The sequence below is a fragment of the Toxorhynchites rutilus genome, chromosome 2 (assembly GCF_029784135.1).
Source record: "Toxorhynchites rutilus septentrionalis strain SRP chromosome 2, ASM2978413v1, whole genome shotgun sequence".
Classification (NCBI taxonomy): domain Eukaryota; kingdom Metazoa; phylum Arthropoda; class Insecta; order Diptera; family Culicidae; genus Toxorhynchites; species Toxorhynchites rutilus.
The window spans coordinates 35,246,577-35,318,665 of NC_073745.1; the positions used below are offsets into that span (position 1 = coordinate 35,246,577).

The window sequence follows — 72,089 nt, forward strand, 5'->3', positions numbered from 1 at the left end:
CGCTTCAATATAACAGCGCTGGCAGCTATATGGATAGCGTGGTCGTGTGAAAAAGCTTTGCATTCTAGCCGGCATTAGTTCGATCCCCATTGACGTCGTATGGACTTGTTTTTCGGCACAATCCCAAATGAAATGAGAAAACAAAATAGAGAGAGATGTCTGCTCGCATACATACAAACCATTTTTAAGCTTTTAAAACAGCTCATTATTTGCGCATTTGACCCTCCAGCACACGAAATGGCATCATTTCTGCCAAAGATGAAATGTTTTCAGCCAACGCTAGCCTGGGTGTAGTAGCAAAAGATAAGAAGAGAAAATGGATGAATAGTGAATATATTTCAAGAATCCCACGCGTTTTCCTAGTCCAAATCCTAGTCCTAGGGGTAGCTTTTGTTCCCACCGAAATGTGTTCCCTAACACAGATTTCAAAACCAAGGAGCCTGGGGAAATCGGCATTGCAAAAATATGCAAGTCGGGGGCATTTTTATATTGCAAGTAAGGTGAGTGATACGATCAATTCTAGCAAAAAAAAATTTAAATTTGAAACCCTAATGTTGTTTCGTGGAATTTCATATCAACGACCGATCATGCGTTATGAAACATTTAGCACAAGTGTGAATGTTAAACTGTATATCGTAGCGGTTGTGTCAAAAATGGCTTCAAATATGAAACGTTTTATTTCAATTTTCATTAATAAAAACCAATGTGTGTTTCCAGTCGAGAACGGATAGTCCGATTTAAGCTGTCGGTTTTGTTGTGTTCATTTTCACCAAAGGAAAGTTCATGCCGTGGGAAAAATTGAAAGTGGAGGAATATTCGAAAAAGTGAGTGAAACTGATAATTGTGTTCGATAATGACTTATATTACATTGATGGATTTTTTTTCACTATTTCATCTATGCATAACACAGAAGCCATCTCGTCCAGGGCCACAGAGAGCGCCTTTCATTATATCTCATTCCACTTCGGCATCTCCCATCTTCATACGCACCAATCAATGACTAATTCATCCTTCTGTCATCATCAGTCGGTTAAAATCATACTCAACAACCGAACGAAACGGCCCTTTCCAGGGCCTCAAAATCACTATCAAAGAGTTTAACGATGTAATTCTTCACACATATCCAAAATCAGCATGCAACAGATAGCCTAATCCTACGTCAAGTATGTGGTCGTGTCTCGGACACAACCCTCCTGTCACTTTTTTGTTATCGTTAAGGTGAAGGTGGAAGCTAGCCACAAATGGCTGCCACAATGGCGCTCATTTCATTCATCTCCCTCCCTCACCTCTCGCCCGAAAATCAATAATTTTGCGAAACAGTGTGAAGAAAATGATCGTTTTCGCACACTTCCCATCAAATAATATCAACCAAATTCTAATCGATTACTTACAAGATGTTGAATTTTCATCTGCTGTCGCACTGTATAGTGAAAAACGACGGAAAACTCTAGCAAGTGCTCTGAAAGTTAAATTTTCGTTTTTCAATCTTCGGCATTGGTTTTGTTTGTATTGGTGAAAGCATCGTTATTTTTTCGACACTGATGCCAGACAACATCATCGAAACAGCTATAAAAACCACTCAATAAAATGTTATTTGTGAGTCATAGCGTTTCATGTCATGACAATCAATAGAATGAAATTGTGTTGATATCAATACAATTATTATTTTTACGTTTAATGAGTCTATAATGTATGTTTTAGCAACTTTAACATTGGGTAAGAAAATTGTATCGCAGAGCTCGGAACACTGCCACGGCTGCCTATGCTCTCAAAAACAGTAAACGGAAAAGTATTACATTCAATCAAAATTAAGGCTCTCCAACGTGAATATGTGAAAACAATACGATCAACGAAGGAAAATATTAAGGAATTATCAACATCGAGTTACTATGCGGAAGAACCAAATTAATACCAAAAGACCCCCAATTCGCATGTGTTATAAATTTGCTCATGTTACGCTCGCGTATAATCAGAATTTTGCTTCATATGCAAATGCACCTTCTATATATATTTATATTTGCAATTGTTCATCGGAGCATATCGTTCATACATTTAACTTTAGTATTGAATTGTTATTTTTTTTCAAATGTATTCAAAGACTCGTGTCAATGAAGCGCCACACAGTCTAAGAAGTGAATTGATCTATTTACGTGTGCTTTACTCTTCTCTCACGAACACTATTACCCCATTTTTACACGTGGGTTTACCTATACTACTACAATGGCTAGCTTCCACCTTCACCTTAAGCTCATTTAAGGTGAAGGTGGAAGGAAGCCATTGTAGTAGTATAGGTAAAACCACGTATAAAAATGGGGTAATAGTGTTTGTGAGAGAAGAGCAAAGCACACGTAAATAGATCAATTCACTTATCAGACTGTATGGCGCTTCATTGACACGAGTCTTTGAATATATTTGAAGAAAAAAAGACAATTCAACACTAAAATAAAATGTATGAACGATATGTTCCGATTAACAATTGCAAATATAAATATATATAGAAGGTGCATTTGCATATACAGCGCGGACTCGATTATATACAGGTTTTGATTTCTTTTCACTGTATATAATCGAGTCAAATTTTTTTTTCTTTATTTGTTTTTTTTTGCATGTAGTCTTCGTTTTTTGAAAATAAAAGAGGAATTTGATTTTTGATTCATCCCCTTAAAGCCAGAAAACAAATTTCTCACATGAAAAAAATAAATTTGTCCAGATTCTCTCAAAAGGTGATAGACGATCATTTTTGATGAAAAAAAAAACCTTCTACGCATATGTTCGAATTTCAACAATGATAGAGTTATAGTTAATAAATTTTAATGTGTTATTATTAATTACATCCTAAAAATTTATATTAAACTAGATTGTTTTTATCAATTAAATTGAAGCTTTTTGACTGCTCTACAATTTGTTCTATGACACCCAACTTCTATCGTTCTTAATTTGGCTGCAATATCGATATAAACAATTCTTGGTGAAAACTCAAGCAAAATCTTCAAAAATCACGATTTTTAAACCACCGTACATGTAATAGCCAGTTGAATTACACCTTAACGTTGAAAGGTTACATTTCTTCTTGAAATAAGTCATATTTGAAATATAAAAAAAAATATTTTTTTCCAAACTGTATATAATCGAGTCCAAAATTGTATATCATCGAATCACATATAATCGAGTCCGACCTGTAGTAAAATTCTGATTATAGGCGAGCGTAACATGAGCAAATTTATAACAAAAGCGAATTGGGGCTCATTTGGTATTAACAAGTTCTTCCGCATAGTAACCCGATGTTAATAATTCCTTAATATTTTTCTTCGTTGATTGTATTATTTTCACATATTCACGTTGGGGAGCCTCAACCCTTCTCTTCGTTGGCAGGGCATTTTGATTGAATGTAATACTTTTCCGTTTACTGTTTTTGAAAGCATAGGCAGCCGTGGCAGTATTCCGAGCTCTGCAATACAATTTCCTTAACCAATGTTAAAGTTGCTAAAACTTACATTATAGACCCATTTAACGTATAAATAATAATTGTATTGCTATCAACACAATTTTATTCTATTGATTTTCATGACATGAAACGCTATGACTCAGGAATAACATTTTATTGGGTGGTTTTTATAGCTGCTTTTTTATATCGATGCTTTCACCAATACAAACAAAACCATTGCGGAAAATTGAAAAATGAAACTTTAACTTTCAGAGCACTAGCTCGAGTTTTCCGACGTTTTTCGCTGTACAGTACGACAGCAGATGAAAATTTAATATCTTGTGAGTAATCGATTAGAGTTTGGTTGATATTACTTGATGGGAAGTGTGCGAAAACGATCATTTTCTTCACACTGTTTCGAAAAATTATTGATTTTCGGACGTTGGGTGAGGGAGGGAGATGAAAGAAATGAGCGCCATTGTGGCAGCCATTTGTGGCTAGCTTCCACCTTCACCTTAATGTAATGAATCAGGATGTCAGAAGATGTGCTAAATCTTTTTTTTTTTTAGTTTAGTATGTCACGAGAGAAAACCGAAGGGGAAAGCAAAATGTGTAAATGTGAAGAGACCAGATCACTTCAAAACGAAAAATTCTGTTGTATACATCCTTCTGGAAACTGGTGATACTGTAAAAACAATTGATTGAATTGAACCATAATCTGCTATGAAAACGATCGGATTATTAAAAAAGGCAACACAAAGTGATATTTCGTGATGAAAGTGCGCGGTCACACCAAGAATCACCAGCCAGAGAAACGGTTGAGCTACTCAATTGCGATCGTTCGGCACATGTGGCTCATTCACCAAACTTTTCTCCTTCTGATAGTCTTTTTTTCAATCGATGGGACATGCACTCAACAAGCAACACTTCATTTCACACGAAAGTATGCGAAAATGACTAAATAAAAAACATTTTAAATGATGTGTATTTTTAAAGAAAAACTCCATTTTCATGTGCCTACAACTGATGTAGCAAAACGATGTTCATAGAAAATCAAAACTACTCTACAAGGATTGTATATTTAACCACTACATCAAATATGTTGATTTCGTCAATGAGGTTAGTGGATGTACAGAAACTTAAAAATTGAATTTTATTTAGAAGCGAATGAACAGTTCCAAACCTTTATGGGGCGAACGTGAAAAAGTTTAAAACATGGCATGAGATTAGTAACATAATAAATTGGTAAAGTTACAATAGTCATAAGCATTCAATTTAATAAAACCGAACTCTACAAGTATCATTAGCTCTAAACAATGTAACCCACGCCCCGAGCCGATAATAGACATTCCTCTAATTATGGAATCATTTCATCGTATCCTATTAAATGTTGGTCACGCAGATAAAACGACTTTGTAAGCAATACCGATTAATCCAAACAAACCGAGAATGACTGGAATTTTCCGGCCAGATTTTTGCCCCATGCCCCCATTTTTGCCCTTCATCCAGCAAAACTCTAATTAAATAGTTCATCCCAACGATGATAATCAGCCGCTAGATTAATATTTATTAAATCATTTGCTACCCGCCCCTACGAATCACAGTATGTACCGGGGTGGTTTGTTTTAGGAGATAAATCGCTTTCACCGCTGCCGCGTTTAGCAATTTATTTATTAAACCGAAAAACCAAATTAGCGCCCGGGTGAAAAACAATAATTTGTTGTTAACATTAATTACATTTCCACACGGGACCGCGGCTCGCAATCGTGTACAATTTTGCCAAAACGGAAGTCCTCATATTGTATCGTAGCTTTTTTTTCTGTCAGCAAACAGTTTAGGGAATCCACATACACACACACACACACCCTCGCATAGTGGAAATGTTTGCGCTGCCAGCTAATGCGGTTTGACGTGGGAGTGAGTGGGCGTGGGGTGAGCGAAAAGCCGAAAATTGCACAAATTGTTTTAATGGATTCATTTCGCTGGGCACACATTCTACCTAAGCCATATTAAATGGTTTGACTTTCCCGACCGACCGGGTTAGGATTTTCCTCTACAGGTGGAAAAGCCAACCGGTAGGAGAAACCACTTTTCCAGCAAGGTGCTTTTTGTGTGGATTTTAATCCAATTCGGCTGGTGGAGCAATTGAAATTGTGGTTTTATTCCGTTGCGGTGTAGTGAAAGACGAAAATGCAGAAAGATTTACAACGTCAGGTTTGGGGAAACAGATTTGGAGCTGAAACTGTTTAGGGCTCTAGCTTACCTTTGTGGCGGAGAGAGGTTTTACTTTTGTGCGATTGGACACTCGGGTACAATGAGAGAACTGTTACGTCTGAGGGCTACCAACCTGTAAACGAGAAAAAGAAACCATGTCACAGATTATTAATTTATTAGCCATTTTCCTGAATATACGCGCTCTATGCAATTGTTACAAAACCGGGCTGGGAAAAAGTGTGAAAGTGAAGCAATAAAAGGGTGTAATAAAATTGTTGACCATAATTTTCGGCTATTAACCAATCGCACAAATGAACGAGAAATGAAACGAAACTCCCACCGTTTCATAAGCAGAGCAGAAAACAGCACTCGTTGCATAACCAAAATATGGTCACAACCTAATGGCCCAAATCTGGCGCAGTAATTAACCATTGCACGACCCACTGCTCGAAAGACCGCCGAGAAGATCCATCCTTCCCACGCCGTATTGTTGGGGGTGCCGAAATTGTCACCCGCGGTTCGTTTAATGTACACCACGCAGTCAAAAGCACTTCAAATCCGGCAATTTATAGGTTTTGTTTTGACGTCGCTTGATCAAAAGAGAGCTGGAATCGTTTCCGGAAGCGTAATAGTTTTCTCCGAGGCGGCTCATATGAAAGCGGAAATCAATCGCTAAGTAGGTGTTAATTTGAAGAGTAGCTGCTGCCAAAATACCGGTATAAGTATCAGCCACCCGTGGCGGCGTTGATTCCCATCAGAGGATCCCCGCGCCGAACAAAATACAATAAAAAACAATAATCTTTTCGGTTTTGTTTACCCCCGGCGTAATTATCGTCAATTATCTTACTTGGAAGTGAGATCGAATTGAAAATTTACACCTATGGTGCGCTAAAAGGTTTTCTCTTTCCCTCTAGCTGATGGTTTTGATGGTTTTCGTGTATTATTTTCATGTTGAGATAAAGTGGCGAAACAAAAGCTAATGCTGTTTACTTCGTTTGCTTTAGTTCAAATAATTTGGTGTTTTATCTGGCTGATTTTGAATTTGGGCTGCACTACTGAGGTGTCATTAACCTTTGCTGATCAACATCTGTTTTTCCTGGTTTTAATGGTAGATGGTTCAGTAAACAGTTCCTCTAGTTATGAAGAGTTTTGACAGCAGTTTGAGTGATGAAGTGCAGTTCCTGACAGAGAAGAGAACTAATTCCGAACAACCACGTCAGGAACCCGGCTTAGCGTGGAAGAATAATTGGGAAATTGTAGAAATTGTACAAAAAAAACATGAGCATGTTGTTTTTTCGACTAAATGATTACAGTACTAAGATAATGTTTACAAATCAATTCCTCAATTAAACATTATTTTACAATTTTCTTTCAGACAATTTTTTAGTGTTTTAATCCGAGAAAATCGCCTTCCTTTTTGACAACTGTGCCGCTTCTGTTGCAAGCTCATTTCACCATGTCGCAGTCTAATGAAATTACCCACTTTCTGTGTTTTTTAGCAAGGAGCTCTGTCTTTTTGAAAAATGACCGATTTAACTGATTAATCGATTTCACAATTTCATAAATTTTAAACAATCCCTATGAAATCCTTATCAACTGCATCAGATCGGCGCTTATACTGTTTCTGTTTAGGGGGGTATGCTGTTTTATCCTCTTCCATTCCTTTCTTGAAATGCTGTCCACAACGAAATGAATTTCATTCGAAAGGACCATAAACCAATCAATTGTAATAAACGGATGCTTCACTTGCCAAATTGATTAACTCCATTTTTTTAATATTATTAAATTTTATTTAATATAAAAGTATTTGATTGGCTCCTAACTGTTCATATTCAAAACGAATTTCTTTAAAAATAAATATAAGTTTAATAATAACACCACTAATTGGCAAAATCTTTTCAACCATTGAATAATAAATAATTTATATCAGCAGCCAATCTGTATTTATATCATACTAGCTGACCCGGCAAACTTCGTCCCGCCAAAATTTGTTTTTTCTTACCAAAATACCTTCAAACATTCACGTTTTCTTACTGAGCGCAAGTTCATGAGTCCAATTGCAGAACTGTTCATTCATTGATCTTCTAATCGAATTGAATTTGCCTTTTACTAAAAAATTCCTAGTACTTCTACCAAAACTCATCATTATAATATCCGATTATTTTCAGACACAATTCTCGTTCAAGATTTTTCAACCACTTGCAAATAACATGTTTCTCCGTTACATGGAATAAATGTAATAAAATTTGGTTGCATTTGCTTGATTAATTCTCGAGTAATGTAGAAATTTGTGTTTCATTTGTTTGGCAGGCCCCCCCCCTAAACTCCTACATACCAATTTTCATGTTGATCGGTTCAGTAGTTTCCGAGTCCATAAGAATCAGACAGACATACAGACAGACAGACAAACAGACAGACAGGCAGACAGACAGACAGACAGGCTGACAGAAATCTATTTATATATAATATATTTATATATATTATATATATATATATATATATATATATATATATATATATATATATATATATATATATATATATATATATATATATATATATATATATATATATATATATATATATATATATATATATATATATATATATATATATATAGTTATATATATAGTTTAAACTAGATTCAGGACAACGGACTTCAAGTAATTAAGTAAAGCAAAAACAAAATTCATACAAATTGTACCAATTCAAAACTTCAATTCATTAAATGTAGAGCATTATCAAAACTAAAATCCCGTGTTTAGAAGCGAAGAGAATCGAAAATTGCATCGCTGGCCCCACTCCTTAGTAATTCATTACCCAGTCAGAAATGCATAAAAATCACAGCGAATTAACTGCATGATTTGAAGCCTCTCAATTACAAACAAGAAAGGAAAGCGAGGAGCACACTGCTATTTTGTAACGAAAGAGGAAGGTTTTACCTTAGCGCTTAAAATTTAAATTGAAGCCTCTCCCAAGATTATCCTATGTGTGCTAACAATATATCATTTTCCAGAGTAAGCAAAATAGGACATTCATCGCACTTCAACCGCTGTCGCTAAAATGCAATAAGTCCTATGTTGTGCTTTGTTCAATATTTTTTGAGTGCTGAAGAATTGCTTTGAAAATTTATTTCTTTATTTGGACGAATACATTCCACCATATAGCCAGGGCCCGAAATCTTCGAAGATGAAAAATGAAAATTGACTCTCTTCTCAGTATCTTCGTTTCGACTACGACTAATTCGGCATTCACCGTCAACATAATTTGAATGAACTAGAAAATGAATTGACGAGGTTTGAGAGCGAAGATGACTGATGAACTATTGTAGTCAATGGTTATTCCAATTGACATGGCTAATGAATACAAATCTGCCTCTTCATTCAACCTGACTTCACTCTCCCTGACATGAATCCTATTACCCGCGTACACAATCTTATGTTTACGTCCATATGAAGCGAAACGAAAACTTTATTTAGAATGCAAATAGTAGTTACACCATTAATGGACGGTTTATTGTGTACCCACCGTGAACTCAAACCAACGAACTTAGACAGTTATTAAGTATGCTATAAAGGTACTCGCGTTGGTATTAATAACTAGCGTGCAAAATAGCGTACAGTTTGGAAGGAATTCTAAACAAAATCTTAATTCACTCTATCTCCGAGTTCATTTTTGTTAAAACTTTTTTTCTTAATTTTTTACAAAAATTTATAATTTAAAAACTATGATACCTACAAAACTCTTGTCAAAGGACGAAATGTAGGAAATTGCTTAAATTTTCACAAAAAATACCAAAAACTTTTTGGAAAAAAATTTCACTGACAAAAAAGTTATTTTAATAATTAAAATAAATTTTTCTCAAAAACGTATTTTTTTAAATTCCCAAAAATATATATATATGAATAGCCCTTACAATTTCCAACAAGTTGTCCATACATCGGAAGATGGGGAGGGAAAAAGTTTTCGAACAACAACTTTTCCATGTTTTCTTTGAAAAAAATACAACTAACCCTAATTTTGTTTAAAGTCAAGATAGCGATATACTATGTTCGACAAAGTTTTAGATCTTGTTAAAATATAAACTTTTGTCGAAGACGTCAGCTTTCTATCTTGTATAGTTTTTGGAAAATAATTCATTTTTGTATGAAGACTCCTGAAAAAAAATGTTTTGCTCGTAACATTTTTGTGTGTAATTCGTCACGTTTGACATGTCCTTAACATGTTTCTTAATAGACAAAAGTTAGCAGAGCATGTAAATTGCGATACTTTATACATAAAAATGTTACTAATTGAACATTAATACTATTTTTTCAAAGAAAAAAATTGAAAAAGTTGTTGTTCGAAAACCTTTTTCCATATAAATGTGCCCATCGTCCAATGTATGGAAAACTTGTTAGAAAAATTTTAAGAGATATTTATATCATTTTTTTTCAGAATTTTAAAAGCATATGTTTACGAGAAAAATGAATTTCAATTTTCAAAATATTTTTTTTTCAATGATTTTTTTTTCCGAAAAAATCTTTGATAATTTTTAATGAAAACCAAAATAATTTCCAACATTCCATTCTTTGACAAAAGTTTTGTAGATCTGCTAGATATTATTTTAAATTTTGAGTTTCCTTTTTTTCGGAAAATCTTAACTTAAAAACTATAAGATCTACAAAAAGTTGGCCAAAGTAATGAAATGTAGGAAATTACTTAGGTTTTCATTAAAAACTAGCTAACCCGGCAAACTTCGTAAAAACTTTCACATGCCAACTTTGGTTTCGTTTGCTTGGTTAATTTCCGAGTAATGCAGAAATTTGTGTTTCATTTGTATGGCAGCCCCCCTTAGAGAGGGGGGAGGGGTCTCAAAATATCACGAAAACCTTCCCCGGCCCCAAAAACCCCTACATACCAATTTTCATGTCGATCGGTTCAGTAGTTTCCGAGTCTATAAGAATCAGACAGACAGACAGACATCACTCCATTTTTATATATATATAGATTATCAAAGAATTTTTTGGAAAAATGTTTCATTGAAAAAAAAAATTTTGGAAATTAAAATTCATTTTTCTCGAAAACATATGCTTTTAAAATTCTGAAAAAATAGATGTAAATAGCCTTAAAATTTCCAAGAAGTTTTTCTTACATCGAACGATGGGCACATTTATATGGAAAAAGTTTTTCGAACAACAACTTTTTAATTTTTTTTTCATTGGAAAAATAGTACTAATGTTTAATTTGTAACCTTTTTATGTATAAATTATCGCAATTTACATGCTCTGCTAACTTTTCTCTATATTTAGAAACATGTCAAGAACATGTCAAACGTTAGAATTTACACACAACAATGTTACGAGCAAAACATTATTTTTTTCAGGAGTCTTCATACAAAAATGACTTATATTCCAAAAACTATAAAAAATAGAAAGCTGACTTTAAACAAAATTAGGATAAGTTGTATTTTTTTCAAAGAAAACATGAAAAAGTTGTTGTTCGAAAAACTTTTACCCTGTAAAAATGCCCATCTTCCGATGTATGGACGACTTGTTGGAAATTGTAAAGGCTATTCATATATATATATTTTTGGAAATTTTAAGAAAATACGTTTTTTGAGAAAAATGAATTTTAATTTTTAAAATAACTTTTTTGTCAGGTATTTTTTTGTGAAAACTTAAATTATTTCCTACATTTCATCCTTTGACAAGAATTTTATAGGTATCATAGTTTTTAAGTAATAAATTTTTGTAAATTTGGTTTTTTTCAAAAAAGTAGTGTAATTATTTTTCGAATATTTCAAGTATGCAAAGTTGCATAAATGGATCATGTCTTTACACCCACAACGTTTCAGTGCTATCTGAGATGGTGCTACCAACATAATTATAACATTATAACATAAAAGCCAGTCGAGTTGGCATGAAATTCGTCATGTTCATTCTATACGAAAAATTTAACAATAGCACATCATTTTGATGTAAAGATATGTTTATTTATCCCTAAGTGTAATCTTTCATTAGCTTCATGCAAACATGCAGTTTCTTCCAGTTTAGTCTTCGCAAATAAAGAGCCAAATATTCGGCCGCTGGATTTCCGGTATCCGGCCAAACTACTATCCGTTTCATCACTAAATTATAACATAAAAGCAAACTTACGGACAGAACTTTGTAAAATTTCTTGGGCATATTTTTCCCTCTCTCTCATTAATTCACTAAAAGAATGTGCAACGGTTTTAAGGCTATACTGAGGAAGCGAATATCCTCTATGAAACCAACGTATTAATGAAAAATCACTGAAAGACGGATCACATCTCACTTATATTGTAGAGTTGTAGTTTTAATTAAGCTAAGTCCGGGTTTTAGTGATTTACTGCATGACAGATTGCACCGCTCCATGTAATTAGTACTTCTGTCCATGTCGGTTGCCCTCGCGACAAATAAAAACAATTCCATTTGCACGATATAGTATAGAACCTCCAGCTATAATCTTTTAGATCGTATTAACCACTCAACAACTCGCAAAAACTAACCATTTTCACTGTAGCACCAATCGGCTCTCACTCACAGAAATCGCTCGAAATAATCAATTATCTTCCCCACTATATGGACACATGAAGAACCAAAATTGAAAAAAAAAACCGCCGAAAACGCCAAGTGTCTAGTACTTATATTTTCTCGTATTTCATCACTTATTGTTGCACAACTTCAATTATGAGCCGCCGCAGCGCGCGCCACCGTGTCTATTCCGGCGGTACATATATGATTTATGATCCCGATACCATTCGAGCCGGCAATTAACCGAAACCGTATTGAATCCCGCTACCGCCACCGAACTGAACACCGAGGTTCTGCACAAGCCGCCGATCAAGACAATACTGCTGCCGCCGCCTGAGCCCCGCCCGTCATCAGCTTATGATCGATTGGTCGATCGGTCGGTCGGTTCGAAATGGCCTTCAAATCGGCGCTATGCTGAAAATTAATGCTAACGTTATGTGTACTTTTCTTTCGGTTTTTCGGGGGAATGCGAAATGGAATAAAAATGCGTTCACACAAATGGTGGCAATATTTGGGCCTCTGTACACACATAATTATTGCACGTCAATGGTCAATCTTTACCCGGCATTGACAATTGCCAAGGATCGCAAATTTGGGTGATGCAAATGTTGGATTGCAAATATGGATCACTGTTCTGGTGCAAATTAGTTCTGTTTGGAAAGTGGGGCTATTGGAGAGTAATGCATAATTTTTCAGATTGATTTTGGATCAGTGATTTCACATTCTAAAATAAATCATTATTCGATGTGAACCCCTGGGGGTAAAAAGATTCACCGCTCTAGCAAGACCTTGGCTTAGGTTTATTTCCTGTTCAGTGAACCTTAACCGAACCGAATTATTCCATTTTGGCGGGGTGAAACAATTATACATTTCGTAAGATTTGCGTGGGTTTGTGACATTCCGTCCACTTTTCGAGGCGAAAAGGCACGATTTATGATCGCAGTTTAATGACAGTACTCTTCCATACATCCCCATAGGCTTAGCTCATCCTTCCATGTGCGTTTGCGCTCATGGATGGGTCCGCTCGAAAGGTGAGTTAATTAAGTATGCCGAGTACGCCTTCACTCACGGTTTGTGTTTTATTTAAGTAATCCAAGCGCTACGCGAGTGTTTCGACACTGCTTTTTCATTTGCCGAGACAGAGACAAAAACGCTTCAATAAAATGAAGCACATAAACAACCCGACGCAGTTTGATGATTTATTCCGAACTTGTGGGGCGAACGCGAACGGTTCGAAAGGATTTCAAGTTCAAGTACGAAACCTGCAACTCGCCGCGGAGATGCCTTGACACGCGGATGAAGTCTACAGAGGTGCGCCCGAAGCAGATGGGCGTAATGAAGCGAGAATTATTCAACAGTAGGTGCAACTTACACCGCACGAGAATATATGGATCGCTGTTGCTGCTCCACAGATTGACAGAGGTATTAAGAGATCGAATAAATCACGTAACGATTGGTTATTTCTAGATTCCCTCCTTAAATTACGTCAACGTAATCAAAGCAACGTGGACAGAATGGAACTTGCAACGCTTGCAAATGACACTAGCAGTGGTAAAATTACATTGTATTTCTATGAATGAATTATGTGCATTTCGCTAACTGGGTTGGAAATTCATCCCAATTATCGATATTATACTCCCAAACCGGGCTGCAAAACATCACAAGTAAAATTTCAAATGACGCCAATTAGTAACTGGATTTATTCGGCAGATGTAAATCGTGTTTGAATTCAGTGTATTTTCAATAATAATATATAGTAATATTTAATTCAATAAACTAATTGTTCGCGTGTACACACGCGGATTTCTTTTGTTCGTTCTATCTCTCTTATTCGAAAGCAGCTCGCGTTGTCGGTAGAGCTATGAGGGCAGGGCGGGTATGCAACGAAAAGATGGAATTTCACGGTGACACAACGTTCACCCGTCAAGTACAGGAACTGATTGCACCTAATCGCTCCTCGCACGCTCGGTGAGGTCGCTGATTCAGGTCACAATCAGGTTCAGGCTTATCTCCACCAACCGCTCCCGTCGGTTCAGGATACGTCTTGAAGGAAGCTGCTTCCACTTGTGAGGACTCGATGACTCTTTGGCGGTTATCCTCACGGTCCACCCACGACCTCTTCCGGTTGGCTCGTTTGACTGCGGCGATCAACGGATGCCTCTACTTAGTACACCACTTCCACTCGCGGAACTACAATGGAGAAGGCAAATTTCGACAAACTAATCAAATGAGGATGTCGATTAACGTGTTGACTCGCTCACGGCTCAATCCAGAAGAACTCGTCACTCGTCGCATATCCACCATCAGGACTCTTCGCCCTGGCATGGCTGTCGTTTAGGGCTTTCGCCGAGGAGAGCCATTTCACAAATGACAGCTGATGTAGGGATAGGACTGTGAAGTTTGGTTTTAGGGAATAAAAGGATAAGGAAATGGATCGAGAACAGTGGGATTCAGCTTACCATCACCGTCATGATTACTTCCTCGCTATCCTCGTGGATTGTGTTCCTAGCGACAGGATACAACAGTCCAAGCAAGTGACGTGCTATTTATCACGTCACCGATTCTGCTCTCTCAGAATCGTTACAAATTATTGATGCATAAATGGGCTGCAGCGCAGTTAACATACGCCCTGTTGAAGAGCAGACCATAGACCTAGAATCACTCATAGACCCAACTTGCGAACGACTACTGTATCTTCATACGGGAAAATTTCCAACAAGCGAGATTACTTTTAACACTTAATTTTCCAATGTTTCAAACATAATCGTTTTGACGTAGGACCACATCTTCGATTTCTATATAAGCAGTCACTCTACGAAACTACTAAATTTGAAAATGAGGTAAGTAACGAAGTACACCCTCAAAGGCATTGGAGGCTATCCTTCACCTGGTACCTTTGAACCAATATGTTCAGCTAGAGGCTGAAAAAGGCGCTCTAAAGCTTAAAAGATGGAAAAAAAATACTTGACGGGGACAAAACTGGTCACTTGAGCATCCTGAATCTCTTACCCGTTGGATCAGCCTCAGAGATGAACAGTGATTGGATGGAACCTATGACCAATTATGACATTCCATACAGAGTGATCGAACACTTTCGTTCAGTATGGGATGAAGGTGGTTCCAACGTTCGTAATCGTTCAATAATGTTCTACACTGATGGGTCAAAAATGGGAATCAGAACAGGTGCTGGAGTGTATGGTCCCAGAACAAAAATCTATGTGGCTATGGGAAACTGGCCTACAGTTTTTCAGGTAGAAATAGCTGCAATAATAGAATGTCTAAATGTCTGCCTCAAAAGAAAGTATAGACATGCTAACATCTGCATATTCTCTGATAGTTCACTTAAAGCTCTAAATGCCTTCAAGTGCTCTTCAAAAATTGTCTGGGAATGCATTTCCATTTTACGGCAATTAAGTCAGATAAGTTCGGTACAACTGTACTGGATTCCTGGCCATTGCGGTATAGAGGGCAACGAGCGAGCAGATGAACTAGCCAGTAACCGCTCAAACTCACCATTCACTGGTCCAGAACCATTCTGTGGACTCTCCGACTGTGTGTCGAAAAGCGAGTTGAAAAAATGGAAAGACCGGGAAGTGACAGCCGATGTGATGGCTGCAAAACTTAAACAGGCGAAAAAATTTATTACGCCGAGTATTAAAATTACTCAACAACTGCTAAACCTTAATAAGAAAGACCTCAGCACATTCACTGGTCTTGTAACAGGACACTGTCCGAGTAAATACCATCTTGAGAACATTGGTTTAGCACAAGACGATATTTGTCGCTTTTGTAATGCCGAAAACGAAACCTCGGAACATTTGCTCTGTAACTGCGGAGCTCTAACTAGACGCAGACTTCAACACCTTGATAAAGCTATTCTGGAGCCCAAGGAAATCTGGTCTGCGTCGCCGATCAGGATTATAAATTTTATCAAACAGATCATTCCTGATTGGCACCTATCTCGCTATAGCTTTCAGTCTACTCCTTCATCAATAAGTAGTAGATAAGCTTGAAGTGTAGTATAAAAAAAAGGGGTATACCACAATAGTTCAAAATAATGGACGCAGTGGTTCACACCCAACAGGGGGGAAAAAAACGAAAGTTTGATGAATTTCATAGGCATATTACGCGGAATTGTTTTGCGATACACGTTGTACTATATTCCAACGGGAAATTCATTCAGCATTTTTTGACGTAGAACTACGTCTTTCAGGACGTCCGCCAAATCAGAAAACAGGTCACGTTTTCGTGAAATAAAGTTAACGTTGATAACTATTTTCACTGTGAACGAATTCTCATGATTTGCATACCGATCGAATCGGAAATTTTCTAGGATTTGTTCGATATGCTATACATTACAATTCGCTAATCTCTAAACGGTTTAAATTCATGAAAACTGGAAGAATTTCCTTGTTCCCATACATTTGTTCAGCCGATTTGTTTGCCCTACCCGTATTTCGAATGCTTATAACTCTAACATTCCTTAATAGATCGGAAAGATATTTCAATGCGTCTATCACAATTGATAAAATGTGATTTTTCATGAGATGAACAATTGAATAACTGTAGAATGCCAAGCGTTATCTAGACGCCCTAACTGACAAGTTTTGATTGGCCCGATTTACGGTTTCCCCAACACAGACATATAAATTGATGTATCTGTGAAAATCCGTTTTGCAAATATACATGCAAGTTGGGGATGTTTTTATTCCCACCAAGCTGTGTTTCTCTAACACGGACTTCAAAATTAATGTGCCTGAGAGAATACGCTTTGCAAATACATGCAAGTCGGGAGCATTTTTTTGGTGTTGAGTACTTTTGAAATCGCTTGTCGTTGTGCAGACCGGAATAAGTTCCTAGAACGTACCTTTAAACTGAGAAGCCTGGGAAAATCGTCATTACACCTTAATGTTGCATGTTGTGGGGTTCGATTCCACTTCAAGCGGAATATAGGAGCAAAAGTGTTTATAGTTTGTGATCGATATATTAGTGGAAATGATAAATTCTGGTGCGGGTTAGCAGCGCTGTTCAATCGTAAATGTAATATATAATTATATTTTATGTTTAATATGTTAATATATAGTCTGGTAGCGATATCCATATTATTCTCTATCAGTTTACCAGGCCAAGCCTAACAATTTGAAATTGTTCGAATTTCAAATGAAAATTTTTACTACTAAAGTAGTAACAATGAAAAAAAATTAAAAAGTTCTTTCAAAAAATTTCGATGCATTCTAAAATAATATTCGAAGTTGTTTACCACTGGATTGTATAATGTAACTGCGCAGTTCTACGTCGTAAATGCGGTCGTGTCCTAGATACAATCCATTACAGTTTTGACGTAGGATTACGTCTTTCGGGAACATATTGGGGTACAAATTGAAAATCGAAAATCGAGCACATCGTGAAAATTGTCCAATTTCAAACGCTTATTGCTCAGTCATTTAGTGATGAATTGATGAAATTTTTGCGTCAATCGATTTCGGCACTCCATACCAATTGTTTATATTGAAGAAAATAATATATGCCATGAAACTAACTATCGAACAATTGAAAAATCTCAACCCCTATCCTAACGGAAATACCCACTGAGTGGTCGAAATTGATGACACATGCGGTGGTTCCCTAACAGAGACATCTAAACCAAGCTGCCTGGATCAAATCGGCATTGTAAACACATGAAAGTAGGGGGAGCTTTTACTCCCACAGAAATGTGTTCCCTAACAGATACTTCAAAACCAAGCTGCCTGGGAGGAAATCGGCTTTACAAATACATGAAAGTAGGGGAAAAGTTTATTCCTAACGAAATGTATTCTCTAACAGAGCCATCAAAACCAAGCTGCCTGGGGGAAATCGGCATTGCAAATACATGAAAGTAGGGAAAGCTTATGTTCCCTAGCCCAACGGAATCCTACGTCAACTATGCGGTCGTGTCTCGGACACAACCCTCCTGTGACTTTTTTTTCTAAATACACAAACAGTGAAGGTAGTGAAACAAGTGAACAATTTGGGGATTCAAATAGGTATAATTTGTCGAGCTCACTCAACACCTGTATTCCCCCATAGTGCAACAATCAAGTAACATGTTTAGATACATTTCGATACATTACATACATTACATACATTAGATACATCCCAATAGTCTGGTCTCCTTCTTAATTCTTACATGTTTTTATTTTCGTGGTGGACAAGGTGAGTCGATGCATATTACGAATTATTCTCCATTTGCAGATAACATTCACTTATCAGTTGACAGAATCAATGGAGCGAAAATGATATTGGACGGGGACGATACTCTATTATCCCCAAAGTTTCGACTAGAGTGTAATTCAACGGATTGATCGTTGATAGATATTTTTTGACGTAGGACTACGTCTAACCGGAAGATATAGGGGGTGAAATGGAAATCCAGGCACTGAACAAGTAGGAAAAAATGCAAGATTTGGAACGCTTATAACTCGAGCATTTCTCAATAGATCGCAAAGGTTTTTGCATCAATTGATAGGAAATATATCTACGCAACTATCATAACAAATAACATTTCATTTTTCTTCAGATAAATAATTGAATAATTGTGAAATATCAAGCATTGTCAAAATGCACTATGTGCCCATTTTTGATTGGTCCATTTTGTGCTCCTCAAATCGTACCGACCAAAACGGGCAACCAGAGCAGCAGCGAAATAGAATGAAACACGATTGGAAAGGAAAAAGAAAAAAATGAACGAAAAAAATGGTCGCAGTCTCACACATGCGTAATTCTCGAGCCAACCAGTCAGCTTAAAAATCCTCGCTCCGCTGCCGTAACGATCATTTCTTTGTGTGGACACCGACTGGACGACATCGTTGCTGGACGGGCTGGACGGCGAGGGATCGAGTGCCTTTCTCAAGGCAAGAGGGCTGAGGTGGTAGCGCTGGAGTAGAAAAAAGTTTGTTCTTTATACAAACTGCTTTGGTGGCAAATCCAGAACAAGGTGGCATCGAGGGCGTTCGAAATGGTTTTTTTTCAAAACCACGAGTACTAAGTTTCCTAAATTGGGACCATTCCATAAAACAAGGCGCTTTTCAGGGCCATTAAACCTTCCAAAAAAAAGTTTAGGAGATACAGTTCAATGTTTTCTAAAACATTATCCAAAATACTAATAAAACACAAATTGATTTTTTCATAATTTGTTTGCCAGGATCTGATGAGTATGTGAATTTGGCAGTTGTTCTGAGCTTATTGATAGTTGGGGACTTTCCTGATTATTCAATTTTCACCAATTCTTAAATTGTTTCCAGATTGAAAGTACAGTAATTTACAATTAGTTCGACATTTAGCTAATTGGACGGACATGTAATGCGACTTATTTAGTTGGACATTTTTGTAAACATGTTGTAAACAAGTCGACACTGTACCACTGTCATCGTAAATGTTCAATTACAGGTTGAAATCGCCTCCAATGCGACACTGAGTGGCGCTTCGGCACGTCGCATTGAATGTAATTTACTGTAAAATATGTCACAAGCTGGATGGGAAGAAATTTTCCAACTGTGAAAGCTGTGGCGAGTGGCAAATGCAATCGCCAAACAGAAAGGTTTAGCCGAACAAGATGGGGATATCGAGTGATAACAAAACAATAAACTCTTTAGATTGAAGATAATTTTGTGATCCTGAAAAGGACCCTTTTTAGCCTGCATGTGAATCCAACGAGCGAACAAATCGTAATGAATGTATTTTTTTGCCATCGCTCCCTTTTAACGCTCATTCGTTCGTCTCGTTGGACTCGCCCCTCTGGCTGAGTCTGCCGATTTGTCTCTATCCTGTGAGTGTGTACCGCTAGAGTATAAAACACGCGGACCCCAAAAAAATATCTTATTTTCTTTCAAACCGTAAACCCGTGTGGTTGTACGGCATCGGCATCGTGGACGTAACAAAGGAGGACAAGTTAAGGAAAAGGCAAAGTCTCACTCGAACCGTGCAGGTCTCCAGTTCCCTGTTGGTCGCATTCACTGATTGCTCCGCAAGGGTAACTAGGCCGAACGGATTGGTGCCGGAGCACCAGTATACCTAACAGCGATTATAGAGTTTCGGCCGTCGGAGTGCTCGAGTTGGCTTGCAAAGCTGCTCACGACAATCAGAAAACCCGCATCAAGAACAGAGCAGCTTCGGTTCGGCGCTCATCAAGGCAACAATTAGTTTCAGTGAGTGGCAAAGTGTTTCTCCGGCATGTCGCATTAAATGTAATTTACTGAACAACATGTCACAAGCTGGATGGGAAGAAATTTTCCAACTGTGAAAGCTGTGGCGAGTGGCAAACGCAATAGCTAAGCAGGAAGGTATAACCAAACAAGATGGGAAATCGAGTGATAACAAAAACACAACACCAAAGGTTTTTTTCAGAACCATCAACATATTCATAAAGAGTAAACAGTAAACAAATCCATTTTTCAAGTAGATAGGTAGGTATTCACGTATTCAAAATAAAACAATATATTTAAAATATATATTTAACAAAAGCTGTCCCCTTTGTATAGTCCTGAGTCACTCCGGTTATGTCCCCGACATTACCCACCCGTCTTTTTAGAATAAGGTTCGGTTTGTTATCCAACCGTTTCGTACTCAACGCAGTTTTCTATCATGTTTCCATCACCTAGCAAATTTATGTAATGGTGGTCAATGATATCGAGCGTGTTGTTCAGAAATGTAGAGAAAAAAATGCTATGAAAAAACTGAATTGTCTGCCGATTTAGAAGTTCTAAAGAGTATCTTAAGTTTATGTTTCCTATATACACCTTCCAAATAAGAACTATTGTCATTATTTAGCCAGCTGAATTACCCCAAATTCACCCTTCCAAATCAACTTCCGTCCCGGGTACGAAAGTTTCACTCGGCGCCACAGCTTTTTATTCTATTCAGCTAAATTAAGTAAACAATAGAAATAAAATGAGTAAAAATACTTTTTAAGTGAATCGGTTTCTTTGTGATTAAACATAATAATAATACAGATAATGTACTAAAAGCTAGAAAATAATTAGGCAAGTAGCAGTTAACAGTTATCATACCTCTTCCTTCATTAATCAAGGGTATTGATAAGACTTTTTCAAGATCATGGAATACGCAGTTTTATAATGACTGCAAAAATAAGCTGTGTTCCAAATTTCAGATCAATCGGCCAACAGGGAGGGGGTCAAATTTGTTTTAATGTGGGAAAGCGCTATAAACAAAGTAACACAGTAACAAAGTTACAAAGCTACAAACGTACATACAAACGGATGAAGCTAAACAAAACCGTTTAATAATACAGGCAAACCTGTTTTTGTGCGGTCCATTTTTGCGTAATCCCTCGTTTGTCTTCTAGTGCGATTTTAGTATGACATTGGGTTTTTAATCACACAAACTAATCGCACAAATAATAATATTGCACCTAAACAGTCACACAAATGAGAAATCGCACAAAAACAGGTTTTCTTGTAATAATAATAAAAAAGGGACCGATCAATTAGTGTTCATGTGCGGAATATTTTATTTTTATTGTTTTCATGTAATTTTATGAACACCAATAAAGTATAATAAAACCAGAGATTTTACAATTTCTTGTGCTCATTGTATAATGACCGTCTGAATTTTGAAAAAAAAATTAAAAAAATTATGAATGTAGCAATTTCTGCTTAAAATTAGCATGCTTATTGATTGATGATTAAAAGTGGCCCGGCAGTCATATATAAAGGTCGGAAAGTTGAAGGATTCCGACTGCAAGACTGCATTGTTGTTGTGGGACAACGTTGCATGTAGATTTTGTATATGATTGATAAGATAGGACGCAATCGCCTTCGATCACGTGGTAGAGAAATGCCCAGGGAATCATAAGGTCTTACTTCAGCCTTGTGTGAACATATATAGCTTTGAAACTTATTACAGGTCGGACTCGATTACTCATGGTTGGATTATACACAATTTTGGACTCGATTATTGCTACAGTTTGAAAACAAATAATTTTTATATTTGAAATATGACTTATTTCAAGAAAAAGTGTAATATTTCAACGTTAAGGTGAATTTCAATTGGCTATTATAACTACAGTGGAGTAAAAATCTTGATTTTTATAGATTTTGATTGTATTCTCACCAGGAATTGTTTTTAACGATATTGCAGCGAAATTAAGGAAAATAGAAGTTGGGAGTCAAAGAACAAATTGAAAAGCGGTTGGAGAGCTTTAATTTGATTGATAAAAAATCTAGTTTATTATGATTTTTTTGGGAACAAATTAATAACAACATCTTCAAAATCACTATCTTTAAAGGTTTTTACTTCCAAAATGTGATTTAAATCCACCAATTTAGATGTTTCACAACTGTATACCGTACTAATTTTTTCCATCTTCCAAATGGAAGCAACATAATCGTCCTACGTAGCGTAATTTTTGAAGAAGAGGAGATTCTAGATAATTTTTTTGCGTGAAAAAGATGTTTTCTGACATTAAGGAAATGAATAAAAATCAAATACTTAAATTTAAAAAACATTCAAAAAACGAAAAGAGTATGTATAAAAAACAAATTTGAAAAAAAAATGACTCGATCATATACCGTGAAAATCGGAGACTGTACGTAATCCCTTTTGTTCCTTGTTGCCAAATATTATATCATTATTTTTTCTATTTTACATTTTCATTTTAGGGTGATTCGAAAAATCAAAGTTTTCATCTTTCTTCCAAAAATGACGTTATAAAAAAATTTACTTTTAAAGTACTCGAGCGGTTCAGATGATCGACATATCAAATTGAAGCCAATTAGCTAGCCTTTTTCAGAAAAAAAATTATACTTGCAAAAAATTTATTTTGTTTTTGTAATTATTGATTGTGTCTGTTTTTTGCTGTTTACATGACTTTGATAGGGCTATTCTTTTTAATTTTTCCTTGGAAACAGAGATTTTTTTACATAACGTATCCAAAGATCAGAGAGGCGTAATTTTTTGTTTATGAGTTATGATTTTTCAAAGTTATTCGATAGTCCGATAAATGTTTTCCCCCTTTTTTCACCAGAAAAATTCATTACTTTTGAACTACCGGACCGATTCAAATGATTGATGTGTCAAATTAAAGCCTATAAAACAATTTTCTTTAAAAAATATTAAACTAGCGATGAATTAATGAATTTTGTTTTCATAATTATTAGTTGTATTTGTTTTTCATAGTTCACTCGGTTAAAGATAGAGGGCGTCATATTTTTTTATATTTTTACTAGGTTTTATTTACATAATAAATTTTAAAACCCGAGAGACGTTTTCCTTCCTCTATTCCAAAGCCATGCAAACAACAAAAAAACAAACACAATCAATGATTACGAAAACAAAATCCAATTTATTTGCAAGTGTAATATTTTTTCGAGAGAGACTAGCTAATTTGTTCGAATTTAATATGTTGATCATCAGAATCGATCATGTAGTTCAATAGTCAAGATTTTTTTTAAAAGGTCATTTTTTAATAAAAGGAGAAAAGTTAATTTTTCGGACCATCCTAGAATAAAAATGGGCACTCTAAAAAATTAAAAAAAAAACATACGCATTAATTTCTTCCGTTGTCTGGCAACCGACTTCAATTTTCGCTTAAACTCCTTCCCGTCGTATTCCATTTGTCCTGCAAAATCGACCAGTAACCCTCAATCTGCCTCAGCTCTGGGATATTAGCCGAATTCTACTCCTTGCGATGCTCATAGATTACCAGGGCTGCGACCAATCGAAAAATATTAGGCCATCGTCAAGCGGAACCAGAAGGAGAACCAAAAATCTGTTAGACCCAGTTTGGGGCAAACAGAATCTGAGGAGTTGAATGATAGGCCCGACATAATTCATGTTCAGTCAAACGAAAGCTTAGCTTGATAATTTTTCTGTAGGGGAAAGCCGGACACCCCTGTATAATTGATAAATTACATTTTTATTTTAAATTTTAATGATGTACAAACTTGCAATACAGTGTATCAATACCTTTGACACTTACTGTGTACATCTAGGTAGTTTTCTGTTAAAATTGTAACTAAGAACAAAAAAGACGGGTGGGTAATGTCGGGGACATAACCGGAGTGACGTAGGACTATACAAAGGGGACAGCTTTTGTTAAATATATATTTTAAATATATTATTTTCTTTTCTTCTACCTACCTACCTATTTATTTTTTTGAATACCTACCTATCTACCTGAAAAATGGATTAGTTTACTGTTTACTCTTTATGAATATGTTGATGGTTCTGAGAAGAACCTTTGGTGTTGTGTTTTTGTTATCACTCGATATTCCCATCTTGTTCGGTTAAACCTTCCTGTTTAGCTATTGCGTTTGCCACTCGCCACAGCTTTCACAGTTGGAAAATTTCTTCCCATCCAGCTTGTGACATGTTGTTCAGTAAATTACATTTAATGCGACGTGCCGGAGAAACACTTTGCCACTCACTGAAACTAATTGTTGCCTTGATGAGCGCCGAACCGAAGTTGCTCTGTTCTTGATGCGTGTTTTCTGATTGTCGTGAGCAGCTTTGCAAGCCAACTCGAGCACTCCGACGGCCGAAACTCTATAATCGCTGTTAGGTATACTGGTGCTCCGGCACCAATCCGTTCGGCCTAGTTACCCTTGCGGAGCAATAAGTGAATGCGACCAACAGGGATCTGGAGACCTGCACGGTTCGATTGAGACTTTGCCTTTCCCTTAACTTGTCCTTCTTTGTTACGTCCACGATGCCGATGCCGTACAACCACACGGGTTTACGGTTTGAAAGAAAATAAGATATTTTTTTGGGGTCCGCGTGTTTTATACTCTAGCGGTACACACTCACAGGATAGAGACAAATCGGCAGACTCAGCCAGAGGGGCGAGTCCAACGAGACGAACGAATGAGCGTTAAAAGGGAGCGATGGCAAAAAAATACATTCATTACGATTTGTTCGCTCGTTGGATTCACATGCAGGCTAAAAAGGGTCCTTTTCAGGATCACAAAATTATCTTCAATCTAAAGAGTTTATTGTTTTGTTATCACTCGATATCCCCATCTTGTTCGGCTAAACCTTTCTGTTTGGCGATTGCATTTGCCACTCGCCACAGCTTTCACAGTTGGAAAATTTCTTCCCATCCAGCTTGTGACATATTTTACAGTAAATTACATTCAATGGCACGTCGCATTACCACCACTCAGTATCGGATTGGAGGTAATTTTAACCTGTAATTGAACATTTGCGATGACAGTGGTACAGTGTCGACTTTCAATGTGGGGTCATAATTTGGACCCCGAACTCTATGTTTACAAAAATGTCCAACTAAATATGTCGCATTACAGGTCCGTCCAATTAGCTAAATGTCGAGATAAGTGTAAATTACTGTACTTTCAATCTAGAAGCAATTTAAGAGTTGGTGAAAATCAATAAGCTCAGAACAACTGCCAAATTCACATACTCATCATATCCTGGCAAACAAATTATGAAAAAATCAATTTGTGTTTTATTATTATTTTGGATATTGTTTTAGAAAGCATTGTACTGTATTTCCTAAACTCTTTTTTGAAAGGTTTAATGGCCCTGAAATGCGCCTTGTTTTATGGAATGGTTCCAATTTAGAAAACTTAGTACTCGTGGTTTTGAAAAAAACCATTTCGAACGCCCTCGATGCCGCCTTGTTCTGGATTTACCACCAAAGCAGTTTGTATAAAGAACAAACTTTTTTCTTCTGCTACCTGATGCCGTTTTGTGATTGCGTTTGCCACTCGCCACTCGCTGCAACTGCCTGTTGTCTTGATGTCCACCGAACCGAATGTGTTCTGTTCCGAATGCGGGTTTTCTTATCGTCGCGAGCAGCTTTGCCAGCTAAATCGATCACTTCGGCGGCCGAAACTATATAACGCCGGCTAGGTGGACTGGTGCACTGGTACTAACGCGCTCGGCCTAGCTACCCTTGCGGGGAACTCCAGATCAACACGGTTCGAGCGGGATTTTGCCTTTCCCTTCACTTTTCCTCCTTTACCATGTCCAGACATGGCTGCTTGGGTTGGTTTGTTGATGTGTTGTGATGCGAACCGATGTGGTGTACGGTTTGAATGAGAATGATCGTTACGGCAGCGGAGCGGGGATTTTTAAGCTGACTGGCTGGCTCGAGAATTACGCATGTGTGAGACTGCGACGAATGTTTCGTTCATTTTTTTCTTTTTCCTTTCCAATCGTGCTTTATTCTATTTCGCTGCTGCTCTGGTTGCCCGTTTTGGTCGGTACGATTTGAGGAGCACAAAATGGACCAATCAAAAATGGGCACATAGTGCATTTTAACAATGCTTGATATTTCACAATTATTCAATTATTTATCTCAAGAAAAATGAAATGTTATTCGTTATGATAGATGCGTAGATATATTTCCTATCAATTGATGCAAAAACCTTTGTGATCTATTGAGAAATGCACGAGTTATAAGCGTTCCAAATCTTGCATTTTTTCCTACTTGTTCAGTGCCTAGATTTCCATTTCACCCCCTATATCTTCCGGTTAGACGTAGTCCTACGTCAAAAGTGATCTACAAAGAGCAGCTCGATGTAGGAAAAGGGTGGTAAAGACGGACACCCTTAGTTAATGTTGCTTTTTTTCTTGAGTTTTACAAGAAAATATATTGATGGTCAAGGTCTTTTTTTATAATAAAATTTGTCTTTGAGGCAAATGTTTTGAAAAATGAATGCGTCCGGCATCTTTAAAAAAAATAAGATTGAGTCGGGAAAGACGGACGATGGACACTAATATTAGATAGCTTTATTTTTTTATGAAATTCACAAATTAATCAAAAAATTAACTTTTACTTAGGGTGTCCGTTTTTACCACCCTTCCCCTAATTAATCTTTAAAAAATGTTTGAATTTGATTTAATAAAAATTAAAAAGACCCCAAGACACGATCGCATTTATGATGTAGGACTCTTCAGTACAACACACTTTTACCTTCAGTTTTCCGTCGAAGAACACAGCTCTCACTATTGGATAATACCTCCTTCACATCCGGGTTGAAGTACGCTGCACTTGAAGGCCACCTTTAACCCGGAAATGATCGAAAAAGACCCGAACACACTCCGCAATTCACACAAGCTTTCTCCCGTTAGAAAAAATAAACATCAATTTGTATTATTTCGGGTATAACTCCAGAGTGCATTGAATTTGTACAAATAACTCTTTGGTAAAAAGTTCAGTCAGGGCCAACGACTGAAAAGAATCGATTGGTTTGCGTTAGATGTATTCTTTCTTTCACGCAAATAATACGACGAACACTAGAATAATGAACAAAAATGGCAACCATCGAAGGCCCAAACGTTCTTTCCTGGAGTTATAGCTAAAATAGCTATTGTGGTCATAGGCAATTATATGTCTGTTCCCCAGCAATGTGGGATTCTAACAAACAAAACAATGAAGCCTTCAATGGTAACCGTTTCAAACTTCATTTGACAACGTGGAAAAATCAACAACAATGTGTGCGTATGATGCAAGAATGCACGTGCGATCTCCACTAGACGACACGAAAATCGTATTGTTGTATCATTTTATCGAAGTTTGGGCATGATTCTAGAATACACTCCACGGTGGAAACCACGGAAACAAAATGAAATGTATCCGCGATGACAACGGTACGGTGTCGACATCTGGATATGAAATTAGTTCCCACTAAAATTTATCATTATAATATCAAATTATCCTCAGATGAACTTTTAGTATGAGATTATTATACGACATGAAGAAAACAAAGTTTTCCATTCACATTGAACACCAGTTTGATACGAAGAAGTTAATTTTCATTAATGATTTTTATTTGAAAAGTGCTCATTCTGCCTGAAAACTCATTTTTATCTTCGACACTTCACTAAGTGGCGTGCCGTTTATTTCGTTTCCACCCTGAAGTGTATTCGTGAATCAGGCCCTTTACCTTGGGTTTGATGTTGCGAAATCGTAGCCCGATTTGATGTTGATTGCTCGCTGGTAAGAGCAAGACTGAGTAATATAAATAGTAATGATATTTTAAATTGTAGAGTAATGCGGAGCAAAGGTGCGCACCTAACTGTTGTCGTCCAATAACTCTTGAAATAAAAGCAAATAAAATTTCGTTTGCTTACCAAATTGCAACTGTATATATTACCTTCGAAACGTAGTACAAGCATTTCTCGAGTTGTGTTTGTAATTGGACAAATACCTATTTTAATACAAAAAGACAAATGCGCACCTTTGCCCTATTGTGGGGGCAATGGTGCGCACTTATTGAATTGAACTTCTGAGATAACTTATACCAAAAATAAATGCTTTATCATCAGAAGCGGGAGAATAATCATTACTAGAGAGTGTAGGCACCGCCCAGTAGGCAGGAGGGGGGTGTTCTGTGTTTTTTTATGGCTGGAGAAGAGTGGGTGTTATAGTCGAACATACCTCATGGAAATTTTTGGAAAGAAGGAGACTGACAATATAAGGTATTCGAAAATGTCCAACATTTGAAACAGAATTCGTTTTTATTAACAAACTAGCTGACCCAGCGAACTTCGTCCCACCCACAATTGATATATTGATATAAATCATTTCGAACACTCAAGTTCCCGCAGAAATTATGTTTATGTACGTAATCGATACTCGCGGTATATAGTTTCTTTTTTGACATATAAACCTGATGCAGACTAAGACGCATCAATTCTGAAACTGACTGTTTAAATCCGTGGCTCCGTTCTTGAGTTAAATCGTGAGGAACGGACACCAAATCAATTTTATTTATATAGATCAAGTTTATAAATACATAGTTACCTTCACTTGATTTATTTGAAACTCATTATTGAACAAAAAAAAACAATATTGATTTGAAGTTCATTGTGAAAACATAAACATAAACGAAACTTAACCGTTATTGAATTGAATGCATGGGGAAAATAAACACATTTTTCATTTGAAATTCGTCTCGAATTATTTTTAAGCAATTGTTTGTTTTTATTCCTCATCTTGGATTTCGGTTCTGAGGATTCCGACGCTTTGCCTTGGAGCGCCTGTGCTTCGTTGCACTGTTGTGAGGTTCGAAGAGACAGATGGTGGTTCCACATGAAGCTGCCCAATCTCTTCCTGCTAGTTTTGCAACTTTGTTGAATTCGTGCTAGAGGTTTTTGAACGCCATACGCCGTAAGTCTTTGAGAGTCATACCATAGAAAGCTTTGTCCAGTGGCCTGCAGATCCTCAGACTGCTCACTCGTACATACTTTTCTGAACCATGCTCGCTGACACATTCCAGCAAAAGTAGAAATGTCAATAAAAGAATATTCAAATCATAAATCACTTTCTGATATGATCCTCTTCCTCAAAGCTGATTCAGAAATACCGAGGTCTGCCGCAATCCGACACTTCGAGACTCCCTCCCGAAGCCTCTGTCGGGCCATTTGAGCATTTCTGGAGTGCATTTATTCATTTTTCTTCTTGTAAGTCCCGTTAAAAATTTTGTTGAAAACATTTTATATTTTTTTTTTTTTTTGAACAAAACGCTAGTGCGAATTTTTACCCCACAGTCACTGCGCACCTTTGCCCCACAAGCAATTTTTGAACTAATCGAATTTAAAAAAAAACTCTTGAACTTTTCCACAAAATCGAATACGCACTATCATCTACTATAGAATGAAGGTTTCCTTGACAGTGTAGTTTCGAACTTTCCAGTTATTTTAGGTAAGTAAATCGTCATCTCCAAAACTGAAAACATTAGATCAAAACATCGCAAAACTCTTTTTACCTTTTTACCTTTCGCCACTTTCATTAAATGTATCTTTTTTTATATGTGTGAGCTGCTGGTGTCATAATGTATCAAATGACTATACTGTTGACGAAATTTTATGCTCGTTTGCTTCAAAATGGCCAATGCGCACCTTTGCCCCGCACTACTCTAGAGGTTTAAACTTATTCAGTTCATTGGCCTATACTTTTAAAAAAGGCCAATTAAGGAAACTTAACGTAAACTCTCATCTCCCGAACTCGATAAAGGCCATTTGAACGCCAACGGTCGGTAGCTAGCTGGATAACTATTGAAGCGTGAATGTTAATCGGAATTATGATGATGTGATGAATTATAGAGGTTTTTAACTGTTCAGTTCATTGCAGAAATCATAAGCTTGCAATACTATCAATCAAAAATTACTATTATATATTACTTACTGCTATCAATTTCAGCATTCAATACGAACTAAAAATAAGTTTCAGTGCCTCAGAAATCGCGGAAAAATAAAGTTAGGACAAAAAACAAGGTGGTTTTTGCAATCTACGTTTTATGTTCTATTTTTCTACATAATCGCCGTAACGTTCGAGGCATTTTTCATAACGTGGCACGAGTTTTTCTATTCCAAGCGCGAAGTGCGTAGCGTCCAACTTTTTGAAGTAGGGGAGAGTGGTACAAAACGCACCATTTAAGCAAATCAGTCATTTACCGCACTTCTTGTAATTGATTCATGCTGTTTAACATCTAGAATACTTCTTCCATCACTGCCAATTATATCCCTGATGTAATTTGATATAACATACTCAAATTTGCAAGGATTTTTTATTATTTCCATCGACAGTTCAAAACATAGGGTTGGGTGAAATGCCATAATCCATGGACAGAACGCATCATAACAACTTGGTTAGACGTATCAAAACAAACGAACACAGCGCACACAGTGGGCTTGCAGGATGCCCGAAATTTCAATATGTTTTTTTATCGATAAGTTAATAAAAGTACTTCTATTTGCTATATTTCATAAAAAAACACATCGATGCTAGACACAGCTTATTGAAAATTCATTACATGAATAAAATTTCAAATAAATAGTGTAAAACCAATAAACTTGTTGCAATTTCATCACATTATGCAATCAGTTAGACCCACTATGCAACTAATATCATCAAAGCGAAGAGAGAAAGTCAGAACCAAAGGGCTGACATCCCTATCACAACCAACACAAACTGAGCGTAGGCTGCATAGAAAGGGCTCAAGCGTACAAGTTTCTTTTGTTTTTCTCGTAATGTGATTGTGGTCAATTCAGTCGTGCTGTCAAATTCCTTTTGTTTGTTCGTAATGTGAGTGCGGCTTGGCGTAATTACTATGCTTATGATTTTCTGTGCGAACCACAAAAAAATGGTTACATGCCAGGGCATTGGTCAAAACGAACGTTTGTTTTTATAACCTATGTAACGAATATTTTTTCCTGTGCATACTGCCCCAATTATTGCTTTCACAATTTTTGGCAAAATTCTTGTAAAATATGACATGTTGGTGTGATTTTTAAGTGTGATCTTACCAAGCAACCATGAATATTTACAGAAAAGGCAGATGCATTAGTTTTTCTCAATTTGTATCTTATTTTATTATGATGGGCATGTTTGTGTACTGTGAATATGTGGAAGAGATTACTGCGAACTGAAATGAGTAAAGTAATATATCATTTTACATGACTAATCTAAAGATTTTTCACAATTGATGGCCATTTTACCTCACCGGTGCGTTTTGTACAGTTCTCCCCTACGATGTAATGCGTCACAAATTTCTTCAGTGTTATCGAATCGTTGATCGCCGAACGCCTGGCCTTTTGTTCTTAATCGGTCCAAAACTTCACAATAGTACGGTGATGACAGTCAGTTTTGGACCGATTAAGAACCGCGATTAAGAACAAAAGGCCAGGTTTATTGACAAAAGGAGTGTACATAGTTGTAAGCAAACATTGTCAAAATATTGAACTCCCGGCCCCGTTAGGCTGACGCCATATGAGCCTTAATAAAAATATATATTTTGGTGCATGAACTTATAGCCTCTTAGTTCGTGCAATTTTTGAAATGCGAACTAAATTTCAAGTTCGTTTCTGTGAAAAAGTATTCTACGAAGAAATGTTTTGGGATGAATAATTTCTTTCCGTGTATGAAAAGAAACGAAACGAAAGCAATGAATACTGCGACATCAGGTGATATGTTTGTACATGATGTTCTTGAATTATAAACATCGTGTTTGTTTTCACATGTCTATGTTTGTGTATCTTTGTTCGTGTTGGGGATAGACACTCAACACTAGCGAGAATCATGTTCGAATTCAAACAAAAACATGGAATTTTCACATCGCGTGGACATGTGTAAGTGTTTTTCGGAAGACTGCCGAATACAGTGCGTTGAGCCAGAGAGCCATAGATTCTCAAATGTGTCAATGGATCCATCCAGATCCCTCCTGGATTGATGGGTCAATCGATAAAATAATCATTGAACTATCACATGCTCTGTCTGTTCTGATGAATAATTAATGGTTTGCGATTTGCTATAACAAGGTCTTAAAAAACAGTTTTCCGTTGTTCTTTACCATTATTTTGGCACTGAATGATGTTCCTTCACAGCGAGTTAAGTGACGTTAGAGCTGGAATAGAATGGAGAAAATCCCGGCTTCTAAACTCTAAACAGTCTGTTTCAAATTTTTACCCTAATACCACGTTAAATTGTAATGTCCACCATCAATAACATCGTTGAATCCAAAGTTGAATTGAGTTGATTCATTGACACAACTGCCAGTGAGGCTAGAATGGGGTAAGCAGCACATTAAAACCCGAAATAATATACTGATCGAAATTTATTTCTCCAATGCAATGTGTGACGGCAAAAAACCCGATACCGATAACACTACAGCCGCTCTATCCAGTGAAGATTCGATTCCGCAACGCACTCTTCGACAGGCCACAAAAACCAAAGCAAAATTAGAAAACAAAACGTCAAACTGAAGATACAAAACAGAAAAGAATTGAAAAGGATAAAAATTGTCGATCAAAAGAAGAATCGTATCAAAAGTTTTCTATTATCTAAATAATTCAAAGTGAAATCTTAAATTTAAAAATATTCTGAATTACGTGAGTCAAATTGAATTCAATATCTAAGTTGAAATAATATAATATATACATATAATTAATTCTAGAGTGGGTAAAAAACTAAAGCTAACTGGTCGTCCTGATAGGATCTTTCCTTTGTAATAGCTTCACCAAAATTGTGAGTCACATGAGATGAAATCCCACCAAATTCTAATAAAATGCTTTGCAGCAAAAAGTCAACCACAACCATATCGTGTTTTCTTTCTTGACTTGGTGCAATCTAACCCAACAAAATCTTTTTGAATTTTGTACGTGGGTAGCAAGGATGGAAAGACATCTAGACACTCCAGAATACAACTGTAAAGGATGTAATCGTCCCGACAACGCGGATACAGAAATGGTATGCTGTGATGGGTGCCACGAATGGGAACATTTTTCTTGCGCGGGTGTAGATGACACAGTGCGAAATCGTGCGTATATCTGTAAAGTGTGCAAAGCGAAAACTACAGTAACAGAAGCGCTTAAGCCTCTGAAACCTTCTACGTCGGATAATAAATCGGCTCATATGTCCCAGAAATCCAAGAGCGGGTCTAAGCGTGGAAAGAAAGTTCCACAATCGAAGTCACAATCAAGTGTAGCATCCAGTGCAAGAGTAGCATTGCTGCAGGAGGAAATGAAGATCGCCGAGGAAGAAACCTTATTGAAAGAGCAGGAATTGAAGCAACAGCAGCAGTTGAAGAAGCGGGAAATGGAGGTGTTACGTCGCCAACTGGATGAAAAGAAGAAAATCGTAGCAGAAGAAATGCGACTACAACAGTTACAAATTTCCGAGGAGATGGAATTTAATAAAAATCAACATATGATCCGGCGGCAGTCTATAGAAATGCGACGGGAAATAATTCGTCAAATATCATCGGGAAGCAGTAGGAGTAGTTCAATACCCGACTCTAGAGAGAAGGTGTCATCTTGGTTGAATGTCCACAACGACGCTGGAAGATCGATGGAAAACACTATGCGCAACGATACCACAAAGGAAGAGGAAACTCCCGTTTCGCATATAAACCGGTGTTCCGAAGACCCAGCGACTACTTCTACGATGAGTAAACAGGTTCGCACAACTCAGCAGCCTAAAGCCACAATCTCAATAAACACCGAAGGTGCAGGTATGAATACTGTACCTATGTATCAGGACCCGTCCCAAAATAAACCTAGCGTAGTAAATTCGCTACAACCACCGATCATATCAAGTGGCGTTGCGACAGCTGCTCAAACACACGTACCTCAGTGTCAGACAACAACGCGAACTGTTTTCCCGAATCATGTAAATCCAGGCTTAACGAATTGTCCAGGGTCGTCATCATGGATCCACCCCCCTCAATTCGAAATTAGGAATTCGAACAATGTTCCTATTGCTTCCAGTTTCCCAGCCTGTATACCGGAAAATCCCATGTCTTCACAGCCCACGATGGCATTCTCTCAGCAGCACTGTCCATCAATGCTTGGTCCACAACTGAATCAATTTCAAGTGGCATCTCGACAATCGATGGGGAGAGATTTACCTATCTTCACCGGAAACCCCGAAGAATGGCCGGTGTTCATTGCAAGTTTTGAACAATCGACTCTAGCATGTGGATTCTCTAACGCGGAAAATTTAATCCGTCTACAACGATGCCTGAAAGGACATGCCCTGGAATCGGTGAGAAGTCGTTTGCTTTTACCTACGAGCGTACCACACGTTATACAGACTCTACGTACACTATACGGTCGACCTGAACTGTTGATACGGGTATTATTGGAAAAAGTACAACAATCGCCCGCCCCCAAACCGGGACGTTTGGAGACATTAGTACAATTCGGATTGACTGTCCAGAATCTTGTAGACCATCTAGTGGGAGCAAACCAAAAGGATCACCTTTCCAACCCAATTTTAATGCAACAGCTAGTCGATAAACTTCCTGATCATTTGAAACTTAATTGGGGCATATATAAAGGCAATTATCAAAACGCTTCACTCGCGACATTTGGCCAATTCATGACTGGAGTGATCGAAGCTGCTAGCGCAGTCAATTTCGACTTGCCGTGGGTCGAAAAGCAAGACTGGAATGAAAAAAGAAAAAGGGAAAAAGGTGTTATCCATACCCACTCGACGGAGCAAGTTGTTCCAGTCGACGAAGCTTCTTCAACGATAATAAACCGAAAACCTGTTAAAACATGTCCTTTATGTGGTCATGAAGGTCACCGGCTACCTGATTGTAATCAATTCGTGACTCTGAATTGTGATCAAAGGTGGAAGGTAGTCCAACAGAAAAACCTGTGCAGAACATGTCTCAATAACCACGGTAAATGGCCATGCAGGTCTTGGCAGGGTTGTAGTATGGACGGATGTAGACAAAAGCACCATACTCTTCTACATAGTACAACGACAACATCGAGCAATGTATCAGCAAGTCACCTTTCTCTGAGTACATCAACGCATTCCATATTGCGAATGATTCCGGTTGTCCTGCGTAATAACGGACGAACCAAGGCGATTTTTGCCTTCATCGACGAAGGTTCATCACTCACATTATTGGAACATTCAATTGCCGAACATTTGGGAGTGGTCGGAACGCCGGAACCACTAACATTGCAGTGGACGGGAAATGTAAAACGGGAAGAACGAAAATCTCATCGAGTATTACTGGAAATATCCGGAAAAAGTAACACTAATCGTCGAGAAACACTGCACGCGCGAACTGTTACCCATCTACGTTTACCTTCACAAACAGTTAGATATCGTGAGCTCTCCCAACGATTTCCTCACCTGCGTGGACTGCCATTAGAAGACTACGAGCTTATACAACCGAAACTGCTTATAGGGCTCGACAATCTTGCCTTAGGAGTTCCTTTGAAAATACGTCAAGGAAATCGAAATGATCCAATTGCGGCTAAATGCCGACTGGGATGGAGTATCTACGGCGGTTCTCCTAGCCATCCTGGACAAGCATCAATCCTCAACTTCCATGTTGGTGTTGTTTCCGACCCTGATAGGGAGCTAAATGAGCAGCTTCGGGATTATTTTACTCTAGAAAATACTGGAACTATTTCATTAGAAAAACTAGAATCAGAGGATGACAAGCGAGCCAGAAAGATCTTGAGGGAAACTACTAAGCGTATTGCGATCGGATTTGAAACTGGGCTATTGTGGAGAACTGATGATCCTGTGGTTCCAAACAGCTATTCAATGGCGTATCGTCGGTTAGTCTCACTTGAGAGGAAGTTGGAGAAAGATCCCCCTTTGAAGCAACGGATCCACGCCATGATAGCAGACTATGAAGGGAAAGGCTACGCTCATAAGGCTACAAGCGAAGAACTATCTTTAACGAACCAAAACCGAGTGTGGTACCTTCCATTGGGTGTCGTTTCTAACCCAAAGAAACCACACAGAATCAGATTAATCTGGGACGCTGCTGCCAAAACCGAAGGAGTCTGTTTTAACTCTCTTCTGTTGAAAGGTCCTGACCTATTGACTCCACTTCCACAAGTCCTAAGTCAGTTTCGTCAATTTCCCGTTGCAGTGTGTGGAGACATCCGGGAGATGTTCCACCAAATAAAAATCCGTGAGCCAGATCGGCAATCTCAACGTTTCCTATGGCGTAGCACTCCAATTGAACCACCAACTGTATATGTCATGGACGTAGCCACTTTCGGGTCCACCTGTTCTCCTGCGTCGGCACAATATGTGAAGAACCTCAACGCATCGGAAGCTGCTCAACAATTTCCCCGGGCTGCTGCCGCCATTACATTGAATCACTATGTGGACGATTATCTGGCTAGTTTCTTGTCAATTAAGGAGGCGATAGCAGTGATCAACGAAGTCAAGCAGGTACATGCTATGGGTGGGTTCGAAATACGGAATTTTCTATCGAACAAATCAGAAGTCTTGCGTGGCATAGGCGAATTGGAAAATGGTGTCGAAAAAGAACTTGATTTGGTAAGAGGCGAATCCTCTCAATCTGTCCTTGGAATGATTTGGTTTCCCAAGACCGATGAATTTGCATACACATTCTCTATGCGAAAAGATATTTTACCGATTCTCGCCAAGGATCACGTTCCTACCAAACGAGAAGTTCTCAAAGTGGTAATGAGTTTGTTTGACCCCTTGGGACTTCTGGCCTTTTTTCTAATACATGGGAAAATACTCATTCAAAATACGTGGCTCGAGGGATCAGGTTGGGACGATCCTATCTCGAACAAACTGCAAAAACGATGGCAGTGGTGGACTGATCTTTTTCCGCAACTGGAGTTATTGAGAATTCCTCGGTGTTATTTCCCGGCTCCGTTTCCAATTAATTCACACGAGCTGGAAGTACATATCTTCGTAGATGCCAGTGAGCTGGCATATTCTTGCGTAGCATATTTCCGCCTGTTAACGGAGAATAACATTATCGTTGCGCTTATAAGCGCAAAGACCAAGGTAGCCCCCATAAAGTCTCTCTCGATACCCCGCCTGGAATTAAAAGCGGCTGTTCTGGGCACACGCCTGATGGAGTCTATTAAAAGTCAGCACACACTCCCCATTTCACGAAAAGTGTTCTGGAGTGACTCCAGCACCGTTCTGGCCTGGATTCGATCTGACCATCGTCGTTACAACAAATTTGTAAGTTTCCGAATCGGTGAAATACTGAGTTCCAGTGAACCGAATGAATGGAAGTGGGTACCTTCCAAACTGAATGCAGCAGACGCCGCAACGAAGTGGGAGAATGGATCCGAAATTAAATCTGACAGCCGATGGTTCCTAGGACCCAGTTTTCTGCGGTTGTCTGAAGAACGGTGGCCAAAACAAAAGTCTGTGTCAATCACCGAAGAAGAATTACGACCGGTTCATACTCACTGGGAAAGAGAGCCAATCATCGACATCACTCGATTCAGTCAGTGGGCAAGATTACTTCGTACGATGGGATATGTTTTACGCTTTATCCACAATCTTCTACATAAAAAACTCAATTTACCTCCTGAATCAGGTGTACTGACCCGAGAGGAAATTAGAGGAGCAGAAGAAGCGCTGTGGAAAATAGCGCAGTCAGACGAGTTTTTTGAGGAAACGAAATTGCTGAAGGAGACCCAAGGGCCACCCCATGCTGTACATTGCGTCGTCGCTAAATCAAGTCCTATATACCGAGCTTGGCCATTTCTAGATGATCGAGGAGTCCTGAGAATGCGGGGTCGTATTGGTGCTACAAAATTTGCATCATACGAAGCAAAATATCCAGCTATTCTGCCAAGAAAACATCCTATAACCTTCCTAATAACTGACTGGTATCATCGCCGCTTCCGCCATGGTAATAAGGAATCAATTGTGAACGAGATGCGCCAGCGTTTCGAAATCTCCAAACTACGGACATTGGTGAAGAAGGTTATGGCGAGATGCGTCTGGTGCCACGTTATGAAGACCAAACCGAAGTCTCCACCCATGGCATCACTTCCGGATGCTCGAGTAAGCGCATTTGTTAGACCTTTTACATTTGTTGGGTTGGATTATTTTGGTCCAGTGTTCGTTCGAGTTGGTAGGAATCAGGCCAAACGTTGGGTGGCTCTCTTCACCTGCCTCACCATTCGAGCCGTACACTTAGAGGTAGTGCACACCCTATCAACAGAGTCTTGCATTATGGCAGTTAGGCGATTCGTTGCACGTCGAGGATCTCCCGCCGTATTCTATACGGATAATGCGACATGTTTTCATGGTGCAGATAAAGAGCTACAATCTCAGGTCGACATTCGAAACAGAGCTTTAGCGTCTACGTTCACCAGTTCCCAAACCAGCTGGAAATTCATTCCCCCTGCTGCTCCCCATATGGGAGGAGCATGGGAGCGACTTGTCCGTTCTGTAAAAATAGCAGTTGGCACAATAATAGATGCTCCCCGCAAACCCGACGACGAAACTCTGGAGACTGTTTTATACGATGCTGAGGCCATGATAAATTCTAGGCCCCTGACGTACATTCCACTGGAAGATGCTGACCAGGAGGCACTGACTCCCAATCATTTTTTGCTGGGTAGCTCTTCCGGCATTAAAATTGAACCCGTAGAGACAGGCAACCGCTCCATCCTGCGGAGTAGTTGGAAACTCGCTCAGCACATCACTGACGAGTTCTGGCGGAGGTGGGTGAAGGAATACCTACCAGTTATAACTCGAAGATGTAAGTGGTTCGAAGAGACGAAAAACATAGAGGTGGGAGATTTGGTACTGGTCGTGAACGGTACAGGAAGGAACCAATGGATACGTGGACGTGTGGAACAGGTTTTCTCAGGACGCGATGGGAGAGTTCGTCAGGCGATGATACGAACTGCGACTGGTGTTCTACGGCGACCGGTGGTTAAGCTAGCGATTTTGGACGTCGAGAAAGTTAGTAAACCCAATCAAGAGTCTACAGGGGATCAGGACCATTACATGGGTTTACGGGCGGGGGTATGTGACGGCAAAAAACCCGATACCGATAACACTACAGCCGCTCTATCCAGTGAAGATTCGATTCCGCAACGCACTCTTCGACAGGCCACAAAAACCAAAGCAAAATTAGAAAACAAAACGTCAAACTGAAGATACAAAACAGAAAAGAATTGAAAAGGATAAAAATTGTCGATCAAAAGAAGAATCGTATCAAAAGTTTTCTATTATCTAAATAATTCAAAGTGAAATCTTAAATTTAAAAATATTCTGAATTACGTGAGTCAAATTGAATTCAATATCTAAGTTGAAATAATATAATATATACATATAATTAATTCTAGAGTGGGTAAAAAACTAAAGCTAACTGGTCGTCCTGATAGGATCTTTCCTTTGTAATAGCTTCACCAAAATTGTGAGTCACATGAGATGAAATCCCACCAAATTCTAATAAAATGCTTTGCAGCAAAAAGTCAACCACAACCATATCGTGTTTTCTTTCTTGACTTGGTGCAATCTAACCCAACACAATGCTTCTAGTTTTCTAGATTCCTTCGTTACTCGCCATAGGTAGGAAAAACGGAACAAAAGCGCCATTTTTTGACAAATCTCTTCCAAACTCAATTTCCCCCCGCGTTGAAAATTCATAAAACTGAATCCAATCAACCGGACTGCAATAATTTACTGTTGCAGAAGAAAACGAAACACATAAAACCATTCATTTCCCAACCGAAATTATGTTTACCGAACAAACAAAGAACCGCAAGAATGCTCCATAATTGAGATATGCAATTTAAACTCGCTACCTCTAGTGGGCGCGAGTTCAAATCCGGACCCCCGGAATCAGAATCAACGCCAGCGGCTTGTCATCGAGAAATACAAACTGACATTTGTACTAATCGTGTTTGAACTTTAACATCAAGCGGTAAATCAATCCGTCGCGCACACGGATCCAATCGTGGGAAACAGATATGCCCGTTTATTTGGCTTTCAAAATTATGAGGTTTTTCCCCTGAAATCCACCCAACTCCACGCTCCTGCGACGATGATGATGATAGATTGTGGGGTGAACATTGTTTCCGTTCTTCCTGTTATTTTTTCATTATTTTTTTCCGAGCCGCCTGTCATCGGCTGTCGGTCATTCGATTTCCTCCCCCGTTCAAGCTGTCATGAACAAAAGATTCGTTTTTAGCTCACGGAGCGATTGTTATCCGAAAACGGAATTAGAAATGAGTGGTGGTGGGGGTGGAAGTCGAACGATGGGTGAAATGTGCCACTGCTGTTTGTCGGAAAAATGAATTAATTATGTGTAATTCAGCGTGATTCCACCGTTGCATTCATGGAACAGTGAATCAGAATGGAACCTGGAATAACAATTGGTTACATCTGTTTGCGGAGAAGGTTCTCGGTCGTCGATATCCATAACCACGAATTAGACGTCGTTACGCTTCAACAAGCTCGTCAGCAGGTCAAACACTAATCACGGTCGGTGCGGTCGAGTTCAAGGATTTTCGGTCATGAGCCTACTCGGTCAAGCATGACCATATGAATTTATTTTCAAACTTGCTATTTCGAGTATATCAGCAATGATGTGGATAGTGAAGTGAGCCATGTTTATATAGTATCTTTACCTTCCTATGACCTATGACTATAAACCATTTCATTTGTTGAATTTGGTGGTGAATTGACAAGAGATGGCTTGGCTACAATTCTAATATTATTGTAATTTCTAGTATGTATACAATTGGACTCTGAGGTATCTTATATTCCACTATTCATAACTTCAATCTTGTTTTCTTACTTTAGACGTAAGACTTTTTTTTTGTTTTTTTTTGCGCCTTTAAAGAACCAAATCGAACACTAAAGCATTAACAATCGGACAATCAAGCAGAACCTATTGACCAAAACACTTACTCGTGGATGAAGAAATATGAGTGAAGATGGATGTTTGGCACCCTCCACACCGAATGTTCTATATCTCAATGTTTCAAATAGATGTACAGTCAACCCTCCTATAACGCGGTACTCTTATAGCGCGGTTACCGTTCAACCACGTCACAACAGTTCTTTTAGTGCAACCAATGCATGATTTTAACTGGATATGTTTATACAAACATTCAAGATAGTCTCTTAGCCGTTTATGACATCGGTTTCAGGCAAGCTCCGGCTTAGAGAATATGATTCGCAAGTCAAGATGTGCTGCAAAATTAGCTGTCATTACCAAGCCTATCGAACTACTCGGTGAGCTTAAGGCAGATCTATAGTAAAAGTACGCTCGTTTGGTTATTAAGTTGGGTTAGAGGAGTGGCAGAAAACAGTGCGGCAGAAAGCTTAAGAGAGTTTATCTGAAATGTGAAAGAGAAAGGATGATCACAAGAGTTTGAATGAATTCTGAACTCTCTCATTATTTAAGTAGTGTTCAGCTGCTGTCTAAAATGTTTCGTTATAATGGCAAAAAAATCGAGGATTGGTTCAAACATCACTTTCGTACAAAATTGAAAAAATATTTGCGAGACAATAACATATGCAACATACAAATTAGGTATGTATACATACACATATTCCATGTAACATAAAGTTGTTTCATTTTTGTTTAAAGATTATTGTTGGTTTTTATGTATGTATGTTGTATGTATTGTATGTTTTTTGTTTATGTTATGTATGTATTTTTGATATTTTGATAATTTAATTTTTGATTAAAATGAATTAAAAATAAAAAGATAAAATGCATTTTGAATGATAAACCATGTTATATATTTAACAAATTTGGAACCGATCTGATTGAATTTGTATGAATTTGTATCAGAATAATTGATTCGGCTTTTCGCTTTGCGGCCGAATTTCGTGGAACGTAACTACACCCAAACTAGCGTTGACAAAACATGCCATCTTTGGCAGAAAAGATGCCATTTCCTGATCATGAGAGTCAAATGTGCAAATAATGAGCTATTTTGAAGCTTAAAAATGGTTTGTATGTATGCGAGCAGACATCTCTTTCTGTTTTCTTTTCTCTTTTCATTTGGGATTGTGCAAAAAAAAGTCCATACGACGTCAATGGGGATCGAACCAAGGCCGGCTGGAATGCAAAGTTACTTTACACGACCACGCTACCCATATAGCTGCCAGCGCTATTATAAAGGATTGTGATAATATTACACCTCATCATAAAATGAAGTTGGAAGGTGTTTTCTAAGCCGATAAAAGGAAGAACATGAACGAGAATATATCTTTCTCTGTCTGGGCCGTGTATTTGGCAAACTATCCGGAAAGATCTCATTTAAATGTGTCTCCTGTTTCGCTCCCTCATATTGGCTCTAGCATATATATTATACAAATGATATACATGTATTGGGGAGTAGAACATTTTATGTTATCTTTCAGCTCATTTAATGTAATAAATCGGGATGCCAGAAAATGTGCTAAAAATTAACTTTGGGTGTAGGCCGTAAAGCGAGGTATGGGTGTACTATAAATGATGATGATGATGATGATGGCCCACCTCATACCCCTACAAAGGTTTGAGCAGGACGATTTATCTTATAGATAATATTTATTTTCAAACATATCAAGAAGCCAGTATTATAAAAACAAAAACAAAGCGAACTGGCTCTGTTGCAGGCATAAATATCTATCAATAGAACATTAAAAAAAATAGGCATAAACTGCGAAAAAACATAAATATATAAATAAATAATAATGGTTACATGAATGCAGATTGAGTATGCGGAGCCACATCTTTAACTTCAGCATCATCAACGTCCGTAATCCCCATATAGGAAAGGGATTCATTTTTATCAGAGAAGAACGTCCGAATGCTATTTGGAAATTTTTACATTTAAATGAAAATTTTTAGTTTAGTTTTGACGTAGAACTACGTCTTTGCTTTCTTTATAGGGGGGTCACTCTACGAAAAATGTAACGTTTATTAAGAGTTTTCAAATGCATAAAGGGTGTGTCACATCAAATTGCATCACGGAATAAACGCTGTAGAAATTTAATTTTTAGGAATTATATCTTCAGCTTTCGCTTATAATCAGATAAGAGTGTATAGATTACGTTGGCCATGCTCCACTGTCAATTTTTCGTAAATTTGGAAAAATGTCGTCGAACGAAAAAGAGCGTCGTGAATTAATCCTGCGCACTCATTTCGAGAATCCGGAGTTGTCACATCGGGACATCGGTAAGATGCTGGGAATCTTCCAATCCACGGTCAGCAGAGTACTAAAACGATACTTCGAGAACCTAACCATCGACCGGAAGGTGAAGAACGGCAAAAATAGATGCTCCGTCAGTGAAAAAGATCACAAGCGCGTAGTTAAGCAGTTTAGACGTGATCCGAGAAGTTCGGTCCGGGATGTCGCCAATAAGCTGAATTTGTCAAGTTTATTCGTCCAGCGGACCAAGCAGCGGGAGGGCCTGCGTACATACAAGGTTCAGAAGGCTCCTAACCGCGACGAAAGGCAAAACATGGTGGGGAAGACGCGAGCCCGGAAGCTGTACACCGAAATGCTGACGAAGCCACATTGCCTGGTAATGGACGACGAAACCTACGTCAAAACGGACTTTCGTCAGCTGCCGGGCCTGTTGTTCTTCTGTTCTTCTGTTGTTCTATCCAAGTTTGCCAAAAAGTACATGGTGTGGCAAGCGATCTGCTCTTGCGGAAAGCGGAGCGCCCCCTTCGTGATGACCGGCACGGTAAACGGGCAGGTTTACCTTAAGGAGTGCCTACAGAAGCGCTTACTACCACTATCGAAACAGCACGAGGGTCCGACCATCTTCTGGCCGGATCTCGCTTCGTGCCACTATTCAAAGGACGTGTTGGAGTGGTACGAAGCCAGCGGGGTCACCTTCGTGCCAAAGGAAATGAACCCGCCCAACGCGCCGGAGCTTCGCCCAATAGAGAAATATTGGGCGATTATGAAGCAGGCCCTCCGGAAGAACCCAAAAGTTGTCAAATCGGAGGCGGACTTCAAGAGAAAATGGGTTTCTACTAAAAAAAACTACAACCTGACGTTGTACAGAACCTTATGGACGGGGTAAAGAGGAAGGTGCGAGCATACGGGCTTGGGCTCGAAGTATGAATAAAAAGTTGTTTAATAGTTTTTATTTTACTGTCTAAAATTTTCAAAAGGATCGGTCTACTGGACGAATTTCTACAGCGTTTTTTCCGTGATGCAATTTGATGTGACACACCCTTTATTACGCAGAATCGTGTTTACGATATATGTTATAATATATACCATTAGACAGCAAATTTCACCAGCATTTTTTCCACCTGAGACATCAACAGTGGAAATAATCAAACAAGTGTACAATTTGTTCGGATACAGACAATATTATTGGGAATGGTGCTGACCGCCATCCAATAGTTGATGCCAGCCTTCAACACAAGTCGCACACACTATTGCGTATTACCATTGTAGAATCATCATTTTTGTACCATGATTTAGCCCAGAATAAACCATTAAGCGAAACGGTCGCAGTTTTTGTTCACCCTACAAAGCGTGTCACTTCAATCCACGGAACTTTCAACCCGAAATCAACTTTTATGATAGATTGAGCAGTAGAACCAATACGACTTGATTGTGATAGTCTGCAAACGAATATTATTCCCCCAAAAAAGCTACTGCTCCCGATTATGAGTACAAACCGTTACAAACCGTTTGATGGTTATGAGTACATATAACAAACAGCCCTTTTCAGGGCTACTATTTAAAGTTTCAAAAGAATCAAACTAACATATTTCTGAACAATGAAAAGAATTACATTTGAAAAAAACAACTGTTCTGAACAATCACAGTCCTACATCAAACTGCCATCCTTGCCCCTAGGCTCAGACCCTTCTATTTTTTGTTTTATTTTTTTCTATCATTTCCTTTTATAATCTCTTATTGGTCCCCATACTACGCGGTACGAATGAAGTGATTGGTACTCATTCTGAGTTTCTTATAGCGCGGTTTCCATACAACGCGCTACGGATTAGCCTGGTTTGTATGCAAAATCCGAGTTTCCTATAGCGCGGTTTCCATATAATGCGGTACGCACTCACCGCGTTATAGGAGGGTTGACTGTACTGAGCAAGTTGAAAGTCATTTTCGTCGACAAATTTTCTCTTAAAAATTCCAAAGAGTGGCCAGACGATCTGGGATGCAAAAGACATGAAGAAATAATACTAGGATACGTTAATTATTAACTATTCAAATCGTAATAAATTTTCACATTCTAACTACCCCACTCTTTGAATAAATTAAGTTTTATTATAAAATACTCCCGAGAAACCGAAATTATATCACCAGTATTCGAACCATAATCTGGCAATCAGCTTAAACGTACCTGTAAATAGAAGAAGAAATAATCTTTAATTGAAGTTGATAACATTATTGAAAGATTTCGCGCCAACTCGATTCGGAGTTCGCAGTACCATCTCAGAATTCACGAAAAATTTACGAATGTGGAGCAGTTAGCAAATGAATTACTTTTTTCAGACTCAAACATTTCCAAAATTAGTTTGGATAGTCTAGGATGGATATATCGTTAAATTGTCAGTCGCAATGCAATCAAAAATAATTTTGTTTCTAGATCAAAAACATGTTTTTTGACAAAATGGTGACCGTTTGATGAAAAAAACCATGCTTAAAACGTTTTTTTTTTCGTTTCCCGATTTAAAAAAATCATGTGATAGAGAGATGCATACAGGTTGTATTCGTATAAATTCGACATAAATAGGTTCAGTAGAACTTGAGATATCGTGTAAGCCAGTTTGAGAAAAAAAAAGTTTCGAGAAAAACGTGTTTGAAATTAATTGTTAGATAACGTATCGATGAAATGGCTATTAATTGGTAAATAATGGGATTATTGAAAAGTCCATTCTAGGGTATATTCTTGAATGTCTAAATTTCAGAAAAATGAAAAAAATCGTGTTTTAAAATACCTAGAATACTAGAATACTACTACTTGTTTTTGACGTAGAACTATGTCTTTCATTGAGGGTGCCAAATCAGAAAACAGGTCACGTTTTTATGAAATAAAGTTAACGTTAATAACTATTTTTGCCGCGAACGGATTTTGACGATTTATATACCAAACGAATCGGAAATTCCTTAAAATTTGTTTGATATGCTATACAATCTATTACAATCCCATAGTCTGTACATGGTTTAAATTGATGAAAATTATAAGCATTCCCATTCCCTCATATATTTGTTTTGTCCATTTGTGTGCTTTCCAGAACAGAGCTGTCAATAACGAGCAACTTATCGACGAGCAACGAAAGGGAAATCGTAAGAAGTAAAGTGAACAAAGGAAAAGAAGAAGAACAAAGGGGAATATTTGCCTAGAGTATAAACAATGTATCTCACTGAGGCAAACATTCATTTTTCGTGAGGAAATCTACTGAACAACATCGTTGCTGGGCGAGCTGGACGGCGAGGGATCGAATGCCTTTCTCTAGGTAATGGGGGTGAAGGAGTAATATGATGAATAAAGTTTTCCAAAAGCCTTTTTGAAGGTTACAGACGAATGAGCTGAAGTAGTTTAAAGTCTCAAGCAAGGAAAGAAGGCAAACTTTCAGTATTGTTCTGTATTCAAAGCAATGACAATAGCTTGTTCCTTCTTGTTTTGCGTCATCACATGTCCTCGTTTCGGATTGAGCTGTGGATGCGACGGAATTATTCACTCGGTGATGTCTCTAGCATTGCAATCATTGCATCAAACTGACGCCATTGCATTATGGTTCTGAACTACACAATTGTGTGGGGAATCATCAAGCTAGGCTATCGTCAGCTCACCAAGAAAATAAATGTTCTGGAATTTTGTCAGTGATTTGGTTTCGCATGACGGTAGGAAAACTCTCTCCACCAAAGATGACAACTAAGCTAATCTAGACTGGCAATATTAACAGAAAGTTCTTCTGTTGAGCAGAGCGCAGAACGGATATAAGTGTGTGTATATTTAGTTGCTTCAACCCATCGATATATGGATATTTGTGTGCGTACGTGCATGCTTCAAAACCCGTACGTAAAAATAGTGCATCTTCGTTAAGCTGAAACCCCATTGGTATCTGCTCCCGTGTGCATTAGCCCTGTAACGATGCAACAATCGCAACAATTTTTTATGCTATGATGAGCGATTGTTTTGTGTTGCAAATTATGCAGTCGTAATGATAAATAAAAACACGGAGGGAAGATAGCGGGCGGGAAATATTTACGCTAGGGTATCAGTAATGAATCTCTGCTGAGGCAAATATTCAGCCTTTTTACAAACAGTTAACATTTTTTGTTTTCTGTCATCGATGCATTGAACTGACGCTATGGTGAAGCAGGTGTTAAGGTTGTGCACCAAACAAATTATTTGGGGAATACCAAGTTATTCAATAAATTAAAATAAGTTATTAATTTATTTGGGGTCGCATGCCAGTCGCAAAACTGCATTGGTTTCGCTTGCCAGTAGCAAAACTTTCTCCACTGAGGATGATAGCTGCGCTTATCTCGAGCAAAGTATTGTATTGGGACAATTGAGCTTGATGTTGTTTTTTTAAAGTTGGGTATAAACTGTATGTTTTTGTGTGTGTTTTCCGTATGATTATACATAAAAACAACGTTCTATGAAGGAAAGTGAAAATCGTCAAAAAGTTACATGGGACAACTATGCTTAGAACGGCAGTATAGAAGATCCAAGATTATGCGATTCATTACAGTTGGACTACTTTTATGGAGCGCTGCGGAGTCCCTGGTGTGGGGGACTCCTTACGTTGTCACCCTCTTTTATGCTAAACTACGAGATCAGGGTACTTTTTTTAAACAGCACATATTTCACGTTACGTTCGAAGAAATAGCCTACCCGAAAGATATACTCACCAAACTACCAACAAATGAAAATATTATTGCCATCTCATCAATTGAAACTACACATTAAAACTACGCTTGGAGTTACCTTGGACCAATCACAATCGAATTGGCTATGTTTAATTTCCCGCGACATATTGATGATTAATCGACGAGTAATCAGAAAATGTCTCGCGGGTGTTGAATTGGACGCAACTGGCCGAGTGAAAATTTGAAAGACATGAAAAAGCATTGTGTGGTCTTACGGACAACAGTTATCGCTAACATAAGGAATCCTCCCATCCAGTGTTGCCACAATTTAATCTATATCAGAGGAGTTCAAAATCTTTCTCATCTGTACTTTTTCGTCCAAAAATCTGTACCAAAATTATGTACCATCGATAATATTTAGCGTGAAAAAATACTCATTTATTTTCTACAAATACTACAAATTGACTCGCGAATGTAAGTCCTTCGTGTGTTTTAAAATGCTCAAACATATTTTTTTTTTCAAATTAGATTGCGTATTATCATGAATTAAAATTTAGAAAAAAAATCGCTCGAAGCGATACTGCGGCGTAAAAGTAATCATGTACCTTAATGTTTCACAATTTCAAAATTTCACACGCTGAAAAACACTGTACCAATTTGTACTTTTTGCCGAAAATCTGTACTCTGTACCGTACAGAATCTGTACCAGAAAAAACGATAAAAAAAATGGGTGGGTTATATCTATGATACAACCGCAAGGTTGACGTAGGACTACCTTAGCTTAGTTATCATTTGTTTGTATTGATTAAATTTTTGATTGAATGAAACAATTTGCGAATTCAATTGAATTCAATATATTTGCGTTGTGAGTAAAAGTTTGAACAAATGCCATGACTCTAGTGTCTGCACGATCTTACCAGGTACCTAAGTTTAGAAGACCGTTTAGGGAAAAGCACTCTAGTCTGCACAAAGGCAAGCGAGTACAAAAGTACTCGCAGTTTGCATTTATTTGCAATGCCGATTTCCCCAGACACCTTGATTTAGAAGTCTTCATAGGTAAACAGATTTCAGTCGGAACAAAAATACTCCCGACCTGCATAAATTTGAAATCCCAATTTCCCTAGACACCTTGGTTCTGAAGCCTGTGTTAAGGAAACATGTTTTAGTCGGAACAAAAATGTCCTCGCACATGTTTCACGTTACGTTTGCACGTATTTGCAATGCCAATTTCCCCTCGTTCCATGGATTAGAAGTCTGTGTTAGGGAAACACATTTCAGTCGGAACACAAATGCCCCCGACTTGCATGAATTCGCAATGCCAATTGTACCAAGCTCCTTGAATTTGAAGTCTGTGTTAGGGAAACACATTTCGGTGGGAACAAAAGCTCCCCCTACTTTCATGTATTGTGCAATTCCGATTTCCCCAAGGCTGCTAGGTTTGGAAGTCTGTGTTGGGGAAACCGTAAAGTGGGCCAATCAAATCGAGGCAGTTAGGGCGTTTAGATAACACTTAACATTTTACAGTTATTCAATTATTTATCTAATGAAAAATAACATTTTATTAATTGCGATAGATGCGTAGAAATATTCCCTATCAATTGATGCAAACATCTTTCCGATCCAGTAGAAAATGTTCGAGTTATAAGCATTCGAAATCTTGCATTTTTTCCTACATGTTCAGTGTTTATGTTTTCATTTTACCCCCCATATATTCCGGTTAGACGTAGTCCCACGTCAAACAAATTTGTACCATTCCAGATAAATCTGTACGTGTGGGAACACTGCCTCCCGTCAGGTACAGGAAAATCCAGAAGTCGCAGGAAGCACCGAAAACCATCACGCCACCAGTTTCTGAGAATCGAAGGATCGCAGAAGATGGCTTGAAAAGCAAGCTTGCTCGAAAGTTGCCATTCATCAGCGAAGATCATCAGAAAAGATCGAAGTTTGCTCAGGAGCATGCTGATAAGCCAGTAAAGTATAGGATGAAGGTTCTGTGGACTGATGAGTACAAGTTTGACCTTTTCAAGGGGCGTTCAAGTGTAAGGCACAAATCGGGAGACAAACTTCAGGAACGGCATATTCAGTGCACCGTGAAGCATGGGACCCTATGGTTCGGAGGTGTTTTTCATGGACTCTTGTGAAAAGCTATTTTGTCTGTCGATTCCTACATCAACAGTTTGCATAAAAATCTTCAGGTTTCTTTGCTGGAAACCAGGGGGGGGGGTAAGCGAAAGATCGCGAGTTCAAAACTCAGAACCCTCAATTGATGACTTTCGTTAGCTGTTGTTATGAAATATCTACGTCCACACAAGAATCATCGTGGTTTTTTCTGTTCTTCTTGTACGCAATGTAAAAATATTTGCAACTAAATATCAAATGAATACTACTGCTTGTATATATTGTTCGACTATCGTTGATTTTTGTAGATTACACATTTGAGTGTAGAATAAAGTGAAGTCTTAATTGGTTAAACTTTGCGCACATTTGTATCTGTCAATCAATCTATGTAATAGACTTCGAAACTATATAACCGCAGATTGTTTGAAAAAGTTGCAAAAACTCTGCGATGGTGTAATACGGAGCAACTTCCAATTAGCTTATATCTGTATGCTGTAAGAAATAGGCTGATTTATTTCGAACAAACACTAAGTTTACGAAGTTCTCGACGGTGCAAATAAGCATTATTACGAAAACAAAAACTTCGCGCAATCAGAATACTCTTCCAGAATAACCAACTTGAATTATGATTAAATAGTTGTGTTATCTTAATCGAATTAGATGGCCAAAGTTGGTTCGTTCACAACCAGCAACTCAAACAACTTGAACAGCGATCAAATACACCACAATCAAATTCGGATAATCCTGCCCCCGAAGTTGCCAAAACAAAATTCCGGACGAATGAACAAACTAAACGCTTTCCAATGGCGTAAGATTTTCATTTCCCTCCACAGAAAACACTCCCCCCCCCCCCCCTTCCGCCTCACGCTCATTGACTTGCACGATGTCATATGCATAAAATATGAGACAGCTCTCGGTCTCTGTTTTTGGCAAGTTGGATTCATCCCCAATCCCCACTCCCGGCGACGAACGAACGAACGCTCAGCTGCAGGAATTGCGGTTACTGTTAGGAGTGGGGAAGGAGAGAAACTTTATCTTCATCCCTGGTACGTGCGGCCGTGCCTGGTCACTAGTTGGGACACATTTGATTAGATTAACCGCAGCCGAAAGTAGTCAGCTGGCGGCGCAAGGAACAGGATGGAAGGAAGTATATTGCAAACCCATTTACTGATTGGCAAAACTTTCCGATCCAACATCTTGAGGCAGTCTTGGCCAAACTATCAAACACAGCCAACGAAGACAACGACAGCGGGGGATCTGATTCATTCTCGAAACGCTCGGAATGTCGGTTGCAGACGACTGCCTGCGGTTTAATGACGAACCGGAAGGTCACGTTAGCATCATAACGGAAGTGCTTTTTGAGTTGTCACATGCGGTAGTCGGTACACGCCATTATCCTTCTCATTAGCCAACTCATGGCTGATGAGCTGTACAGTCACTCGTAAAACCCGACTGCAATAATTCTTTGCGTTTCGCGAGACCTCTCTTTATGGGCCCTCTGACATTTGCGCTCGAAACATTACATTGAATCATTCCTAAATCATACCAACGGCAAACCGTGACTTTCCCAAGCCTCCGGAGGTCACCTAATCGATCGAGGCAGCACGAAACTGCCGGCTGGAAATGCCAAGCCTTCGATGGTTCCCTCCTGCCGTAGAATAGCGAAAAGCCAAGAGCCCCCGGCCAGCTAGAATAATGGGCGCGCGTGTCTTCGACCCCGTTTCAACATCACTGATCAGTCATTTGTTCTGGAACCGCACTTAGAAAAAGGGGGTTTGAACCCCTTACCGAACCATGAGTTATGGGCGCACAAATCCAGGGGTCCATCGAACCCGCGAATTAATTACAGCCACGACAAAATGACAAATGAAGTTTGCCCAACAAATGGCGCAGAATGAGTCAAACCGTTGGATTTTAATTTGCATCTCAGCGATTTCATGCTGCTTTTCATTCTTTGTTTTCTTGCCAGTTCTAAGCGCACTGAGTGCAATTATTCCTGCGCTCAATTTTGGTCGCCTTCGCCATAATTAGTTATGACAGCGCGCAGCGCTGCGGACACTTTGTCACAAGTAACGAGAAAAAAAATTGCAAAATGACAAAAGCTCTTGCCTACCGAAGGTGACGCAAAATTAGAATATATGCCAAGAAGGTTAGCCGATACACCTCGACAGCGTGAGGCAAGATCACACCGAAAATATGATGGAGATGAGATGCATTCAGTTTGGAAGGCAACAAGTTTTCACGTCAAACGATGTGAACGGTACATTTGTCTATGCAAGCGCGCGCTATACTTCTCGACGCAGCCGTTTGCGTGACGCCCGGCCAAGGCAAAGCGACGCATTTTGCTGTGCGAAGCGCGCGTTATGCGCAAACGTCACGCCTCATTTGTTGCTGTGTTGTGTTTTCCAGTGATTATACACATTGTTTGCGCTCGCAAATATGGCGGGTCTGACGGTGCATTGTGGCCCACTGCTGTTGCATTGGTACACGCGGATTTGTTATGAGAGAATGAATTTGTGAGAAATGCGAATCGGAAAATGAAAAATTAGGTGAGACGATTTGTTCGCGCTGTCATGTTGAAAACGGAAAATTTATTCACCGGTGAACTATTTGTGGAACTGCAAAAAAAAGGCCCGAAGTAAGTTGCAATATTAATGAATGCGTACTGAAAATGGAATTCAGTAAATGGAAGCCACGAGCAAACTGCAAATTAAATTGTTGTCTTCTGAAACAAAGTTGCTACAATTCCCAACAATGGATCAATTGATCGGCGTCAAACGGCTATTTTCTTTTGAGAAAAACAAACTCAAAGTTTAAAGTTTCTTCTCTTGTTGGTCTTCACGCTCGCAATTGCTTCTCAAAAATGTTTTATATGACGGTTGCAGAGAGATTTCAATTTAATGCTTGACTACGGGAGTTCATCGAATGCCTGTGGTCCACTTGGTTCATTCTGACTAAAGAAAAAATTCAAAAGCTACGATTTAATAAATTAACTCTTCGTGGTCGTTTGTCTGCTCTCAGCCACCACAGCAAGAAACCAAGCCAATCTAATATTTTACATAACCTAAGTATCAGTTTATGATTTTCCTAAACGAAGCTTGAAGTCTAGTAAACTTGTTCACGAATCAATACGGTGATTCTATGAGTAATAGATAACGGTACGCAGTATCAAACCAAGTAGTCACCCACACAAGACAATGCACAGTGCCTTGAATGCATAGGGATGTGGGACAAAAATCATGACAGGAGAACTTAGCCACTTTCGTGTGATGGAAAAGATTGTTCATAAGTATCAGAACTACTCTTTGCATTAATGTCTAATGTTATTTGAATAATTGCATTAGTGTCTCAAGCGACAAAATCATTGTTTATCAAAAGTGAAAAGTTCCCATCATTTCGGATACGCAGAAATCATTATTTGAGTAACTACTGGTTTGAATTATGTTGGAGTAGTTGTTTTTAAAGAACAGAATAATTGTTTGCTTAAGTGTCTTATGTCATCTAAATAATCTTAAATAAAAAATATTTGTTAAAAGTGAAAAGCGCTGCTCTTTTCGGATACACATTGCTGGATGGCAAAATCATCACATTCACATTGCATCAATGGCAAAAAGGTCTCATATTCAACGGATAATAAAAATAAAATTATGTATTGATTAATCTTTATATGCATGTATTACTGCTTTTTGAAGAAAAAATAATTCCGACCAGTACGACACCCATGCATAAATTTAATACGACCGCAAAGGGTTAAACGTCATGTCGAGCATATCATGTTTGTACACTCTGTCCAACTTCTATAAGACCACCCTGATTCAATTTCGTTGCAACACAAACAGTTAGAATTGCAACAAAATACATTCATACATTGTTGAATGTTTAGAATAAAGTATATTTAACGTCAATTTCGTTCAAAAGAGTTGTTTCAGCTGTTCAATTTCTATAAGACCACTTCAACATTCATAAGGATTATCAATGAAATATTCAAAACGATCGGCTGATTTACATGAAGATAATTGGCAACCTTGCCATTTCGGCTAATAACCTGGAAAATTCGTGTTGGAATACTATTTACCAAATACTGCTGAGAGAATTTTGGGACCTTGAGCTCTTCAATCGTGGTGTACCGTTTTCCCTCAGTGTAGATTCTGCGTACAAGGATCCTCCTAAGATTTTCAACAGGATTCACAATTTGGAGAGTGAGCCTACCAGTTAAAATTAAATTAAATTTTTGATCGTTAATCCATTGCTTAGTTTCCTTGCTGATATGAATAGTAGCATTGTTTTGCTGGAATGTGATTTTTTTTGTGATGATATCCACGCAAAACGGTAGGAGAGAGGATTCCAGAACATGTATGTAATCCTTGAATGATATGAAAGCTGTCTTGAGCTTTCCAGTTGCACAGAATCCCGCCCTAACCATGCACGTGCCTCCACCAAAATTCCTGGTTGAAAAATACTTTTCCTCCTTCCGTAAATCACGCCAGTACCTGTTGAAACCATCAAGACCATTGAACTTTTTTCGTCAGTGAAGATAACCTATACATTGAAGAACTTTTCGTTATGGTATATGTATTCTTTTGGAAGAATTCTTTGTCACAACATACCATGTCCCACTGTCGGTTCATGTGAGCTTTGGCAAAACTCAGACGTCTTCCGATGTGAGATGGTGTAAGATGAGGAGCTTTAACCTTTTAAACTCTTTTTATGTGAGGATTTTTTACCAAAACTTGACGAATTGTCACCCGAGTAACATTTAAATTGAAATATTGCTTTATTTGCATAAGCGATTTTGAGGTATTCGAATCTGTTCTAGCTATTTCCCGCTTGTCCCGGTCAGAGATCTTCGATTTACGTGGAGCTCTCGTCTTCTTACCGTATCCTTGAGTATTTGCCGAATAATTGAGCACTACTTGGTTGGATCGTCCAATCCGACGAGAAATTTCTCTGATACCAACATTTTCTTGGTGAAATGCATTGATTTGTCTTTCTTTTCTCCCCGTGAGCACTTTTCCCTTCGGCTTTTTCCAGATTTATTGTTCAAAACAACGGAAAAATGTAACTGGTCTTATAGAACCTTGGCACTTGAAAGTACAAAACCTTTGGTTTACGCTCAGCGCTTGCACACACACATATGAAAATCATGCAGTGTTTGGTAGTCACCAATACCAACACACTAGAAGATAAGTTGAAGCATTGTTTATTTATAATGGCACAAAGCAGCAAGATCATGGATGGGCACCCCACCATGTACCTGGTCTTATAGAAGTTGGACAGCGTGTAGTTACCGTAAATCAATGGAGAAATATTATGTTATAAAATTAATGCATTTAAATATTTCAAACTTACTGGTGGAAGAAAGAACCCGCAAAATAAGGAAGGTCTGAAGCATCTACGAAAATGTTATCTCAAGATCTCCTTTTATGTATCGAATTTAACATTTAGTTCGTTCTGGAGAAAATATTAGACCAATTGTAGACGCTACATCAATCCACAGAAACGATTCAACGATTTCATGACATGTCACTAAAACTAGGAAATGGCTTGATAAAACACCAAACACTATGTTTAGTAAACTTCGTTGGAAGACATCTGGCAAAATGAACTGAAGCAATCATATATGCAAACGTTGATTTCAGGAATAATTTGAAGGTAAATAGCTCGCTACACGGAGCGGGCTGTGTATTAGGCAGAAGGCAAAGTAAACTAAATATCAGCGAGAGATTGCTACGAACAAAAACAAGGCTTCCGCGATTAGAAACCAAGTGTAGTATTGGAGAAGTGCGTAATACGCACCCCCTAAAGCGGCTCATTGACGGTCAATATTATTGTACAATAATTTGGTTTGCACAAAAGATTGTACCGTGTGGAGGCGATATTGAAGGTTGTGCAATATGTTGAGAGCGCCAGACAATTTGTGGCTACAACAGTGCAATATACAAATAAATAAGTGCAAATCATAATTATGTTGCCATTATCAAAAGATTTTCTTTGAATTTTTTCATGATTCGATTATCCGGAGTGAAAAAAATCAACATTCTGGATAATCGAGTCCGACTTGTATTGCAAAACATTCTCAAAAACTCACGATTATAATATAAAATTATTATCAGACACAATATTAGTTCAATATTATTTCACAAGTTGCGAGAAAACGTATTACTTTATTACATAGAATACATATTCGGCACGAAAAAGTAAATTTTCATTCATAATTTTTATTTTAAAAGTGTGTTCATTTCATTCTCAAAATCCATTATAACATTCCTCTTCCAAATGGTGCAACACGAAGTCAATGCCGTCAACGCAGATAGGAAAGACGAACCGCTTGCAGCGTAAAACTTAATGAATGTAATGAACATGTAATAAAGTATCAATATAGTTCACAAACTGTGCACAGTCGTATTGATTTACTTTTGTGTAATTTTAAGATGGCTGCGGACTAATTTGGCAATTTCGTCTCATCTGGTAGTATACTAAGCGCCTTGATTTACACCAGTTTGAGAGTTTGGCGGTTATTGCGATTGACGTTGATCGCAAATTGCATTTTCGACCCGGACAGGTGTGACGCTATTACGCTATAAATGACCTAAGCGTGCTCATGATAATAACACGCGCATGAGATGTTTAGTTCAAAACCGCTAGTAACCAACTGACAGGATATTGAACAACATTGCCAACAGACGGCACAATATTGAAGCCTGCCCACGTTAAATTTCGGACGCCAAGATGATGCCAGTAAAACTAAAATTCACGTAATACAACAAAACCGATTGTTTATTTCAGTAAAATAGACTTATATCTAAAACAAGGAAAGCTTACTAGGATGTTGATTACGTTATCTGTAAAATTCACGAACTTACTTGGGAACATCTGCCATTAGGTTCCGTACAGTATCCTCAGATATGCTGGCAGCGGCGCTTTTCCATCTCCTTTTGAAATCATTAATGCCATTCGCTTTCCTCTTAGTTTCGAATAGTTTTCGCTTAATCAGAGCCCACTACTTTTCCACTGGGCATAGTTCTGAACAATTCGGTGGATTTCCAGTTTTTGGCACATATTTGACCTCATGTGCATTATACCATTCCAGGATGGATTTTGCATAGTGACAAGAGGCCAAATCTGTCCAAAACAACGCTGCAGAGTCGCTTCTTATGAATGGTAGCAACCCCTTCGGAGACATTCCTTCTCGTAGACATATTTGTTGCCGGTAGAAACGAAAAAAAATGGATTTTCGGCCACAACTGCATATGGCCTGCCAAACCAAGTACTTTTTGGGGAATTTAGACTGCTTCTTGGTCCGGAAACACTCGGCTACGGCATTCCTTCGCATTGCAGTATAAAAAGCGAGACCCGGAAACTGTTTGAAGTCTTCGAGAACATAAGTTTCATCGTCCATTATGGTGCATGAACATTTTTGCAAAAACTGGGTGTAGAGCACTTTAGCATGTTTTTTTGCAGTAAAATTTTGCTTATCATCACGATTGGGCACCTTTTTCACTTTGTACGCCTTCAGTCCATGCCTCTGCTTCACTTTTTATACATATGATTTTGATTTTCCAACCTTTTGAGCCACATTTCAAACTGAAAAATCGAGATGTTTTTCAATAATGGCAACCACCTTTCGGTCCATCTGTCGGGAGCATACTTTTCGATTTGTTCCGCTTCCAACCTTCCGATCCACAGTTAAGCGCTGGTCAAACGATTTGCACACACTGAACACGGTGCTCTTCGGCAGTTTTAGCTTTTTGGCGAGATCGCGTACCGGCAGTGTTGGATTTCGGTGCCGTTCGCGCAAAATGCGTTTGCGTTCTTCCACTTGATTCGACGCCATTTTACCAAACTGAAGAAGAATCTAAACATGTTGGACATCGAAATAAAGTGAATACTTCATTGATTAGTGAAATATTTCATAAACTACGCTGAAAGAAAAGTGTCCAAAATTTAACGTGGACAGGCTTTATCCCGTTTGCCCAATATATTTTCAAAATTTTGAAAATAACACAATATATTTCAGAACCTTCCAATATTGCCCATAGACGAACAATTATTTTGCACAAACCAAAATGTTGCTATTTACTTAACTTAGAAGGTCTTGCTCTTTCACTCGGAAGAATGCGTCTAACCACGCCCTAGAATTAAACATTAGAATAATGATGTACATCTAAGGGGGAGGCCAGAGTGAACGCGACACGCTATGCGATGCGATGCGACGCGAAAAGAACGCGATTTTTAAAGCGACATAGTGGCCAGAGTGGATGCGATTGAATGAGACAGACATACGCGTCAGATGTGAACAAGAGGTTTTATGTTCGTTTTGTATTCAAGTTTCGAAATGGATTCTGACGAAGAATATTGAATGTCCGAAAGCGTACGTAATTTTTTTTCGGAAACAAAAAAGACTTCGGAATCCATTCAATCAATAGGAAAAGAGGAGAATACGGAGAATACCACCAACTATATCAAGACCTGGTTAAAGATCCGAACAAATTTCGCAATTATACCCGTATGAGCATCGAAACTTTGGAATATATTTTAGGACATATTGAAGTTGTTCTCATGAAAAAGTGGACCAACTTTATTAAAACTCCAATTGAGCCTGGCGAAAAACTTTTGATCACACTGAGATAAGAAAATATTCATAAATAATCTTTATGTTCGATTTTGAATCTCTTTCCCCTTCACGTAGTTTTCCGGCATTATTTCACAATCCTTTTTTCTGTGCTTTCTAGGTGCTTTCTTGCAACGGGATTCTGGGCTTCATTTGTTGCTTCAGAAATAGCAGACTACTGAAGTAAGTACGGGATCCCTAGATCTCAACTGCGGCAGCTTTCGCAGTTCACGGCCAAAAGTATCCCGTGAATTTTTCCATTTTTTTAGCAGCATACTCTGAAATTTGAAAAATCCTTTTAATATATATACAAACAATTTCATTTGTCTCACTCATCAGTGATTCCTAATTCATCCGAAACTTCTTTCCAACACTTACTAACAAGAACCCGGTTGTAGTGTAGTGGTTGTAGTGTTGAGTTTGCTGATTCCAAAGTCGAAATAAAACTGACGAGCTGGGCTTTTTAGAGCATCCAGTGTATAGGAGAAGTGTGTAATACGCACCCCCGAAGCGAGAATGGATTCATCTTGATCGTGCTCTTAAAATTAAAGGTAACAACTACGTCAGTACGTAGATTAGTTAACCCTCAGTCATCTGTAACCGTTCTGTATTTTAGATACTGAATAACAAAAGTGCTACGAATTTTATTTTGTGATGCGCCCAAATTCTAAATTTCCAATCATACAGTGTTAAATGGCCCAGCAGAAGTATAATATGCCCAAGAGTTGTTTCTCTCAGAGACTATGATGCTCAGAGAAACAGCTTGTATGAATGAGAGATTCCATCAATCTATTCCCTTCATGCCCACCAGCGAAGAGCAGAAACTGTTCCCCCGGTGAGCGTGTTCTCCCAGTATTCGTACATCAATTCTCCAGTCCGCGCTCTTGTTTTCCTGCATTCTCTGAGCACATAATATAGATGCCAAATGTGAAGACATGGTTTCGTTTCGGAAACATTTAATTTTGTGAAAACATACAGAGGTCATTTCAAAGTATGTGAAAACAATTGTTTGTGTGATTATTCGAACATGATTTAGAAATACCGTGATGGTTTTCTCAATTTTGTTCATTATGATTACATTTGAAGGCATTTATTCGTGCCATGCAGAGATATTTCAAAAAATCATCTAGCATCCCTCACATACAAGCTATTTCTCTCGTGAGAATGTTTACGGCCGAAAGCGAGCAAATTGCCCCGATCGAGGGTATGCCATACTGCCCGATGGTAAGCTGATGCGGAAAATATCAAATTGAGAAGGAATTGAATCCTTTCTTACCATTTTCTTCATCTGAAATATTCACTGGGAACTCGATTTTATAAATATAACCCACAGTTATCGCCTCTGAATCGGTTTCAAGCAACAAAAACATTATAGAAATGATGTAGAAAATTACATCGAAAATTGCTTCCAAAGAAAATTATTTTTCTTATTTTCTTAAAGCATGTTACAAATGTAAAACTTGCATGGTAGGATTCTATCATTGACTAGCACGATTGCCTATATCCATTGTATTTCTATTCTTGCTAGTTTACGAGAAAATCAGGCGGGTCAAATTGCCCGGCCGGCGCGTTTGAGACACATCCCCTCTGAATCTGTCGCGTAACAAGACGAAACTTGTTATTCACGGAAAGAAACCCCCATTATCTAAACCCCGGTTGGCACAAAATGGCGACTAGTGCCATCGATCCTGACAAGGATCCTCTGGCTCCAGGAACTTTAAACCTGTTTCCCTATCTAAATTGAAAATATTTCGCCCCAATAAACTCATCATGCCAAAAAAAAGGCATCAATAAATGTTCACAGGAGCTCGCTTCTAGAAGACAATTCATTCGATAGAACACAAGCTATTAAATGATCGCTCCGTGTTCAGTGATTACCCGAGCTGGTTCAAGAATCCATCAAGCACACAAATCGATGGGACAGTGCAAGGCCACAACCGATGGACACCTGTCTGCCATCGATTCCACCACCGCTTCATTGTTGATTATCCGCTCGGGTGAGCCGTATTATTGTAATCTAAACTGAAATTATCCAAACCACACTTGCCTTACGTTTTGCTAACAATTAACTGCCAGTGGACGACAGTTCATCCCGCATCCCGAACAACCTGTTCCCTCTATTACTAATTCATTTCCAATTGCAATAAATGTAGCAGTTTGAGCTGTGATTACAGAAATCCCAGCACCGGTGTGATCCCTTCCTTGCGTGTCTCGACACTATCACACCACTTGATACAATTATTATTGTAATGTGGCGCTAATGTGATTCCGTGCAACCTGTCTGTGGTCACACATTGAGGTAGACACAGCATAAAGGGTGTGTCACATCAAATTGCATCACGGAAAAAACGCTGTAGAAATTTAATTTTTAGGAATTATATCATCAGCTTTCGCTTATAATCAGATAAGAGTGTATAGATCACGTTGGCCATGCTTCACTGTCAATTTTTCGTATATTTGGAAAAATGTCGTCGAACGAAAGAGAGCGTCGTGAATTAATCCTGTGCACTCATTTCGAGAATCCGGAGTTGTCACATCGGGACATCGGTAAGATGCTGGGAATCGTCCAATCCACGGTCAGCAAAGTACTAAAACGATACTTCGAGAACCAAACCATCGACCGGAAAGTGAAGAACGGCAAAAATAGATGCTCCGTCAGTGAAAAGATCACAAGCGCGTAGTTAAGCAGTTTAGACGTGGTCCGAGAAGTTCGGTCCGGGATGTCGCCAATAAGCTGAATTTGTCAAGTTCATTCGTCCAGCGAACCAAGCAGCGTGAGGGCCTGCGTACATACAATGTTCAGAAGGCTCCTAACCGCGACGAAAGGCAAAACATGGTGGGGAAGACGCGAGCCCGGAAGCTGTACACCGAAATGCTGACGAAGCCGCATTGCCTGGTAATGGACGACGAAACCTACGTCAAAACGGACTTTCGTCAGCTGCCGGGCCTGTTGTTCTTCTGTTCTTCTGTTGTTCTATCCAAGTTTGCCAAAAAGTACATGGTGTGGCAATCGATCTGCTCTTGTGGAAAGCGGAGCGCCCCCTTCGTGATGACCGGCACGGTAAACGGGCAGGTTTACCTTAAGGAGTGCCTACAGAAGCGCTTACTACCACTATTGAAGCAGCGCGAGGGCCCGACCATCTTCTGGCCGGATCTCGCTTCGTGCCCCTATTCAAAGGACGTGTTGGAGTGGTACGACGGGGTCACCTTCGTGCCAAAGGAAATGAACCCGCCCAACGCGCCGGAGCATCGCCCAATAGAGAAATATTGGGCGATTATGAAGCAGGCCCTCCGGAAGAACCCAAAAGTTGTCAAATCGGAGGCGGACTTCAAGAGAAAATTGATTTCTGTTAAAAAAAAAACTACAACCTGACGTTGTACAGAACCTTATGGACGGGGTAAAGAAAAAGGTGCGAGCATACGGGCTTGGGCTCGATGTATGAATAAAAAGAAAATGCCAAAAGTTGTTTAAGTTTTTATTTTACCGTCTAAAATTTTCAAAAAGGTCGGTTTACTGGGCGAATTTCTACAGCGTTTTTTCCGTGATGCAATTTGATGTGACACACCCTTTACAGCGAGAGAGAGAGAGAGAGAGAGGTACACAATGCAGAAAATAATTGCGATTGGCGGCTGGCTTAGGATCAGACCGTGTGCTGGCCCGCATGGCAAGAGTTTGGCGGCTGCCGTCGACTGTTGATCATTGACTGGTGGTAACCGGCGGGGGAGGAGGCGCTGGGTGACGTGAAAGGAATGCGAGAAGTGAGAGTTCAGGCGTGAACTACTGAACATGTGTGGCCTTGGCCGGCTCGGCTTGGAACCGATTGACGGGTGACGGTGCAAACGTCGCCATAAGTGTCGTGACCCGGAAGGATTTGGCAAAACACATCGTAACACAAGGCGGGGCTATTTTACTGACGCCGGTTTTCGTTATTCACGAGCTTTTTAATGGAAATTGGAGCATGCCTGAAATTAATCACCAACGTGGTGATTGCGATTGAGCCAGTTGTGCGAAACAAACATCTGCGCTGGCAACGCTGGACAGAATGGATTGACAATCGCGGGTACGTTCACGGAATTGAACAGATGTACGACAAAAGTATGACACAGCGCAAACCCAAAGAATGCAAAGCTATCCAAAGCGGCCAGGAAACGATAATTCTAGCCAACAGCGCGCGATTAATTAGCGGTGATTTAACCAACATTCGAGATTGTGTTTTGTGTGCTGTGTCAAAAAATGACTAGCGGAGTAACACTTTTTGAATAATAATGCTAGCTCTGGAATTATAATAAGTGATTGTTACGAGCATTTTCCACCTACTTGAGCCGGTGTGTAATAATAGGTGTAAATGCTGGCCTTGGAATGCCAAAATACTCAATTGTTTCTGAGTGTATAGACGATGCTAGCGAAACGTTGTTAATGCGTCTCGGTGACACATCACATCACATCACTTCCGGGCTCATTTATCCTTGTCATTTCTCGCAGCTCAGCAAGCAGCGTCATAAAATCGACTTGAATTGGTCTCACGATGTACACATGAAACGCTAATTGCAAAGAAATTTGTTAAATCCGTTCCGTAATCAGGGGGATCTTGAAGGCATGGCCATTAGTGGTAAGAATGATAGTCACAATCTGTCCAACTTTGTTTCGATTCTGGAGATTTGGATGGAAATTCTCTCGTTGCTTACAAGTTGTGCTGTAATTTTTTCTCTAATTTTATAACTGAAATGAATCGAAGTGCATTATTAACGGTGTCTATAACCATTCGTACACGTACTCGAGACTCATTCGCCAAATGTTTCTCTGAGTAGTTCAATAGAGACATCTGTAAAAATCTGCACACTTCTATAAAAACTCTATAAATCCAAGTAACTCTATAAAACTAATTTCCAAATTATTCACGTTCAAATCAAAGTATGTAAAACATAATTTCATCCAGACTTGGAATAGAATGTAAATCTTAGAAGTTCTTCAGCCACTAAAACCCAAGAAACAATTATCTCTTATTTGACCTATTTGATGTCTTTCAGTAATGGTTCCAAATCAAAAAACAGGGCACGTTTCCATGAAACACAAGTAACAAACGCGGCGTTCGTTCTACGGACTTTGTGGATAGGTGAACATTGTCCCGTTCACACTTTTTTTTTTTTGACGTAGGACTACGTCTTTCATTTCTATACCGGGGTGTAAAATCAAAGTTTCGAAAACGAAAGCGTTACGCCGGAGACCGAGATTTTGAGCGTTAATAGCTCCTAAACAACTGAACGAAATGGTATGATAAACACTTCATTCGAAAGATAAAATGTCTACGCGTTATATACTTGTTACTTTTTGATCCAAAAACTTGTTTCAATAGTCTTAAAATTGCTTTCAAAACAGGCTATTGAAATCACCAATCGGTATATAAGCGAGCGGCGCTCGGAAATCCACTCAGTTCTAATTGAACAGCGATTGGAGCATGTTGTCGCTGTTGCGGTGAAGCTCTTTATTTATCATGAAAGCGCGGATGAACGGTGTCACCAAGAGCCTGTTTGTGCACCCTAGGCCAGAAGGGAATCTATCAGGAGGAGAGTGATGCCACAAACGGTTCCCTGGGAAGACATCGCTACACACACATACACGCGCGGCTATTAACAGGTGGTTATCGAGTTGGCATTAACCACTGGTGGGCTTCCAGTATCGAGGAAAATGTGGAAATATCTAATTGTTACTGAAAATAATCTGCCAGTTCCTCTGGGAATTTTCAAAATATATTCATGTGAAAGAGTTTAATTGAATGTTTTCTATCCATGTAACACTGTGACCAAATACATTTGGTTTTGTGGTTTTTCAATCAATCGCAATTAACAGGATAGCTTCAGAAGATTATTCTTCCCCATCAGTAGGATATTTCCGTATCCAATATTGTATGCGCCCGCAATCGATTATTACTCAGTCGCCGAAAGTTCCGAGCTCAGAGAGTTCATTCCCCTCTAGTTTGCCTTCCAAATTGCCATCGTAAACCACACCTTCTCTCGATTCAATCACACACAAAAAGCATACTTAAGCGATATTCTGGTGGTGAGACACATTCATTTTTCGTGAGGACATCGACAAGACAACATCGTTGCCTAACGTGCTGGAGGAGGTGGACGGCAAAGGATCGACACATACACGCGCAGAACTCTTTCCGTTAGGATGCCATTCAGCATCGAGAAAGGTCCGGAAAGATCTAATCATTGCTGGAAAATAATCTGCCAGTTCCTTTGGGAATTTTCAAAATATATTCATGTGAAAGAGTTTAATTGAATGTTTTCTATCCATGTAACACTGTGACCAAATATGTTTCAATCAAGTGCTATTAACAGGTGGTTATCGAGTTGGTATTAACCACTGGTGGGCTTCCAGTATCGAGGAAAATGTGGAAATAACTAATCGTTACTGAAAATAATCTGCCAGTTCCTCTGGGAATTTTCAAAATATATTCATGTGAAAGAGTTTAATTGAATGTTTTCTATCCATGTAACACTGTGACCAAATACATTTGGTTTTGTGGTTTTTCAATCAATCGCAATTAACAGGATAGCTTCAGAAGATTATTCTTCCCCATCAGTAGGATATTTCCGTATCCAATATTGTATGCGCCCGCAATCGATTATTGCTCAGTCGCCGAAAGTTCCGAGCTCAGAGAGTTCATTCCCCTCTAGTTTGCCTTCCAAATTGCCATCGTAAACCACACCTTCTCTCGATTCAATCACACACAAAAAGCATACTTAAGCGATATTCTGGTGGTGAGACACATTCATTTTTCGTGAGGACATCGACAAGACAACATCGTTGCCTAACGTGCTGGAGGAGGTGGACGGCGAAGGATCGACACATACACGCGCAGAACTTTTTTCGTTAGGATGCCATTCAGCATCGAGAAAGTTCCGGAAAGATCTAATCATTGCTGGAAAATAATCTGCCAGTTCCTTTGGGAATTTTCAAAATATATTCATGTGAAAGAGTTTAATTGAATGTTTTCTATCCATGTAACACTGTGACCAAATATGTTTCAATCAAGTGCTATTAACAGGTGGTTATCGAGTTGGCATTAACCACTGGTGGGCTTCCAGTATCGAGGAAAATGTGGGAAATTGGGAATTTTCAAAATATATTCATGTGAAAGAGTTTAATTGAATGTTTTCTATCCATGTAACACTGTGACCAAATATGTTTCAATCAAGTGCTATTAACAGGTGGTTATCGAGTTGGCATTAACCACTGGTGGGCTTCCAGTATCGAGGAAAATGTGGAAATAACTAATCGTTACTGAAAATAATCTGCCAGTTCCTCTGGGAATTTTCAAAATATATTCATGTGAAAGAGTTTAATTGAATGTTTTCTATCCATGTAACACTGTGACCAAATACATTTGGTTTTGTGGTTTTTCAATCAATCGCAATCAACAAGATAGCTTCTGAAGATTATTCTTCCCCATCAGTAGGATATTTCCGTATCCAATATTGGATGCATAAAACCTTGTGCCTCCAACGTAACGCTCTCGTTTTCGAAGTTTTCCAAATATTCATTCATTCAGAATGAATTCAGATTCAACTTCATACAAATGATCTCTAAATCAACGATAGTCCTACGTCACCCTTGCGGTTATACCATAGATATAACCCACTTCCTGTTTTTTTGTATGAATACTCTCGAACATTCACATTCTTTCACTAAGCGAACGTTCGTAGATTCAATCCTAGAACAATTATTTGATTGATTTTTTAACCCTTTGCGATCGTTTTTTGCTCTCAGGAATCATACTTATCTCATACTTCATTCAACCATGTATCAGTTTAAACTTTTTCTTAACGAATTTTAATGTTCACGAGTTAATATGGAATTTCAGTGAATTATAGATAGCGGTACTCAATACGTACAAAAAAAAATTAGCGATGCTGAGATATATCACACACAACAACTATGCAGTGGTACATGCTCTTTAAAGGGAAAATAATTCCGACCAATACGACATATAATACGACCGCAAAGACATTTGACACGACTAGAATCATTGATGTCTAAACTTTCTATCATATAAAATAAAAATAATTCTATAATTCGCGGTAAAGTAGGTACAATTCCGACATCTACGGTGCTGTGAAGCAATTAACTCTATCAGATTAGCAAGCCCGAAAGCTGTTTTAAATTGTTAATTACTGTGAAAAATATGAAATTGTTCCACTTTGTTCCAATTTTCGAAAAAAAAATCAATTTTTAATACCGTTATTTTGATCTACGGCCGGAGAGGTACAGTAAAGACAGCACAAATCTGACAATCAGTACTCGAACTTAACGACCACGATTTGGAGTTTCAATTTCATTATTATTTTCACAGTAACGAAACATGAATCTCTATGTTGTCAAAATTAATTCCAACTGAAAGAAATAACACCAATTAGGCAAACTCAAAATTGGAGAAAAATGTGTAATAATTTTTTTTTCGATCCCACTTTCAGAATTTTCCACTTTGTTTTGAATATTTTCCAAATTATTATATCATTCTGATTTGGATGAAGACGAACATTACTACAGGACGGACTCGATTATTTACAGTCTTGGATTTCTTTTCTCTGTATATAATCGAGTCAAAAAACAAATTTTATTCGTTTTTTATGCATATACTAGCTGATCCGGCAAACTTCGCCCTGCCCAAAATTTGTTTTTTGTTATCAATACCTTCAAACATTCACGTTTTCTTACTATGAGCAAGTTCATGGGTGTAATCGCAGAACTGTTCATTGATTGATCTTTCAATCGACCCTGTATAATTCACCTTTTACGATAAAATTCCTAGTATTTCTAACAGAACTCATCATTATAATATCAGATTATTTTCAGACACAATTCTCGTTCAAGATTTTTCAACCACCTTCAAATAACAAGTTTCTCCGTTATATGGAATAAATGTTTTATACAGAAAATATGATAGAATAAAGATCGTCCCTAAATAACAAACATTTATTGCATCCTAAAATCCCCACATGCCAAATTTCGTTTCATTTGCTTGATTAATTCTCGAGTTATGCAGAAATTTGTGTTTCATTTTTATGGCAGCCCCACCTAAGAGAAGGGGGAGGAGTATATAACCGCCATAGAATCATTTATTGCACCCTAAAACCTCCACATGCAAAATTTGGTTCCATTTGCTTGATTAATTCTCGAGTAATGCAGAAATATGAGTTTCATTTGTATGGCAGCCCTCCATCAGAGAGGGGGGTGGAGAGTCTAACCATTATAGAAACATTTATTGCACCCTAAAACCTCCACAGGGGTCTCAAACTATCACGAAAACCTTCCCCGGCCCCAAAAACCCCTACCAATTTTCATGTTGATCGGTTCAGTAGTTTCCGAGTCCATAAGAATCAGACAGACCGACAGACAGACAGAAATCCATTTTTATATATATAGAAGATTTTTCGTTATTTGAATATTAAAGAAGAATTCAATTATTGATTCATCTCTTTTTTTTATTCTTTTTTTTTTGAGACTTTCAGCCTCCTGGGCTGGTCGTCTCAGTTTGATTCATCTCCTTGAAGTCAGAAAACATCTTTCTCACATGAAAAAAAATATCTTGAATCTCTCAGGTGATAGACGATCATAACCGATGAAAAAATCCTTCTACGCATATGTTCGAATTTCAACAATGACAGAGTTATAGAACTTTGTTTGTGTTTAAAACTCTGTTGCCTCGAACTTGCTCTACATTAAAAAGTACGCTACAGAAGACGATTCTGTTGCTTCCATTTTTAAAAATGAGAAAATTTGGCTCAGGATATAGTAGTGGAACATCTAAATGAGTGGCTTTAAATAACATTTTGGAAGTGAAAACTTGAAAGTTAGGAATTTTTAATGTGTTATTATTAATTTTAACTCTTAAATTTCACTTTAACGTTGAATGGTTACATGGTTACATAAAAGTATTGTGGACCATCTTAGAAAAATCATAACTCAAAAACGATAAGAATCACATTTCTGATTTTTGGATAGGTTATGACAAAAACAACTCAGCTTTTTGAAAAAAAATATAGCGCTCTCTAGTCCAAATAATAAAAAAAAAAAAGTACAATCAAGAATTACATAAACAAAATCCTTTTTTTTTACAAATGTAATATGGCAGTGTACATAGGTAAACATGCTTTCGCAAATTCACAGCATTCAAATTTATTCATTTCTATATTTCGTCAAACTATAGTAAACAACAATTACATACATTATATTACAATTACAATGTACTTAATAAATAGTTTATAACTATATTTATGAAAATCAATTATTAGAGGTATCATGTATTTTGTATTAATAATGAATTACGAAATGCAACGCAGCAAACATATATGACAAAACTGTAATTCACGAATACAATGATGTTTCAGTCAATGACTTTTTCAATAATTTCTTCGTCATTGTTACATCAATTACATTACTGTACTTATGTACAGGGTTTTCCATTTCGTCCCGAAAGGGCTTCCGAAAGTATACAGCCCTGCGCTGACAACCGTTTGACATAGCTGTCAACCAAAGCGTCATATCGTTAATTGAATGTCTGCCATTTTACAATATGGATCGTTTTAGCATCGCACAGCGTGTTAATTTTGTTAAATTATACTATAAAAATGATGAAAAACCGGAAAATGTTTTTTGAACATTACGGACGAATTTTGGTCGTCATGGACGGCCTACAGAGCACACAATCGCTAATGTAGTGCGTAAATTCGAACAAACTGGATCCGTAGCGGATATTGTGAAACCTGTGCATCATCGTAATGCTGCCAGTGTGGAGGATGACCCGAGTGTTCCGATTCCACGGCGTGCTCAGCAATTGGGCTTGTCAAACACATCATTGTGGCGAATTTTGCATTTGGACTTGCACCTACATCCATATAAAGTCCAACTGGTACAAAAATTAGAGCGTGGTGACCATGGAATGCGTCTGGCATACGTCGATTGGGTGAACGAACAACAGCAGCAAAATGCTGAAGTTTCGCATCAAATTTTCTTCAGCGATGAGGCACATTTCGAGCTCGGTGGCTATGTGAACACCCAAAATTTCCGTATATGGGGCTCAGAAAATCCACACGTGATTGTTGAGAGGCCGTTGCATCCGCCAAAAGTCACTGTTTGGTGCGCATTATGGTCTGGTGGAGTCATCGGGCCGTATTTCTTTGAAAATGGTGAATGGTGAGCGCTATGGCCGCATGTTAACCGATTTTTTTTTTGCCACAAATTGAAGATATGGATACGGATGACATGTGGTTTCAGCAGGACGGCGCCACGTGCCACACAACACGACCGAACATGGCCATATTGCGAACGAAATTTGATGGACGCATAATTTCGCGTTTTGGTGATGCCAATTGGCCGTCCAGATCATGCGATTTGAACCCGCTAGACTTTTTTTGTGGGGTTAGACCGTGTCTATGCCAACTCTCCGCAAACTCTTGAACATTTGAAGAACAACATTCGTGAAGTTATGACCGAGATATAGCTCCATATGTGCCGAAAAGTCATCGAAAATTACCTGTTCCGGATCAAGGTGTGCGAGGAAGCCCTAGGTGGCCATTTGAATGATGTTGTATTTCACACATAATGACATAAACCAAACTTTAATTTGAAATAAAAGTTTCATCGAACTTCGAATTCTAAGTGTGTTTTATTTCAATTTACTTTCGGAATTTAAAGTTGGAAAACCCTGTACTTATGTTCTCATCATTCTAAAATAACAAATTCACGATACATTAGTCATCCAGCTAGCGAGCAGACGGCAGCAAGGTTCTTCAAATGGGCTTTCTAAAGGCCGAGAGTATAGTTTAGTTTTCTAAATTAGCCTTTTTCAAAACTATAGGCGAATAAACTGGGAAATTTTAAAGCCTCATAATTCAAAGCCTAATTCTGTGGAGGCAATCTGGCGTAGTGTTAACATCCATACCTCTCACGCAGAGACCACGAATTCAATTCTCACTCCCGACATTCTTCCAAAAATGGAAGTAAAATGTGACGAACCAGCAGTGTTAAAAATCACTCTAATAGAGAGAAAAAAAAACCTCATTCACTGTACTGCGTCGGTTTTCAGGCCGTCTGCAAGGATTCAAGTGTTAATAACTTGTTGCCGGCTGTACGAAGAGGTATGAGAATCACTTTCGAGAGATGGAAGATGTATCAGTGATGCTTGTTATTTGTAGACCTAAAACATTTTTCCTTAGCTCAAAAACTGCTTTGAAAGCAAACTATTCAAATCACAGAAATCTATTATTATTTGTGAAAACACAAAAATCTAAAAATATGCTTTAAAATTCCTCGATATCAATATTGGTCAGCGGCATCGGGTGGCCGTGGAAGTGCTATTATTATTGTGAACGTCCAGCCTCAGTTTCTTTCTTGCCATCGTGTTGAAGAGACGTGCAAAAATCTTCACCTCAGAATGTATTCTCAGAATATGCGCGGAGTAAGCATAGTACAAAGCACACATTGATGGACAAAAGCAGAAGATATATATATATATATATTAATAGGACGTATCGCGTCGATTTTCATACCGTTATATGCAGATTGATTGTATAAGATTGAATTATGTTTCCGAATTATTGATTTTACACCTTTTCAAATAGATAACGGTGGTGGGAAAACAAATATGTAATCGTCTCGGGTCGTCTAACACGAGAATAATATTCGCGATGCATACTGAGGGCACTACGTGCAATGGAATAAAGGACATAAATCAAGTGTTGTGTTTCCACGAGAACAAGAATAAATCAAGGTTCACCCAGCTTCAACTGCTTCTACAAAATCACGATCCTTTTTAGAGCCACCAAAACATTCGACTAAAGAGTTATTTCCAAAATTTCGATGCATTGTGAACTACCTGAAGTAATCACAAGCGAATTGTTTTTCATGATTTTTGCTTGTAAAGAGCTTCTGTGAACTTAGAAAAGCTGTTTGGAAAACTTCGCTGCCGTTTCCACCTGATCGCTAACAGGATGACTAATAAATCATGAGTTGGTGACTTTTTCCGAAAGATCAATCAATTATCGTGACTTCGAGCATAGTTTTCGGGTTCAACCTTTTACCTTCAACATTGAGTCTTACTCGTGGTGAAATAGAGTGGCATAGCATTAT

General features: G+C 38.4%; 2 protein-coding genes across 2 annotated transcripts; both read left to right on the forward strand.

Moving 5' to 3' along the window:
• The first annotated feature begins 32,772 nt into the window (after positions 1-32,772).
• LOC129765655 (uncharacterized) lies at positions 32,773-36,483 on the forward strand. Its single transcript, XM_055766063.1, has 3 exons — positions 32,773-33,024; positions 33,090-36,363; positions 36,477-36,483. The coding sequence occupies exons 2-3, from the start codon at positions 33,308-33,310 to the stop codon at positions 36,481-36,483; spliced, it is 3,063 nt and encodes a 1,020-aa protein (XP_055622038.1). The 5' UTR covers positions 32,773-33,024; positions 33,090-33,307.
• LOC129770299 (uncharacterized) lies at positions 36,442-39,930 on the forward strand. Its single transcript, XM_055773031.1, has 2 exons — positions 36,442-39,688; positions 39,754-39,930. Exon 1 carries the CDS (start codon positions 36,560-36,562, stop codon positions 39,560-39,562), a length of 3,003 nt encoding a protein of 1,000 aa, XP_055629006.1. The 5' UTR covers positions 36,442-36,559; the 3' UTR covers positions 39,563-39,688; positions 39,754-39,930.
• The last annotated feature ends 32,159 nt before the right edge of the window (positions 39,931-72,089 follow it).

What these genes read in the sequence shown, in the direction of transcription:
- LOC129765655 (XM_055766063.1), top strand. Translation starts at nt 33,308, where the DNA reads ATGGAAAGACATCTAGACACTCCAGAATACAACTGTAAAGGATGTAAT.
- LOC129770299 (XM_055773031.1), top strand. Translation starts at nt 36,560, where the DNA reads ATGTTCCACCAAATAAAAATCCGTGAGCCAGATCGGCAATCTCAACGT.